Source organism: Dipodomys ordii, unplaced genomic scaffold, assembly GCF_000151885.1.
Source record: "Dipodomys ordii isolate 6190 unplaced genomic scaffold, Dord_2.0 Scaffold284, whole genome shotgun sequence".
NCBI classification, from domain to species: domain Eukaryota; kingdom Metazoa; phylum Chordata; class Mammalia; order Rodentia; family Heteromyidae; genus Dipodomys; species Dipodomys ordii.
Genome location: NW_012267500.1, coordinates 281,179 through 351,987, shown reverse-complemented (window position 1 = coordinate 351,987; position 70,809 = coordinate 281,179). Strand labels below are relative to the sequence as shown.

The 70,809-nt window shown below is 43.6% G+C and overlaps 3 protein-coding genes and 1 pseudogene across 3 annotated transcripts; 1 reads left to right on the top strand and 3 right to left on the bottom strand.

The window, feature by feature from the left end:
- Window positions 1–12,096: 12,096 nt before the first annotated feature.
- Window positions 12,097–12,800, bottom strand: LOC106001297 (annotated as a pseudogene).
- A 14,602-nt stretch (window positions 12,801–27,402) lies between these two features.
- Window positions 27,403–42,379, top strand: Ublcp1 (ubiquitin-like domain containing CTD phosphatase 1). Its single transcript, XM_013036409.1, has 11 exons — window positions 27,403–27,483; window positions 29,982–30,161; window positions 30,896–30,987; window positions 31,385–31,470; window positions 31,555–31,670; window positions 33,344–33,442; window positions 35,535–35,572; window positions 36,053–36,151; window positions 38,377–38,493; window positions 40,137–40,264; window positions 41,279–42,379. Exons 2-11 carry the CDS (start codon window positions 30,008–30,010, stop codon window positions 41,304–41,306), a joined length of 957 nt encoding a protein of 318 aa, XP_012891863.1. The 5' UTR covers window positions 27,403–27,483; window positions 29,982–30,007; the 3' UTR covers window positions 41,307–42,379.
- A 5,796-nt stretch (window positions 42,380–48,175) lies between these two features.
- LOC106001295 (golgin subfamily A member 2-like) lies at window positions 48,176–50,947 on the bottom strand. Its single transcript, XM_013036400.1, has 2 exons — window positions 49,298–50,947; window positions 48,176–49,252 (listed from the first exon to the last, which is right to left on the bottom strand). The coding sequence occupies exons 1-2, from the start codon at window positions 50,945–50,947 to the stop codon at window positions 48,176–48,178; spliced, it is 2,727 nt and encodes a 908-aa protein (XP_012891854.1).
- A 5,423-nt stretch (window positions 50,948–56,370) lies between these two features.
- Il12b (interleukin 12B) lies at window positions 56,371–62,901 on the bottom strand. Its single transcript, XM_013036401.1, has 6 exons — window positions 62,814–62,901; window positions 59,632–59,901; window positions 58,695–58,812; window positions 57,999–58,216; window positions 57,572–57,732; window positions 56,371–56,496 (listed from the first exon to the last, which is right to left on the bottom strand). Exons 1-6 carry the CDS (start codon window positions 62,899–62,901, stop codon window positions 56,371–56,373), a joined length of 981 nt encoding a protein of 326 aa, XP_012891855.1.
- Between the last annotated feature and the right edge of the window lie 7,908 nt (window positions 62,902–70,809).

The window sequence follows — 70,809 nt, the reverse complement described above, 5'->3', positions numbered from 1 at the left end:
AAAGACCATGAGACTCTTCTCTTATCTCCAATTAACCACCAGAAAACAAGAAGTGGCACGGTGGCGCAAAAGTGGTAGAGCACTATGAGCGAAAGAGCTCAGAGACAGTACCCAGGCCCAGAGTTCAAGCCCATGACTGACAGAAAAAATATAATGTGGTGGGGTGAAGGAAAAAAAATACATATCTCAGCTAAGTGAGTAATGAATAGACAAACATGGGGGGGGTGAGTACTAGTGAGACTGCGGGGACATTTGACAGTACAAAGGGAATGAAGGAATGAGGGTAAGTTAGTTGCAAGGCTCTTGGACCTTTTAACCAGATGGAATTCATCCAGCACTATGAAAGCAAGAAAGGGAGAGGACTTAGGAAGATGTTTCTTTAGATAGATAGAGCTGTTCTTGTCAACACTGCCAAAGAAAGAAAGAGTCCTGGTGGATGCACACTTATAATCCTTCTACTTGGGTGCAGGAGGGATTTTTGTGGGACCACTCACCAAGGCTGAAATGTGTTCCCCAAGAGAGGCTGGTGCTCCCTGCCCATCTGAGAAAGCCAAGCCAAAGCAATGGCTGCATAATAGAAGGGGCTGCTTTGGAATGGATAAACAGTGCCAGCATCCAGTAGAGCAAGAGCATGGGGGGAATTCCAGTGGAACAGCAGGAAGAGAACTGGTCCCAGTTTTGTCTGGGATCTTGACAATGGGACTAAATAGAAGGGCAGCTGAAACCAGTAGTAAGAAGCTACAAGAAAAGAAAAACTAAACTTGACTCCTAGGAACCTATGTGATCATGTAAGACAGAGATACATTCCCCTGGACCACAGACATTAAAATTAAGAAACACCAGACAACCCATAAAGGGTATCAGTTTCTTGACATATTTATCAGTTGTTTTTTTAAAACAGCAGGATGCTGATTGATCACATTTGTATAAAATGCCTACTACGCATTAGAAATTCTATAATGTAGAAGCCACCTGTGTAGTCTGCTGACAAGATCCCCTCTCAATCACTGTGTGGAGTGAATTGATATTGTAGGTGCTCTTTTACCAATTGTGTCAGTTGTTTTTCTGTATACTTATATTCTCCTCAATCAACTATTTAAAAAGAAAAGGGATGCAGGGTACTAATAGCTCACACCTATAATCCCTATTCAGGAGGCTGAAATCCAGAGGATGGAAGTCTGAAGCCATCCCAAGCAGACTCCAATCCCTGAGACTCCATTTCCAAAATAGCCAGCAAGCTGGGCACTTGTGGTACAGGCCTGTAATCCTGGCTACTCAGGAGGCTGAGATCTGAGGATTTCAGGCAGAAGAGTCCATGAGCATCTTATCTCAATTAACCACCAGAAAACCAGAAGTAGCACTGTGGCTAAAAGTGGTAGGATGCTAGCCTTGAGTGAAAAAGCTTAGAGACAGTGCCCAAGCCCCACAACAACTAACAAAAAAAAACAAAAACAAAATAACCAGCAAAGAGCTGGCTAGAGGTGTGGCTCAGGTGGTAGAATACCAGCCAAGCAAGCAAGCAAGCACAAGGAACTTGAGGCCCTGAGTTCAAACTCTGGTACTGTCAAAACAACAACAACAAAGTATATTAAGGAAGTCTAACTACCTGCTAGGTGCAGGGAACTTGAAGGCACATAACAACCATGCCTGGCTGTGGCTTTCCCTCTTGGGTCTGATACAGCCACTACTGATGAACAGGAAGATGTGGGCGGGGACAAAGGTCAGAGGCTAGCCACAGGTCTTCACAGAGGGAGGGGACAAAGACTGAAGTGTTTTATTGGTATCTATAGACTAGGCCACCTTCTAATCAGATCAAAGCTGTGATTTCTGCCTTATAGTGAGTAGGACTTCCTATTATTAATTAATTATTAATTAATTCTTAGCATCTGCCCCAAATTTCAAGCGGGGGGGGGGGAGCAAAAAATGTTAAAAGAATAGTGGATATTATATGATGCTCCTTGCTAGTAACCCCCAGGGGGAGGGGGGTCAAGTACTTGGAAGAAACTGAGCAATACAAACATGACTGGACCTCAGGCTGCAGGGGGCTGGGCTGAAAGATGAGTGTGCTGCGGCCAGGTAGGTGGCTCAAGAAAGCCTTTCCAAGTCATGCCACCAAGTTTGAATTTCAACAGGAAACAAAGAACCACTGAGGAATTTCCGCAGAAGCGTTTAACTGGTCATTTTCTATGTCCCAAGTCATGTATTAGGTGGTTCACATGAATAGATTAACTATAAGCATTGTAATGATAAGGGAACGGAGGGATAGAGAGGTCAAGTCACCTGCTCAGGGTCACACAGCTGGGAGGGGCAGAGAGGACACACTCAATGCATAAGTTACTCATCACACTGTGCCGTGCGTGCCTCTGGTCACACTGACCCACATCAGAGGAAATGAGGAGTTTGTGCAAAGAGCCACATCTCTGAGTCTGGAACTCAGATGCCATTGTCTCTCCTTGGTAATGACTAAAACGCTACGTTTACCTGAAATAGCTACTTAAGCCAAAAGGGCAGAACCACTTCTAGAAGCTTCTCTGTGAATGCTCTTTGATTGCCTCTGTAGAATTCCACAAAATGAAAAGGTTGTTTGGGGTTCTGTTGGTCAGTATTTATTTTTTTTAATTTTTTTGTGGCTGTGACAGAGGAAGACGTAGGTGGGGAAAGAGGGAAGAAACTAAGCTACGGGCCTTCAGAGAGGGAGAGAACAGCTTGCTTTCTGAACGGAAATTGAAGTGTTATGTGGATATCCTGACCAGACACATTCTAATCACCAAATAAAGGCAAGTGAGAAACAGCCTGGAGGAAGTTTATTTTGGCTTTGGTTTCAGCGATTTCAGTCCTGGGTCACTGGCTCCATTGCCTTTGGGCTGTGGAGAGGAGGAGCTTCGTGACAGAAAGCAATTTGGGGCGGAGGGGCTGCTCAGCTCATGGCAGCCAGGAAGCAGAGAGACAGAGGAGAGGTTTCTGGAAACAAGATACACCCTTCAAAGTTACATCCCAGTGATCTCACTGTGGCCAACTGCTTGCCACATCCTTGTTCCCAACCATCTATCAAGATATAAATCTGTCCATAGATTAGTCCACTCAGTAAATCAGAGCCCTCAGGAGCCAATCACTTACCGAAAGCACCAGGAAACCAAGCCTTAACTACATGAGCCCTTAGGGGACATTTCATATTTAAATTCCAACAGGTCTCAAAAGCTTCAGAGTACACTGCAGCAAAATGATTTCTTTTTTATTTTTTGACTTAAGTTGTATTTGGCTTTAAAATATTGATTCATAAGAAACATAAAAATTATACCTACTGGCCATATGTTGTAGCTCACTTTTCCAGCTATTCAGGAGAGAAAGGGAGAGGAAACATTTCCATCTGAAGTAGCCTGGGCAAAAGTTAGCAAGATCTCCATCTCTTGGCAAATAAACCTGGCATGCTTGCACATTTGTAATCCCAGCTTTGTAGGAGGTGTGGGCTGGATAATCGTGATCTGAAGCCAGCCCCAGGCAAAAGGTGTGAGAGGTGGTCTAAAAAACAAAAGCAAGGAAAAAGAAAAACTTATTTAAGAATGTCATGATTTTACCTACACTATCCAAAAATACTAAATGTTAGTCAGTCTTTATTAAGCACATAGTCATAGTATCTGTTGGGTGGTAGGTATAAATGAATTAGAATACACAATTCTTGCAATGCTAAGGGTGAGAGACATAAAACAAAATGTGATCTCTGCCTTCAAGGCTCTTGTAACTCTGTTGGATAGATGGGACCTGCTTCTACTGCCTTGTTTGAAGCTGCTTTGTGCTTTAAGGCATGGATGGTCTAAGCCAAAGCTCTTATTTCATTGTATCTCTTGCCCCCTCTCCCTCCATTTAAAAAGATTGTACATAGTAAATCCAGTCCTCTCTTCTTCTTTCCCCTTCTTTCAATGTGGTGACATTTATACAACAGGAAATTAACCACTGTAAGGTGAAAAAAAATCCAATGGCATTTAGTCCATTTACAGTGTTGTGCAGATACTACCTGTACCTAGTTCCGAAACCTTATCTCAGAAAACAAACCTTGTTCCTAGGAAGTGCCTGCTCCCCATTCCTGACTGCCTCACTGAAAGATTTCTTCTTCCAGCCTACCTATGTCCATAGCTAACTACCAAAACTGTCACCATCAGCCTCCAAAGGCCTCATTCACAAGCACCCATCCTTTTCTCTGATCACTTCTGCAATGAAAGCTTCTGATCTTCCCCCTCCATTTTTAGTGCCTATACTCATGTGTCCTTCTAAACATGAAGTTTCCAGTCTACCACAGCCACTGGTGTCTGTGCTTTAGATGGGCCACTCAAAAACATGTCTGTAACTTCCAGAGGTTTTCTTTTCTGCTGTAGATTTAAAGTTTTGGGTCTTGTGTTTCTTAATCCATTTGGGGTGTGTGTACACATGCACGCTGATGATGGAGCTTGAACTCAGGGTCTAGATGTCCCTCAACTTTTATGTTCAAGGCTAATGCTCTACTACTTGAGCTACAGCTCCACTTCCAACGTTTTGGTGGTTCATTAGAGATAAGATTCTCATGGACCTTTTCTGCCTGGGCTGGCTGCACCACAATCCTCAGATCTCAGCCTCCCAAGTAGCTAGGATTACAAGCATGGACCACAGACACCCAGCCTGCAGTTGTTTTTTTTTTATTTTTTATTTGTGAACATACTGTACAGAGGGGTTACAATTACATGGGCAGGATAATGCGTACATTTTGCAGTTGGTTTTTGTACAGGATGGGAAATGGGGATCTACTTTCAGTCTCCTGAATGTAAATTACCAGTATTGCCAGCAGCATTAGTTAAGGAGGCTGTTTTTCCCCCCCTCCGGAGTATCTTTTTGGGATCTTTTATCAAAAACAACCTTAAAGATTTTAAACAAAAGGCCAGGAGTGCTGAGCATAGTGTTTCAGAGTACTATGCAATTCCATGGGCACCACTGGTGGGTACAAGAGTATGTCCCTGTTGAGATTCAATTTAACAATCTGTCCTAATTTGACACTGTCAAACTAGGATTTAAAAAATCATTCAGGGCTGGCAGTGGTGCTGTCTGCTTGTAATCCCAGCTACTTAGGAGGATCACAATATCAAGCCTGAGTAGAAAGCATGAGACTCCACCTGAAAAGGAACTAAAACAAAAGAGGACTGGTAGAGCTCCTGCTTTGGAAGAGCAAGGCCTTGAGTTCAAACTCCCAATACTGCCAAACATAAAATAAAATAAATCATCCTGGGTGCAGTGTCTGACAAATTCCAGCAGCGGAAGAGTGGAAGCAAGGAGATCCTTTTAAATGTCTAATGCAATCTCTGATCGAGTGAACTAACAGTACACATAGTGACAGGGAAAAGCGGATAAAATGGTTTATTGTTTGTTTGTTTCCATGATTGGCAGTAGAAACTCAAATTTCTGAAACTGATGGTAACCTGATGTGGTCCTTTAGAAAAATTAATCATTCAGACCAATATGTGCTGGAGGTGACATGTAACAGCTTCTATCAGCTCAGGTTTGCCAGTGGTGTTCATGTTTCCCCAACTCTTCATTCAGTGACATCAAAGTGACAGCCTGAAGTCTGCCTTTGTGGCAGTATTTGCACTGTGGAAATTGGCAAGCGCTGCAAACAGAATTTTAAGAATACACTGCATAGACGGGGCTACAATATGGTGGAACATTCATAGGATTGTTATAATTAGCGTAAAAAGCAGGGTGGTTATGAGAGACACTGGAAACGGAGTATCTTTAAGACTTGATGGTATTTTACAAATAGTAGTGATAAGAAAAAAGGAGCAGATTGTATCCCTCCCCCTTCCCCCCCCCCGCCCTCGCAAAGCAATCATTTTGGGGCATGCTTCTTTGGTGGTTGCAGAGAGAACATTTTAATTTGCTCCCCTGACAAATGAGTTTTAAATGTCCCAGCTTCAGCTGTCAAGGATTTCCAAGTACCTTTTCAAAACTCCACATTAATGTAGCTCCAATTTCTGAATTCTGTCACTATTTACTGATGGAGTTAAATTGAAAGGAATAATTGGACCGTAGACTTTAAGTCACTATCTTGAGGGGACAAAAGGTCTGCAGAGATTTGTGGAAAGGGCATCCTTTTAAAAGTAAAAGAAAAAAATGTCTTCCATTCTGTGAATTTTGCAGAATCAAGTTGGAGAAAACCCAGCATTATAAGGTATGTGGAAATCCCATAGGATGGGGATGGGCACTGGTGGCTCAGGCCTGTAATCCTAATTACTGAGGAGAATGAGATCTGAGGATTGATGCTCAAAGCTAGCCCAGGCAAGAAAGTATGTGAGACTCTTATCTCCAATTAACCAGCAGAAAACCAGCAGTGGTACTGTGACTCAAAGTGTAGAGGGCTAGCCTTGAGCAAAAAAGCTCAGGGACAGTTTCCAGGCCCTGAGTTCAAGCCCCAGGACCAACAAAAACAAAAACTTCATAGGATGGATTCTGAAGGGCACCAGGAATGAAAAAGAGGACACTAGGAGCACACACATGTGGTATACATGGGCATTAAAAACCATCTTTTCCTGGTTTAATGATATGTGCTAAGATATTCTCTCCTGATGTTTGGCAAAAGAGAGCTATAGCACTGAGTCAGTCACGTGACCATACTGTAGAGTCTATCTCAAGTTCAAGTGCTTTGTGCTAAGTTAGGGTGTTCGGTAAAGGACGTGTTGCTAATGCACTTTTGGAGGCACTGGGATTTGAATTCAGGCCTTTGCGCTTGCTAGGGAAATGCTGTACCAGATTCACATCCCAGCCTTTAAATACAATTTTCAATTAGGACAGTCTCATGATTTTTCAGGATGGGTTTTTCAGGATGTAATTCAATCGCAAGTCAAGGAACATCTGTAATTCCCTAGATCCTGGAGATGAGAAAATGCTGCTTTACACACAGTACTTGGGAAATGAAGTTATGGAAAGATTAAAGTACAATGTGGCCAATGCAGGAGTTTAGTATTAGAAGATACTATGGAAACCAAAGGAAGGAAACTGGCACCTGGCCCCCTATGCCTTTATAAGATGCGTAAATACAAGCTGCAAAAAGTGCCAACCAGACGGGGCACAAGTAGCTCATGCCTGCAATTGTTGCTACTCAAGAGGCTAATTATCTGATCTGAGGATCATGATTCAAGGCCAGTCCAGGTAGGAAAGTCCATGAGACTCTTATCTCCCACAAATCTAAAAGTGAGCTGTGGCTCAAGTGGTAGAGCACTAGTCTTGAGAGGAAAAAAAAAGGTCAAAGACAGAGCCCAGGCACTGAGTTCAAGGCCCAGGCCCTGCCACCACCCTCCCTCAAAAAAAAGTGGTCTCCTAAATGTGTATGTGCTTTGTAATTCCGTTTAAGCAATTTAACCTATTGTGATTGCTTTCCTGTCTCAAGCTTTATGTCCAAATATATCCTCATTTTGATGACACATAGATATATACCATAATCAATGATCTTTATCTCCGACTATAAGATACTGGGGTGTTTTTTCCTGACACATAACTGTTGTAGTACCTTTGTATAGATTTCTTATTCATTGAATGATTGTTCTTATAGGAATTATAGCTAGTTATAAAAATTCTGACTCAAATATTTCATTTGTATTGTTTCCTAAGGTTGCTAGGATGCAGTCCCACTGAGTGTCTAAAAAAAAAACAAAACACAGAAACTTACTTTCTCATTTATATGCTCTAAGATGGAGCTCAAGTTGATGGTAAGATTGATCTTCCCGCGGTCTCTGAGGAAGGTTCTGTTCCTCCTTCTCTCCTAGATCCTGGCGATGCTGGCAACGCTGACATTCCTCAGTGTCTGTTGTACCACCCCAATGTCTACATTCACCTTCACATAACGTTCTCCTGTATGCATGCCTGATGTCCAAATTTCCCCTTCATAGGACACCAGTGATGGTGAACTAGGATCCCACCATATTCCAGTACTGCCTTCTCTTTACCTAGCTGCATTCACCTGTTTCCAGATGAGATCACATCCAGAGGTGTGCCTAATTCAACATGTGAATTGTGTAGCGATGCAGTTGAACTGATATACTTATCTTGAAACTTTAAAATACAATGTTGTCAAATGTTCAGAGTGTATCTTCAAGAGACAGAAGTGAAATAGCAGTGATAGGACTTGGTGCGACTGGTAAGAACTGGAAAGGGATCCACGGACCTTTTCTAAGTACTGGCCACAAGCAACAAACTAGAATCCAAAAGGTGATGCGAGAAGGAGTTCAGTACTTCATGGTTAAGCTTGAAATCTGCTGAGTCTGAAGCACTATGGAACAGTCAAGTGGAAATATCTGATCCATAGCTACATATGTGGGTCTGGAGTGTAGGAAAGATTCCAACTTGTGAGTCATTACCACTCATGTGAAAGTTGAAAATCATGGGGACGGATGAGATCACCCTCTAAGACCAATAATGTGTACAAAGAGTACCAAGGACAGAAACCTATGGACCCCAGTCCTTACAGAGTGGCTAGAGGGCCAGAAGCTCACAAACCTGAGGTTATTCGACTACAGGAGCACAACCCTGGGAGCGATATCATGAAGTCCCTGGGTTTGAAAAAAAGTGTCCTTTCTCCTCCCAGAGAGATAAATTACCAATAGCTGAAGTACCCTGTGTGTCCATTCCTGACCTCATACCCCTTCCGCCCTTTCTCCCTGTCCCTTCTTCCTTCCTTTCCTTTCCTTCCATCCTTCCTAAATTTCTTATTAACCACACTCTTGCTTTTCTTTTCTTTCTCTTTTTTTTCTTTTTCTTTTTTTTGTCAGTCATGAGGCTTGAACTCTGGGCTTGGGCGCTGTCCCTGCGTTCTAGGCAAGCGCTCTACCACTTGAGCCATGGCGCCACTTCCGGTTTTCTAGTGGTTTATTGGAGATAAGAGTCTCACGGACTTTCCTGCCCAGGCTGGCTTTGAACTGTGATCTTCAGATCTCGCCTCCTGAGTAGCTAGGATTACAGGTGTGAGCCACCGGTGCCCAGCTTACACTCTTGCTTTTCTTTGTAGTCTTACCACAGAAATAGTATCTTTAAGTAATAGATATTCAAGTTTGACTATTTTTGAATATTGTATAATTGGATTCATACTTTGTAAGTTCTTCTACAATCTGTTCAAAATAAGTTCTTAGGATTTATTCATCTTTATATTTGTGGTTATAGAGCTTTGATTTCTACTATTGTATGTATTTGATTGTCGACCCATATACCAATTTTTATTTATTTATCCATTTCACATATACATATGGGAGAGACTTCTAGTCATGTGCTCTTATGAATAATGTTCCTATGAATTTTCATGTCCAGGAGTGTCTTTCTAAAAGATATATCACAGAGAAGAATTTTTGGATAAGCCTTCAGGCTTGTTTTACAGAAGAAAACTCGTATGAAACTGATTCCTACCAAAATTCAATTTCATATGGGTCAAACACTTAAGTGTTAAAGGTAACATTTCTAATATCATAAGAAAGTCTAAGCCAGGTGCCAGTGGCTCATGCCTGTAATCCTAGCTACTCAGAAGGCTAAGATCTGAGGATTGTGGTTCAAAGCCAGCCCAGGCAGAAAAGGCCATGAAACTCTTATCTCCAATAAACCACCAGAAAACGGGAAGTGGCACTGTGGCTGAGTGGAAAAGCTCTAGCCTTGAGCTGAAGAGCTGAGAGACAGCACCCAGACCCAGAGTTCAAGCCCCATGACCATCTAAAGAGAAAATCTAGAACTGCTTTATGAAAATCTAGACTGTCTTTATGGCTTGAGAAAGATTTCTTTAATAAGACATGAAAAAAGCTGCCTCTAAAGAAAAAGTTAATACATTAAATACTATTAGAATTAAGATCTGATTTAAAGGCATAATAAAGAGGATGAAAAAGAAAGAAATGGGACCAGGTGCTGGTGGTTCATGCCTGTAATTATAGCTGCTCAGGAGTCTAAGATCTGAATACAGCAGTTCAAAGCCAGCCCAGTCAGAAAAATCTATGTGACTTTCATCTCGTATTAACCAGCAGAAAGCCAGAAGTGAAGGTTTTGCTCAAGCAAGAGAATATAAGTCCCTGAGTTCATGCCACAATACTGGCACCAAAAAAGGAAAAAGAGTAACTGGGAGAAAAATAGTCACAATATTTATAGTGAACAAAGATTAGTACTCTTAGCTTAACATGACCCTATCCACACCAACCTAAAAAAGATAAATACCTCAATAGGTAATAGTCAAAAGGCTACTTCTGGGAATGGAAATTCAAATACTAAGAAATAAAGAGGGGAAAAAAGATTCAATCTCATCAGCAAGCAGGTAGATACAAATTAGGACCGCAGTGATCAAAACCCACATTTCAACTCACCAGTCTGGCAGAAACAACACAACAGTTGTAACAAGATACAGGGAATGAAAACACATATTCCTAGTAGGGGTGCAGTTTGTCACAGTGATGGAATCATTTTGGCATCACTCAGAGCTATGGTCTGAATGTTCCCTAAACAACTCCTGTGGAAGTTTATTTGCTTTTGTAGAGGTATTAAGCTGTAAGACTTTTAAGAGGAAATTAAGTCCAAAGGACTATTTCCTCATATAAATTCAAGCTTTTATGTCGGAAGTGGATTCCTTATCTCAAGCACAGCCTCCAATAAAGATCATTGTAGACTTTATCCTCTCCCCTAAAGAGTGCTAGTCAGTCCTTCTCCAGGAATGATGCAGCTCTGAGGCCCTCACCTTGAACTTCCCAGCCTCCAGAACTGTGAGCCAAATAAACTTTTATAGTTCATAAAAGACCCAGCCTGTGCCACTCTGTCACAGTAGCAGGAAATGGACTATGATACTCAGTCAATAAGCATATTATCACACACTGAAACAATTTTATTCCTAAGGTTAAACTGAAAACAATTCCTTGCTAATGAGAAGCTTCAGATACCTAGAACAGACCCATTGAGCCATAGTCTTTAAAACTCATCATAAGAAAAAAAATTGAGAGAAATGAAATTCTTATTGGCATTCAGATAGATTCGAAAATCGTGATCTGTACCATGGAGTTTTACGCAGCAGTTAAAATGAATATATTATAACTACACAAATGAATAGATGAATCCCAAAATTAGAAAGTAGTCACAGAAAGTCACATGTGCTATGATTTAATTGATGTGATTTAAGATTCACATCAAAGTGAATGACATGTTGTTTAGAGGGACCTACTAGTATGGAGAGCTCCAAAGTAAACAGAGCAACCTTAACACCAAATTCAGGGTAATGGCTACCTCTGGGTGGAGATGAGGCATGTCATTACCAACTATGAAAGGAACAGGCTTTGAAGGAAAAGGTCAGGCTTGTTAGGAAGTCATACTTAATGACCCAACTTGGGATGTGGGGTCACAATCATCACTTTGTCTGATGTCTGAAGCATGAGAAAGAGTTCATTAGAGCCACACTTCCTGAAACTTAGAGCAGATCTCCTGGAATTGCTATGCTGCAATGATACTTTCAGTCACATTAAAGTGTTTGATTAGATGGATGCTGGTGGCTCACGCCTTTAATCCTAGCTACTCAGGAGGCTGAGATCTGAGGATCACAGTTCTGCCAACCTGGGCAGGAGTCTGTGAGACTCCTATCTCCAATAAACCACCAGAAAACCCGAAGTGGTGCTGTGGCTCAAGTGGTAAAGTGCTTGCCTTGAGCTGAAGAGCTCAGGGACAGTGCCCAGACCCAGAGTTCAAGCCCCATGACCAAAAAAAAGGTGTTTGATTACTAAAATCAAACTTTGTGCAAATGAATTTTTATGCAAATAAGCACTAAGGACTGACCCCTGAAGTTTCTGCCTTCTTAGAGAGAAGGGAGACTTTTTTAAAAAATAAGCTTGGCCTCATTCAAATAGAATTTGGAAGATTTTGGTCTTCCTTAATGTAAGCCAGACTTAGGAACAAATGATCATAAATATGAAAACTGCTGGCCATTTACAAAAATGGGATCTCTCTCATGTTTTACCTAGGAAGATTTTTTTTTTTTTATTCAAAGGTCAGAGCCAACTTTTGCTAGATACAACCTAGAAATGAAGGAACATTTTCCTTTCCAGATAGGTTAAAATACAAATAATTGTTTTAAAGTTATTCCACTAAACAGAGAATGTGAAAAGTTCTGGATATATAAAAACATTTTAGGGCTTGAAATTTGATAGTCATTTCATTCTGTGGTGGGACAGGGACTGCATTTGGTTTGCTTTCTGTAATTACTTCACAGTCTTCTTCCATTTCAAAATTAAGATTCACAAATGAACTAGATACCATTCTTTCTGGTTGATCGGTCTGAACAATGGGATCAGCCTGCTGCTTATTTTTTTGGTATTGTCTCTCTGCTTCTTCAGACATCCTATTTTCTTCTTTTTCCTCTTCTTCCTCCTTCTTCATCCGGTAATACTCATCAATGGCATATTGGTATTTTGGGGTACTGATCCCCAAAACAGATGCAATCTGTTGAGAGGGTTGACGTGGCAGCCCGAAGCATGTAAAACCATAAATAAGGGTCCCCGGTATAAGTTTTGTTGGATCTACAGTAGGCAAAACATCTTTCTTCTCTAGGGCATCCACTTCATCTTCATCTGTGTGGTATTCTTCCATTGTTTCACCACTGACAAAGTGGATGACCCGCCTTGGGACTTTCTTCTCTTTTCCTATGACTCCCAGTTCTACATTTTCAAAGCCTTTTCCATTACTCATCTGCCCCACCGAGTCTCCAAACGCTGCCCCGCCTTGGCTGCGGCTCCCGACGTGGTGACCACTTCTTCCACACAGCCCGCTGACTCCCGATCCATCGATCCACCGTTGTCGCTGCCACGGGGCAGCGCCCGCCGAGTCACAAGATTTTTTTTTTTTTTTAAGAGAAGGCATATGAAGGACTAGACATCTGTGACATTTGAAACAAGGTGAACTGATGACTGACAGAAGAGAGACTTGGTCTTTAGAAAAATGCATCAAAATCCCATTCTGAGTCCAGGGGCTGGCAGCTCACATCTGTAATCCTAGCAACTCAGGAGGCTGAGATCTAATGATTGCAGTTTGAAGCCAGACTGGCCAGGAAAGTCTTTGAGACTCTTATCTCCAAAAAACTATCAAAAAGCCAGAAGTATAGCTGTGGCTTAAGTGGTAGAGTGATAGCCTTGAACAAAGAAGCTCAGGGACAGGTCCTGAGCTCAAGTCCCAGGAGCGGAAAAAAACATATATTGAAGAACGAATCTCTGCAACTAGGACAGACTTGAAACTACTATGAGACCAGTGAGGAAAAACATAATACGGCAATAAAAGATGGTTTGAGAAAGCCTCTTTCATGAAAGCCCAAATCTGTTTTCAAAAGAAGATAAAAGATAAAAATAGTGAGTAAACCAAATAAGCAGAAAGAAAAACTTGCAGAAAATCAGAGGTTGAAGGTCTGGGCTAAGAGAATATGAATTATGATCTGAGAATGTAATATAATTAGCACAAGGCACATTATGTAGAAAATCAATAAAGTGGAATTTTTTTTTTTTTTTTGGTCAGTCGTGGGGCTTGAACTCTGGGCCTGGGCGCTGTCCCTCAGCTCTTCAGCTCAAGGCGAGCACTCTACCACTTGAGCCACAGCTCCACTTCCGGTTTTCTGGTGGTTTATTGGAGATAGGAGTCTCACGGTCTTTCCTGCCCGGGCTGGCTTTGAACCGCGATCCTCAGAACTCAGCCTCCTGAGTAGCTAGGATTACAGGCGTGAGCCACCAGCGCCCGGCTGGAATTTTTTTATTGAGGTAAAATTCACAAAACCCAAATGGCACCACTTAGCATTTTAAGTGTTAACTATTTAGCCATCTTAATGTGTTCAAAACAGTGGTCTTAGTACATTTACAATGTTGTACAACCACCACCACTATCTGATTTTGGAACATTCTTCCTACCCAAAAAGAAATTCCACACCCAATAAAGTTACTCCCTGTTCCTGCCTCAAAATTATTTTTGACTCTAAACATTTGTCTACCCTTAAACATTTCATAGAATCAATCAAGCATGACATGGTCTTTGAGTGGTCTCTGGCAGGACAGTGACCAACTAGTATAGAGAGCTCCAGAGTAAACAGGGTCACATTTTTCAGGGTCATCCAGGAGGTAGCAACCATCAGTATTTCCTGTTCACAGCTGAGTAATATTTCACTGGATGGACATGCCACATTTTGTTTCTCCCCATTCTTCTACATGGATATTTTATTTATTTCTACTTTTTGTCTATTGTAAATAATGTGGCTGTGAATATTTATGTATAATTTTTACTTGGATGTATGTTTTTAATCATCTTAGTAATATCCCTAAAAATGTAATTGCTGATTCATACAGTAACCGTTTTTAACCTTTTGAGGAAACTGGTTTCTAATGTGGCTACAGAATTTAATATTCCTACCACTAGGTCGTAAAAGCTCAGCTTTTCAACATCCCTGAAAATATTTGCTATTTTCCATCATTTGAAGCAATGGTTGTTATAGCTGTCAGAGTGGGTAAGAAGTGGTATCTTGTTGAATTTCCCTAATAATTTATGATGCTGACATCTTTTTATAAAAAAAAAAATTCTTTCCAGTCAAGGGGCTGAACTCAAAGCATGTGCACTGTCCCTGAGCTTTTCTGCTCAAGCTAGTACTCTACCACTTGGAGCCACAGCTCCATTTCTGGTCTTCTGGCGGTTATTGGAGATAAGAGTCTCATGGACTTTTCTGCCTGGGCTGACTTTGAACCTCCATCCTCAGATGTAACTAGGATTACAAGTATGAGCCACCACCTAAAGCTGGGCATCTTTTTATATGTTTACTGATCAGCCGTGTATCTCCTTTACTTATCTTTAATTAGGCTGTCTTTATGCTAGTTTTATACATTTATGTATGTAAATATACATGTAGTATATTATATACAATACTTGACTTTTATTAGATCTATGATTTTAACATATTTTCTCATATTGTGAGTGGTTGTGTGTCTTTTCACTTTATTGATGGCATTTCAGAACAAAGTTTGTGTTGACTGATTTTATTGGAGGTTTAAACTGAAGGCTTTGTGCTTGCAAGATAGGTGCTCTACCATTTGAGAAACCCCATTGCTTTTCCCCTTTCTTCTTTAAAAAAATATTTTAGGATAGAGTTTCACATTCTTGTCTGGGCCATCCTTCCATCTGTACTTCCTGCATATAGAGAGCCACGGGCATGAGTCACCATGCCCAACTTGTTTGAGATGGAGTAGGGGAGGTCTCATTAACATTTTGCTGAGACTGGCCTTGTGATCCTCCTGGTCTCTGCCACTTGAGCAGCTGCGATTGCAGAGTAAGAGCCACTGCACCTGGCCCCAGAGGTTATACTTGTGATGAAGACTAATTTATCATTTTTCCCCTTAGGTTGCACATGCCTCTGAATCATATTTTTTCAAGAACAACTGCCTAATTCAAGGCCCTAAAGAGTCACATCTATGCTATTAATGAATAGTAAATATGACTCAGGAAAACTTATCTCTAAAAACTATTAAAGAAAAAGGTAATCAGATTTGCACTAAATTTTCAAAGAACTCTAAATAACAGCTATGGATGATATTAAAGGTCTCAAAATATACAAACTTCATTAGTCAGAAAAAAAAACTAGTTTAAAAATGAGTTTCCAGAACTTCAGCAGATACTTAAAATTGTTACTAAGCTGCATCAATAAAATAAATGATCATGTACCACTTAATTTAAAAGGACTTACTATGTAAAGAGAAGACTATCTCCAAAGCATATGAAAAGATCATCCATGCACATGACAAGTTAGGCATCTTTAGAAGACAAGCCAAAATCATTCTAGGAAAAAAAATCAGAAGCAACCATTAAGTCTTATTCACTTTCAAGAGAAAAAAAAAATCTCACAGTATCTGGTTAAGAGCTTCAATGGCTGAGGAAAACTTCAATACTTTAAGAAGTAAAAACCACACTTTCGAGAATTGACTTCAGAACTTAAACCCCAACTCTGAAAGTAGCTTTATGCCCCTGGTATTCTAAAAGAGCAAGTATCAAATCCTGTGGCACCAAAGAGGAAGAACATGAGGTTGGGACGGCTCAGGGATACAGAATTCCACCCTGGGGTAAACCAAATTCCTCTACCAGACCCGCTCTACTCTGACATAACAGATGTCAGCTCCTCCTGGGACTCCCTGAGCTAACAGACCCTCAGGACCTTCTTTTGATAACATCAAAAGACAAACATCCTCAGAAATGGAGACAAACAGAAATCATATCACAGGGGCATGTGGTCATTGAATTATGATGGAGTTAATCTTCTCACCTGGACAGCAAGCAGTGAGCAAGTTTCATTCTCCTGTTAAGAGGTCAGACAGATGCCACAGATGTGTCTCAGGTAAGTGTTCCTGAGGCTACCTTCTGCCATGTTCTGTTCTCTAAAAAGCCAGGATAGGATGGTCCTCCCCAAGAATCCTTCCAAAAGAGATGTACCAAGGCCCAGTACACCTCGGCACAAGTGCTGGATCTTGTCTTTTGTTTATACACAGTGAAAAACAGAAATCTTGCACCTTCAGAGTGGACCCAGGTTTGCAAGGACCTATTTTCAAAGATCAGAATCATTAGAAAAATGCATTTTTGTTTTCTTCTAAAGTAATTCTGACATTTTCTCTTGGTTTACATTAAGTGGTTATTCCATGTCTCAAATGAAAGAGAGAAATAAAATGTTGAAGATACTGTTTCATAACTGCAGATCACTTAAATGTGATTTTTTAATAAAAAGTCAATTGTTTCCATTTCATTGTTTCTAGGTATGCTAAATGCAGTACTTTTATTGTTGTTGAAAGCAACAAAACATATTGACAAAGTCACTAAGATAATCCAGAAACACAAGAATTCTGTCCTCTAAAATAATTTTAGCTTTATTGCTACTACTTTAGTGATTATGTAAGTGCTGAAATGGAAACATGGTAGAACTGTAATTATAAATCTCAGAATCCTACCACATAAATGGGAGTTTTGTTAGAAAATTGACTCCATTTTGTCCAATCTCCATATAAAGTATATTATTTTTGATGCTATTTAACAAGCCTCTTCTATTGATCCAGAAAAATAACAATTTTGTCTTCTAAAGTGATTTTCAAATTCTTATCTTTAGTTTTCCTGTGGTTCTTATTTGAATACACAATTGCTCAAATGGAAGCTCAAGAGAACTACAACTTTTAAAAGAGTGTTTATAAATTTATCTGAAAGTGAATTTCATTTTCTTTGATCTCTAGATAACAGGAAGATAAGATTTCAATTGTCAGTATTTAACAAGTTCCCAGACACACAAATTACAATTGAAGTACAAGTTTTACAGGAAAGTTATGTGACAAATATGAAGCTTAAAGTCCATTTCTTCTTCTTCCCTTCTCTTCTGTGTATGTGATATATGTATATATGTGTGTTTGTGTGTATGTATGTATGTTCCAGTATTGGGGCTTGAACTCTGGGTCTGAGCACTGTCCCTTAGCACTTTCACTCAAGGCTGAAGCTCTACCACGTCCACATGCCTTTTTTGGTGGTTAATTGGAGATAAGTGTCGTAGATTTTTCTGCCAGGGCTGGCTTGAATATCATGATCCTGAGTAGCTATGATCAGAGATGTGAGCCACCAGTGCCCAACCTGATGGCCATTTTTGCATACAAGGACTGAAATTAGTTGAATAAAGCTTACTATATTGTCTTAAAATCATTTTCTCTTCTGCATGATTTAAAAGAGGCAATCTAGGAAAAAGCCATAATCTTCATTTTCTTCTGTTGAACATGCTGTGGATTCTTAGGGGCATGGGTTTTCTTTTATATGTCATAATCTTGTACCTATTAAAAGCAAAATATACCTTTAAAATAAGGAGAAAGTGGCCTATAATCACCTTAAGTCTTCTGTGAGGCAGGAGTGCACACTGGCAGGTTAAGATTGTGGGTTCACCATAGAAGTCACCTGGTAGAAGCAGGTGACACATTTACATGGATGTCCCATCTCTCACATATGCAGATGGTGCTTGGCTTACCAAGGGCTTACATATCATGAAGACCACTGTAAGTGAAAAATGCCCTTCTTACACAATGGAATCAGGACTTAGCAGCTATGACAGTGTACACTATCTCTGTTTCCCTCTTGATGGAGTGGCAAACTGGGTGCCAGAGGTCACTGCTACTGTGCACTATAATGAGTGTTTACTGCAGACTGCTAGCCTGGGAGAAAGATTAGAATTCAAGTTTGTAGTATGGTTTCTGTTGAAAGCATATTAATTTTGCATTGCCATAAAGTGGAAAAAAATGTCAGTCAAACCATCATTGAGCTGGGCGCTGTAATCTGTCCTTCAGCAAAGGACTTATTTCTGGCAACCTGTGGTGTTTATGCCATTGAGAGACCAATTAATGTTAAATGTATGGAAGTATCAGTTTGAACCCAGAGATAGTAGGTAGATATACTTGTTTTAAAAACTAATACTAATAACTACGTATGTTCCTCCACAAATGAAGTGTAAATCCAACAGTAGTTTTCTGAAAAATTTGTAGCCGTTTAAAATCTCAGTGGCTTGCTTTTTTAAATTTCCTGAGGCCCTGTTATAAATTATTTCAGTTCTAAAATGAAATGAAATAAAACAACTTAAAAACTCATCATGAATAGCAAACATAGAAGACAAACAAGGGAAGAAAGAAGCATACGAAGGGCAGACTCCAGAGCTTTGCCATCTAGTTTGGTAGTCACCAGCCACTTGTGGCCACTGAGCATTCAAAATGTTGCCATTATGAATTAAGCGTAATGAGCACAATGGATTTAGTATGACCCAGTATGAAAACATCATTTGAAATTTCTCTCTTCCCATCAGAACTCTCCTCCACTTTTGCATTCCCAAAGGCAAGAAGTGCCTCATACTTTGCACAATGACACATGAAGAGCAGGCACAAAGGAAAGTACTCAATACAAACACTGCAGTGGAGGATATTAAGCAAGACCTGAGAATCAACAAGAATATTAACCTTTTCTTTTCCAGGAGGAGTAGGAAGGGACTGGGGCACAAGGTTGAAGTATGTTCAGTGAGTCCAGGTCAGTTTTCCTGGATCAATACAATCTGTCATATGATTGCTGAAAATCATCCCCTTTTCTTTGAAGGAATTTCTCAAACATTGCATTTGTTTATATTTGAGCCACCTTAATTCTCATGCCAGGCATTTGTTTCTCAAAAAAATAGTAACCTGGGGCTGGGAAGGTGGCTCAGTGGTAGAGTGCTTGCCTTGCATGCATGAGGTCCTGAGTTCAATTCCTCAGCACCACATAAGCAGAAAAAGCCAGAAGTGGCACTGTGGCTCAAGTGGTAGAGCGCTAGCCTTGAGCTGAAGAGCTGAGGGACAGAGCTCAGGCCCCATGACTGGCAAAATAAATAAATAAATAAAATAAAAATATAGTAACCTATATAGTATTTTATTTAATCAGCAGTTGGCCCACAATGATGCTTTATAAACCACTAATATAAAATGGTGACTTCTTTTGTGTGCTGGTCATGGGGCTTGAACTCAGGGCCTAAGCATGGTTCTTGAACTTTTGTGTTCAAGTGTTCTACCACTTTGAGTCACAGCTCATTTCCAGCGTTTTGGTGATTTATGAGAGATGTGAGTCTACTGGACTTTCCTGCCTAGGCTGGCTTCAAACCACGATTCTCAGATCTTAGCTTCTGAGGCTAGTAGGATTATAGGCATGAGCCACTGGTACCCAGCTAAACTGGAGGCTTTTAAAAGACAGTCTTTAGGGCTGGGATGTAGTTCAGTGGCAAAGCATTTGTCTAGCAAGTGTGACATCCTGGGTTTGATTCCTAGTACCAAAAAAGAAAAGACAAAATACAAAAAAAAAGAAAAAAGAAAAAAAAAGACAGCATTTCTTGAGCACTTACCATATGCCAGGTGATGATCCTGGGAGATTATATAATTTATCTAAAGGAAAATTACTCATGAAGAGAACAATGACTCATATCAATGAATAATTCTTAATTGCTTTTTCATTCTTCAATCTCCGAATGATAATTTCAAATAGATGACATATACCTTTATTTTATTACAGGATGGATGGGCTCATATGTATCATTATTACAAGCCACTTTCCAACCCCAACCCAACCCAATTACTAAAAGGCAGATTTAAAGTTTGAGTTGCTGATACCTGAAAAAGACTGTGGTGATAGAAGCAGTCACAGAAAATTCAGATGGGTATAAAATCTTCTATTAACTGTGGTATGGCCTTAAGCACTAAACGTCATTCTAGTTCAGTTTCCTTATTTGCACAATAGTTGTAATGATAACATGCAATCTGAATGAAAAGCATCTTAGACATACTGATCTTAGCATGCGTCAAACATGACGCATAACCAGTGGAATGATCACAGATTGAGCCCACTCAAAGAGGAGAGAGAACTGGAAGTGGGGTATAACTGAAAAATAGGTCACTGCAGTTTATTAACACAAACATGCACAACGAAAGTCAGGTAAGTGGCTAGTTAACTTTCTCTCTCTCATGGTCCTGACTGTATCATGTCTATGTTAAAAAGGAAACCTTAAGGTACTGAATAATTCCAGCTATCAGACTACTAACTGGAAATGAAAATCAATATAATCTGTTATGACTTACACTTGGTTTGTGCCGTGTGTTATGAGACTTGGTCCTCCCTGCAGTAGTGATGAGGTGGTGCGTCTCAAAGACTGGAGTCTGACAAGAGAATACCTGAGACTAGAATAAACCACCAAAAACTCGGAAGTGGAGCTGGGGTTCAAGTGTAGAACACTTGTATTGAGCAAAAATGCTCAGGGACAACCACTCTGCACATCACCTTTACAATAAAAATTGATCAATCAATCAATAAAATGCTCAAGGACAGTGCTTAGGCCCTGAGTTCAAGCCCCAGGACCAGCATAAATAACAATGAAAAGTTCAGTACATTTAAACCATTCCATGAAATGGAGATTCCTGACACACAGAGAAACAAAGGATAGGAACTGTGTTTGGATGTAATGCAAACTTCTACCTACAGATATTTTGATTAAAATGTTCTGTAAAGGGGCTGGGAAGTTGGTTCAGTGGTAGAGCGCTTGCCTTGCATGCCAGAGGCCCTGGGTTCGATTCCTCAGCACCACATAAGCAAAAAGAAAAAAGCCAGAAGTGGCGCTGTGGCTCAAGTGGTAGAGCACTAGCCTTGAGCTGAAGAGCTGAGGGACAGCGCCCAGGCCCAGCGTTCAGGCCCCACGACCGGACCCCCCCAAAAAAATAAAAAAAATGTTCTGTAAAGTAGCAGAGAGAAGTGTGCATTTTATGAAGTATGAGTATTAAAAATCAAGACAGGGGCTGGGAATGTGGCTTAGTGGTAGAGTGCTTGCCTAGCATTCATGAAGCCCTGGGTTTGGTTCCTCAGTACCACATAAACAGAAAAAGCCAGAAGTGGCACTGTGACTCAAGTGGTAGAGCACTTGTCTTGAGCACAGAAAGGCTCAAGGATAGCTCAGGCTCTGATTTCAAGCCCCAGGACCAGCAGGGGGAAAAAAAATCAAGACCAGTTGCACAGCAAAGCATGCTGGGAAGTTGTTCTACAGACTATGATGGTTGGTGTGTAACCATAATTGACCGTAGGCTTGGTACTGACTTGGTACTAAATGTGTGGGGAAATATTTAGCATTGTGGTATCACATAACTGTAACTTAAAAACTTCCTCACTGCTCTCCCCTCTCAGTATCCATTAGTGATGGTTTCCTTTCACATGTGCACATCTGCTCCACTCCTTATTAGTACTATGGTCCATTCCACTGTATGGATGAACCATCATTTCTAGTCCTTTCCCTTCCACTGGGAATTCATTGTTTCTACTATTTTTCTTTGTTCTTTTTTTTTTTTGATACTGGTGGGGTTTGAACTTGTGATTTCTTGCTGACACAGCCTGATTGCTCAGCTAGTATTACTGAACTGTGCCTCCAGCCCAGCATTATAAGCAATGCCACAGTGAAATTCCTATACGTATGGGCAAAGCTCTGGGGGCACTCAGTAGAAAATTTCCTAGAGCCAATGTTTCAAAGTCTTCCCATTCTCTTCCCTGCCCAGCACCAGAGCAGCCCACTGAGGGGCTGAGCTGGAGGACATAACCACCGTGCTTGTTTGGAAGGTAGGACAGGGTGAGAACTGCATATGAGCTGTCCCTTGCCCTGTCTCCCATGCAGGCTCACCATATTCACTTTCCAGGTGAGACCTAAAGATGAGGTCCCCCCCCTTATACCATGGGGACTTGTCCCATTTCCCTGAGATCCCAAAGCTGCTTCTTCTTTGCATTCCCTGGGGGTCTGACTCCAAGAAGGGAAAGACTAGGCCTGCAGCCCCTGGCTTGGCCATGAAGAGCCGCACAGGTAACTGAGCAAAGCAAGGACCAAAGGCAAAATTGGGGCCATCCACTTGGCTGGCCCTTGTGGCTAGCGCATAGACATACTTCATCCAGTTCATACTCTATCCTTATGGGTATCAAAACGCTTTGTCCCAAAATGGAAAACAAGCAGCAAACTGTATTCTTTATGTTTTCTTATTGTTTACCAAGACATAATCTCTGAATATCAGAATTTGCAGATTGGCTCTTTGCTGCTGATGTTGCTTTCTGTTTGTACTTTCTCAACAAGACTGAAATCCTAAGTGTTCAAGTAGCAGCCATACAGAAATCACTGTCCTTGCTATTATTTGAGAAGTACCAAATTAAATCACATTGGCTGGAAAGTATAGACTTTATTTTTAATCTTTGTTACTCAGTAAGTTCATTTTCACAAACAGGAATTGAGGTCAGAGGAAATTGATTTTTTTCAAGGTCAGGAGAATAATTTTAAGCAAGATTACTTCCATAAACATGTTTTGTGCTCTTTGAAATAAATGCATTGCTAAAGAAATGTCCCCTGAAGATTGGGTATATAATAAATAAAACAATGAGAGCTGGGGCTGGGAAGGTGGCTCAGTGGTAGAGCACTTGCCTTGCATACCTGAGGCCCTGGGTTCGATTCCTCAGCACCACATAAGCAAAAAATTAAAAAGCCGGAAGTGGCGCTGTGACTCAAGTGGTAGAGCGCTAGCCTTGAGCTAAAGAGCTGAGGGACAGCGCCCAGGCCCAGAGTTCAGGCCCCACGACCGGATCCAAAAAAAAAAAAAAAAAAGAAATGAGAGCTTACTGGTTGTCAAATTTGCTGTCATGTTGTAAACATTTAGGCTGTGACTGTCTAGACATTTCATTATTACTTCTTGAAGCATGAGGGACATTAATTTATCCACTTATGAGTCACTGTGGATATAAAAATAAATGAAATTGTTCTCATAACGTGAAATACTGTGTAACATAAAAACAATTTGATGTTCTTATTTAAGATTCCAAATTGGATGTTGATTAGGCAATAATATATTATGCTAAAATATGCTTTCATTAGTCAGGAAAGTGTGGGTAGGGGCATTTGCAATTTTTATGATTAAGAAGACAAAATTGCCAAGGCACGTGATCTTGGATATAAACAGAAAGCACAGTTACAATGTTCTTAGGGGAAACTGTGCCTGGGAAACTGCTACCAGATCATCAGTTGAAGAGGATCATTCTGCCTTTAAGCTTGAACAATAAAATTACTACTCTTCCTGAAGTTTCCCCTACAAAATAACAGTGAACTAGGTGAATATATCCTGCCACCCTGCTATCGTTAACTTTGAAAGCTTCATTCCACTTACCAAACAAAGAAAATTAACATGATTAACTTGTGTCGAAGAAAAGTAGGGTATATTTTTCTTTTTTGTCATGCTGGAGATTAAACTCAGGGCCTTGTACATGCTAAGCAAGTGCTCTACACCAATGACTTACCTTTCTACCCACAGAAACATTTTTATAATGAGAAAATACTATTTTTGTAATTAAGGAATAAATATTATTTTTCGGGGCTGGGAAAGTGGCTCAGTGGTAGAGTGCTTGCCTTGCATGCATGAGGCCCTGGATTCGATTCCTTAGCACCACATAAACAGAAAAGGCCTGAAGTGGCACTGTGGCTCAAGTGGTAGAGCTCTAGCCTTGAGCAAAAAGAAGCTCAGGGACAGTGCACAGGCCCTGAGTTCAAGCCCCCGGACCAGCAAAAAATAAAAATAAAAATAGTATTTTTCTCTCTTGAAAATTTTGGACTATATATTTATACAAACACGTGTTTGCAGACATTCTATACATATATTTTGGGTTAAAAGCAGAAATAAAGACTACTTTTTCCCCCTATTTATAAACATGAAAGCAATACTTTGAGATGTAACTAGAAGAATATTTCTAAGCACAGCTAAAAAGCCCAGACAATAAATACAAAACAATAAGAGACTCTGGAAGGCAGAGATAAGGCAGACAGGCTAGTTATCTTTAAAGAGCTGTCAGTGAGTTTCCAGGCTTTGGTTTTGTTCAATAATGTCTGGGTGCTGGAAACGCAGGCATACTGGCTATGCCCATGAACTCAGAAAAAAAAAAAAAGCCTTCCCACCTGAATCACGCTTTCTAGGAGGAGGAGCAGGACAAGGACAGTCCAGCAAACGAGAAAACTTTTAGCTAATAACTGCCTTTGCAAAAAAGTTAACAAAGGAGAGCCAAACTTGTTCTTACAAAGTGCTGCTTAAGCCTGGCTCCAGTGGCTCACATCTGTAATCCTAGCTACTTGGAGGTTGAGATCTGAGGATTATGGTTCAAAGCCAGCCTGGGCAAGAAAGTCATGAGACTCTTTATCTCCAATTAACCACCAAAAAGCTGAAAGCAGAGCTGTGGCTCAAGTAGTAGACTGCTAGCCTTGAGCATAAAAGCTCAGGGGCAGTGTCTAGGCTATTAGTTCAAGCCCCATGACCAGCTTCAAAAAATAAAAAAAAAAAAAGAAAGTGCAGCTTGCAAGGTTAGTCTTTGCCTGGCATCTGGAAACCACCTAAAGTTCCTACAAGAATATGAAACTTCTAAAAAAAATAATAATAAAGAAAGAAAAGAAAAAAAAAGAATATGAAACTTCTAAATAGTAAGAGTGACTCATTGTGCCTAGACTGTTCCTAAGCAATGTGACTTACACCACATACCTTGTGTTCCTTCTGGGAGATTGGAATTTCAATAGTTAGGTGGTAGTAACTTAATGACCAACCCCTCTTGGGCACTAAACTTCCTTGGTAGGTACCAAGTACCTCTTGTCACCATTCATTATTAGAGAAATTAAGAGCACCCAGTGTGATTCTACTGGGAGAGAATCTTCAGAACCTTTGAAAGTCATTGAAAATGAAATCGACTTTGATATGTGGAATCTATGTTAAAAAGACATCAGAGGAGGGGTTGGGGCATGACTCAGTTGGTAGAACACTAGTCAATGAGTGAAAGCCTCGGGTACTAAGTTCAAGTCCGAGTTCCAGAACAACAAAAAAGATATGAAAGTTAACATATATGTTAACATGTAGTTAATGTATAGAAAAAGGGACCAGTGTAAGGAGGAAGGGAGACAAAGGAGGATAATATGATATGGAGGAAATATGATATGAGGAGGGAAATAAGATACATGTACATTTTAAGTGCATGCCTATACATCATGCACATAAGTACATCGCAAACATGTATGAAAATTCCACAACAAAACCCACTACTTTGTATATTTCACATAGCTAATAAAATGCTACCTTTGTATATATACTATACTACACACACACACACACACACACACACACACACACACACACACACACACAGAGGATAAGGGACTTAAAAGTTTCCCAAAAGGAAGGATCCAAAACACAAGAATCAACATTTGCCACTTGCTTCAGACAGAAGGGAACTGCCTAAATTGCAAAAGAAGGAAAAGAATAGAGGATGAATACAGATAATGCTTATAGATGTAGAAAGGTTTCATGGCCAAAACAAAGCATAATGTCATCTTCCTAGAGTAAGCAAGTAAATTGGAAAGTCAGAAATCTGAAAGGAATGAATGTTTTAGTTCTTTGGGGGAAAGCAAATTAAATAGAGGACAGTAACTTGTCAGGAGCCTGAAGAAATCTGTCCTGTAAGGCAGATTCTAACCATCTGTAGCTCTTAAAATTGCCGACAAGAAAATGGGCAAGACGAATGGGTATTAAAAGAGAGAAAGTGGTACAAGTTAAATAAATAAAAAGATTGTCTTCCATGCGGGAGGACAAAGAAGGCTTTATGAGGGAAACATGTGAGCTGGACAAGTGAAGGCAGTCACCTTCTTAAAACCAAAGTTTTATACATCATGCGTACCATAGCATGTTATGACTTTTTAAAAATTTTTAGTGTGTGTGTGTTCTTAATACCAAGTGATGCTGGGTGTTTCCAGCTCTGGATTTCCTATTAGAGTTTGACATTCAGTTTTTCAGGGGTCAAATGGACTTGTCCTTGAATTTCAGAAAGAAGATGTATTGAAGTGGGATAAGACTCCATGCGACGTGGTTATCCTGACCGCAGGCCTTGCCCCTTCACTTCCCCAAAGCTCCCTCATTGGTTTCCCTCAGGCCTGGGTAAAATTCTATTCCCCATACCTTTTAGTGTGGCCCCAATAGAAAGGTCTAGTTGCTATAGAAAGGCCTAGAGGCTAGGGGAAGGATGAGAGGTTATGAGAAGGACTACAGGCTATTATTACATTCGGAAAAGCCTACTGGTTGTGAGGCCTGGAGGCTCTGGGAAGGCCTCAAAAGAAAGCTGCGCGCTGGTGGCTCACGCCTGTCATCCTAGCTACCCGGGATGCTAAGATCTGAGGATCAACGTTCAAAGCCAGCCCGGGTAGGAAAGTCGGTGAGACTCTTCTCTCCAATGAACCACCAGAAAACCCGCAGTGGCGCTGTGGCTCAAGTGGGAGGGCACTAGCCTTGAGCAAAAAGAGCTCAGGGACAGCGCCCAGGGCCCGAGTTCGAGGCCCGTGACCGGCACACACACACACACACACACACCCCACAAAAGGGCCTCAAGTCATTAGGTCTGAACGGTCACCTTCCCAGCCTCCTACACCATGCGACACCGCCGCCTCCAGGCCCGCGAAGCCCGCGGCCCACCCCACTCCCCAGCCCCGGCCCCCCATTCCCATTCCAACGACGTCACATTTCCCGCGCGCCCACCCCACGGGCGGACGCATGCGCACACCTATCCACAACCTGCGCGCCTTCTCCCCCGCCCCCACCTCAGGCATCTCGGGCCTCGGCACGGCGGACGGAACCTCGATAAAGTTTGGCTTCTACGTCGCCGGGAGGCGATTCCCAAGCCTCGGCTTTCTAGAATTAGCTTCCTACGGGGAGCGACGACAAAACAGCCGCCGCAGCCTCAGCGCATTTCCGGTTCCCACCACCCACGTCCGGTTCATCAGCCGGTTCCGGTCCCGGTCCCGCCCCCTACTTCCGGTCGCCTTCGGTTCCGCTGCGGCGGGTTTCTGCGTTCGCTGCTGCAGCCGCCGCCGCCGCTGGTTCCGCCGCGCTCCAGGTGAGGCGACGCGAGCTGCTGTGATGCGCCGCCCGCGGGGGCGACGTGGGGCTCGGGGGTCGTGACTTCGTTGCCCGCGTCGCGTGGACCTCGACGGGCTGGGGGACGTGATTGTCCTGGGCCCGACGCCCAGGCCCCTGGCCCCGGCCCGCGGGGCGGCGATGGTGGCCGCGGCCTTCTCGCCTCTTTGCAGCGCTGCCCGCGCGTTAACGTTGTTTTGGATTTCCAGACCTCGTTCCTCCCGCCGGCTGCCCCCTGCCCTCCTTAGAGCGGAACCCCGCATCCCGCCCGCTTTGCCTCCCGTGCGTGTCGGTGCCCGTCCGTCAGTCCACCCAGCTCTCTACCCCACACCAACCACCTGACGGCCGACGACTGACCGGGCAGACGCTTGATGGCTCCTTTTGCTAGTGTTGTTTTAAAAGTCGTCCGCAGCCTCGTCAAGTAAACGGATCCCTTTGCTTCCACTCGTCGTCTTTGCCACTTTTGGGGGGGGGGCGGGGGCTGTGTGTCAGGACTGGGGTTTGAACTTAGCTGTACCTTAGCCTTTTTCGCGCAAGGCTGGCCCTCTTACAGTTTTACTTGGGGCTTTTTAGTGAAGAATGTCACAGACTTTCCTGCCCGGGCTGGCTTTGATCTTCATATCTCAACCTCCTTATTAAGAGGATGAGCCACCGGGGCCCAATCTTTTTCTTCTTTTTAGTAGTGCGGTCTTGCGCATATTATTGTAACTTTTCTAGGTTTCCGGGTGTCTGCTGAGGACAGTAGTTGTTAGTCCAGGATTGTGAAGATTAAATGAGATGATTTCATTAAATTGCTTAGAATGCCGTGGTCTACAAGTACTTCATAAGGTTTGTTCATCAGCACGTGGAACTTGTATGCCTGGCACATGCTTGTTTTTAAGACAACACATTGAAGGACCCAGAGCAGTGGCCTTCATATTTTAGCATGGATCAAAGATAGTGGGGTGAAGCTAGGTCAAACACAAATTGCTAGGTCCCTCTGTCCATCTCTAAGACATTATCTAAGACATTATCAGATTAGGTCAAGACTTTGGTTGGTTCAGAAACCACATTGAGATCCACTAGTCTGGAAATGAAATGATTTATGAAAGGTCATCCTGGAACTCTGGTGATCTCATTTCAAGTTGGTCTCTGTCCATAACAACATATATTAGTGCTCAGTGCCTTCCTTGCTCTTGAAATTGTTTTTGTTTCCATCTCCTATAGTAAAAACTGTATTTCACTTTGGCTCAAAGACCATTTATTAGAGCAAGTTCTGTCTAAAATGACATATATTGCCTAAATGGAACACACTTGCTTAAAAAAATACCAGTAGATCATATACACATGAGTTAACATAAATATGAATACAAATGTGAAACATTTTTATATATGTAAATGTGGTGATCTGTACTACTGAACATGTTAATGATAAATACTTTGTTTTCTAATGGGTTTTCATATTGAGATTTAATGTTTGAAGGAAGCAACCAACATTGAGGTGTTAATGAGACTAATAGCTACTATGTAAAATGTGTCTGCTTGGTATGGAATCTGTGTAATTTGTATTTAGTCAACTTTGATGCCATAACCCTGTAGCTCAAACTTGAGAGAGAATTGTGGTGTAAAGAGATAGGGTATTCAAGGCTTAGTCAAAATTCCTGTTCTGCCATGGGCTAAGTGCCCATGATTACATTACATAGCTTCTCCAAACTCCTGTTTTCTTAATTATAAAAGAGAAAACATTCTCATCAACAACCTTGTTAAATAAAATTATCTGTTTAAACTGGCCAATTCATAAAGTAGTTTGTTTTGCACAGTGCCTGTGCAAGAACAGGAACTTAATAAGATTGAAGTTTACAATTTATTTAATCAGTACTTGTTATATAGTGCCTACTGTGCATCCAGCATTATGTAACTACAAATACTAATTTAATTCTGGTGAGAATCCTAAGAATAAGGGATATCCTTGTTTTCCAAATGAGGAAACACAGGCAATGAGAGTCAACCAGCTACTAAGTGGAAAAGCTAGAGTTGGAACCCAGGGAGCCTGACATTAGTCTAAACTAGAGTCTGCCCCTAATCACTGCCTCTCAAATGTTAAATAAACATGGATGGTCAATCAGGGAGGAACTTGCCTGTAGCACAAATTCCACCAAGTAGAAGAGGTATAGGCAATTCACTGTTGTACTTTTCTAATTGAACATCAAGGAGAATCTGATAAAATATTAAGAAAAAAGTAACTTTAAGCCCCAAACTGGGAGTGGAGTAACTTAAATTTTGGAGTCCTGGTAACTTTTAGTATTCTGGAAGCACTTCCGTATGGAGAAACATCTGTTTCTCTACAACTAAATTGTCCACTATAACACATACTCCACATGTTTGTAAAACTCAGAAGTTTTTCTCTGATGTGTCAGTTTCACTTGTTCATTTCTTTATGCTTTCTTTCCGTGTGTGTGTGTGTGTGTGTGTATGTGTATGTGTGTATGTTCTGAACAGAGGCTGCCTTCTCCTATGCTTGAAGAATGGCTCTCCCGATCATCGTAAAATGGGGTGGACAGGAGTATGTGGTGACCACCCTTTCAGAAGATGATACTGTGCTAGACCTCAAACAGTTCCTCAAGACCCTCACTGGAGTGCTGCCAGAACGCCAAAAGTTACTTGGACTCAAGGTTAAAGGTACCGTTCTGCTCTCCTTACATTGGATTTTTTTGCATTGATGCTTATGAATTTTTGTATTTGCTGTTTTCTCTAGTTTTCTTTAGTAATTCTCTTTCAAATTTTAGATAGGGATAGCCCTGAAGTGGTTTGAATGGTTAAACGTAAGACTATGAAAGATTACCTGAAAACACCCACCACTGTTAAGATTACTTTTGCTTCCTCTGACAGTTGGTGCTCCGGTATTAAAACATTGACAGAGAAGTCCCAGGTGAAATGATCGTTTATTTTCTGATGTCAATATTTTAACAATGTTTTCACCACAGCAAGGGCCTCCTCCCCCGCCCAAATTATCTCTTCTGTTTCAGAAGTAAAGATGACACGTAAAATATATTGGCAGGGTTCGTATTTAACATACAAGGGGCTTTTATGGTTTCCATCTGTCAATATAATTGTAAATCTGTCATTGTGTTTTAGGCATTCACTTTTCTGGGAAGCCTCTGGAAGAAAAAAATATGGTCTTGTTGAATTTAATTTGTCTAGTTAGTTGAATAAAAGCATTCTAAGTTAGAAAGGGGGAGAACAGCCTTTATATTAGTTGTGCATTTTTATTATCCCTGATGATTGATTCGACAGTAACAATTTAATGTAAGCCTATCTGTACTGAATCTCTTAATGCTAGGGGTTTATATAATGGAATAGTGAAATTAGCTCCTGGACTTTAGTGAGAAAACAGTCATTTGCTTGTATTGTAGGCAAGCCTGCAGAAAATGATGTTAAGCTTGGAGCTCTCAAACTGAAACCAAATACTAAAATCATGATGATGGGAACTCGTGAGGAGAGCTTGGTAAATGTTTAATTTTTGTTACCATTTGTGCCTATGAAAATACAATTTATGCTACCCTGTTTTATCATAGCTTTTAATTGTGGTAAAAATTGTCAGCCTGGTAGTCAATTAGAAATGAGAACTTTACTGTGGACATGTTTTCACCAGAAGAAAGTATTGGGGAACTTTGGAGTATGTAGTTAGCTGTAAGTATAGCAGAAGACCAAGTGGTCAAAGTTGACATGGCAGATCTACCAGGGAACATATAGATAGAGTTATTAACAATGGAAATCCCCCCAGGGTATGTGTTAGAAAGACTCCTGAACTCCAGTTGCACCTCATTTGTTATTAATGCTGTGCATGTGTTTGCTATGTGAAAGGTTGTGTGGTAAAACAAAACCTCTTTGCATCTCATCAGGAAGATGTTTTAGGTCCACCCCCTGACAATGATGATGTTGTCAATGACTTTGATATCGAAGACGAAGTAGTTGAAGTAGAAAACAGGTAAGTGTCTTGCACTTGAGAAGAAATTTTCATGTGAGGCAAAATGGATGTTTCTTCTGAATTTTTGTTTATTTGTTTTTTTAGGGAAGAAAACCTACTGAAAATTTCTCGCAGAGTAAAAGAGTACAAAGTGGAAATATTGAATCCTCCCAGAGAAGGAAAGAAGCTTTTAGTACTTGATGTTGATTATACATTATTTGGTAAGTCAGTCGTGTTTTTCATCTTCTGTCACCTACAGCAAATGGTTTTGTTTTCCTTTTTTCCCCCCACTAATTGACAGGAAACATTTGAAAGCTTCTTTTATTATTGCAAAGTAAATCATTTAATGTAGGAAATACACATAAGCAAAAGAAATCATTTGTTATTTTAAGAACCCAGAGATGAGCACTCTTAATATTTTATTTTATTTTTATTTATTTTTGTTGGTCATGGGGCTTGAACTCTGGGCCTGAGCACTGTCCCTGAGCTCTTCAGCTCAAGCTAGCACCCTACCACTTGAGCCACTCACAGCTTTTCCTGCCTAGGCTGGCTTTGAACCTTGATACTCAGATCTCAGCCTCCTGAGTAGCTAGGATTACAGGTGTGAGCCACCGGCTCCCAGCTCACTCTTAATATTTTAGTATGAGTTTATATCTCCTTTTTTCTTTGACTTAATGATAGATTAAACCTCATCTCAGACATTAAATATTATTTGGATATATTCCTCTGTGTGTGTGTCCACCTACACACACACACACACACACACACACACACACACATTTTGGCTTGTTCTGCTTTGTGGATACATCATAATTTAATGATACTAATCCTGATTGTCATTGTTGCTGTTCCAGTCCTGTGGCTGACCTCGATACTGTCCCTGAGCTTTTTTGCTCCGCTTGAGCCACAGCCCCCACTTGTGGCTTTCTGGTGGTTAATTAGAGATAAGAGTCTCACAGACTTTCCTTCCCAGGCTGGCTCAAACTGTGATCCTCATGTCTCAGCCTCTTGAGAGAGTAGTTAGGAATACAAGCATGAGCCATCAGCACTTGGTTTAATTCTGATTTTTTTTAAAGCACTAAAAAATGCCTACCTTTTTATGAGGAATATTTTAAAATAATATTGTGATATTTTTATCCCTTTTTCCTATTTATTTAGGTTGGTTGAAGTCTCAAATGTAATATTAAGGAAGCTGCTCATTTCAACCTTCAGTATTGATATTAGAATTTATTTCTAATCCTAGACTTTTCATGCATGTCATAATTTAATGTATACTTACTTTAAGGTTTAATGAGTTATTAGCTAGTCATTTGGGTACAATGTAATTATATCTAACTAAATATGTGTTTGGGGTCCAGTTTGTTTTTCATTTCATAAAATATAAATATCTAAAACGAGAGGAAAAAACCTTTAGCATTTTCTCCCCCCCCCCCTCTGTTGTGATGCTTGAACTCAGAGCTTGGCACTGTCCATGAGCTCTTTTGCTCAAAGCTAGTACTCTACCACTTTGAGCCACAGCTCCACTTCCAGTTTTTGAGTGCTTAATTGGAGGTAAAAGTCTCACAGAGACTCTTCTGCCTGGGCTGGCTTCGAACCTCAGTCCTTAGATCTTGGCCTCCCGAGTAGCCAGGATTACAGGTGTGAGCCACCAGTGTCCAGGAGTATTTTCTGTGTAAGCCTGGATTCTCACTTATGTGCTTTGCCCCCTGATCAAAATTCATTGATTAAAATTAGACTTCAAGGATATTGTATTTTGTGAAACATTTCTTTGTTGGCCTATGTAATTCAGTTTGGAGGAGTTTGCAAGTGAGTATTAATGTTACACTTCATAATAATTTTATTGCTGTATTATCCATGATAAACTCATAATCATTTGTGTTCAATTTTCTTTTAGATCATAGGTCTTGTGCAGAGACTGGGGTAGAATTAATGAGGCCTTATCTTCATGAATTTCTAACATCTGCATATGAAGATTATGACATTGTTATTTGGTGTAAGCTTTTTTCTTTATGTTAGATTTCATGGGAATAAGACTGTTTCTTGTATTCTTATACATGACTTTAAAAAAACCTGTGTTTAAATTTGAAATTTTTTTTTTTTTGGTCCGATCGTGGGGCCTCAACTCTGGGCCTGGGCACTGTCCCTCAGCTCTTCAGCTCAAGGCTAGCACTCTACCACTTGAGCCACAGCGCCACTTCCGGCTTTTTTCTTTTTGCTTATGTGGTGCTGAGGAATCGAACCCAGGGCCTCATGCATGCAAGGCAAGCACTCTACCACTGAGCCACCTTCCCAGCCCAAAATTTTTCATTTTTTTTAACAAATTTTCTAATGGGACAAGTCTAATTTCTTTATATCACACGTAATCTTATATATAGGTTTGCCAAATAACTCTGTGATGGTTAAATATAGGAGAAGAATAGATAATGAAACCTGAATAAAAATGGCTTTCTTTTCTTAACTTCCCTACTTTGACTACTGTGGAATCTTTGATGCCTGGGGTGTTACTGCATCAGTAGAGCAGTCTTTAGTTCAGTGACATTATTTTTCCACAACTTGATTAGAAAATGAAGTGGTACATTGATCTAAATCCCACCCCCCCACCCCCACCCCCCCGCAAACACTTAAGAGTTACTTTTGGGCAATGTCATAAGGAGAGTTACTTCTTGGCAATGTCATAAGGAGAGTTACTTCTTGGCAATGTCATAAGGAAACAGAAGATTTATCATCATTGTGGATTAAGTAAAATACCATCAGTCAAAGGTATTGCTTTTCATTGTAATAGGACTTAGATGAGAAGCCAGTTGGTTGCAATCTGTAAGTCTCCTTTGTACTTTTCTTTATAATTTACATTGTTCAGTAACTGAGTTCATAACTTTTAAGATTAAAAGCATGATTAAAATGCGAGAATTTCCTAGTTTAGTAATAGGGTAAACAGTGCGTCCTGTTCAGCAAATTTTTTTTCAGCCTCAGTTCTGATATAACATATGAGAAGAAAGTTAATGTCTGAGTCTGTGGTGATAACTAGACATATTAAAGGAAACATTGGTGTAGCAATGAGCACCATGTCAAACATAATAGTTACTTAATGACCAAGTCCATCAGCTCTAGTCTGTTTCTCATCTGGGAATTAGTCATAAAACAGGTAATAAATTTTAAACCAATTTCCTTTTCAGATTGTTACTTATTATAGATACAACAATCTAAAATTTAGTTCACTGTAATCTGATTCTTTTGCTCTACTTATTATAGATATAATAGTCTAAAATTTAGTTCAGTATAAGATGATGCTTTTGTTCTTTGAGGGTTTGTTTTTTTTTGAGAACTTACCTATTTCCCCTTAAATACACACATTGGTGAGTGCATATTTGTGCACATGCGCACACAGTCTTTTTCCTTTTTAAAAAATGGTATTTTTGTTGTGCTGAGGGTCAGACACGGCGCCTTGTGCATAGTCACAAATACTACAGAGCTACGTCTCCAGACTGTTTAAATTTAGTCCAATAATCTGGAACCAAGAAAATAAAATGTGGGTTGAATTTTAATGTCAGCAGTCCCAAAAGTGGTTAATGTCTGACAGTGAACAAAGGTATACCACGGGTATACTTTATGAATTTGTTTCTTTGTTACAAGTTGCTAGACTTCATGAGATGGAGTTTGCTGAGGCTGACAGAGTAGAGCTTCAGTAGGAACTGCTGACCCATAACATACTATGCTTATATACACCTGTGCACAGCCTGCATTTAGGAATGCAGGAGAAACTGTGATCCAGGCAACCCAGACGTTCAAGTTTGGAATTTATAGAGATCAGTGGCTGGGCTGGCTTTAAAAGGGTGTTTGTATCTTGATATATAAATTTCCTAATATCTAGTTCTTTTGAACATTGGTTATCTGTGTCTTAGAGATAAACATTATTTCTTTTCAGAAGACAACACTAAAGTAAGATTTTAAACGAGTATTTGAAAGGAAATTGCATAAATTTAGTAGGGTTCTATTTGTGATTCATTGAAACTTTTAGTCTTGTTGGGAAGCTTACTCAAAAGGAATTTACACTTTTCATATGTATTGTATTATTCCTCATGTTTTAGCTGCAACAAATATGAAGTGGATTGAAGCTAAAATGAAAGTAAGTGTTAGAAACAAGCTGTTTAAAATGTTTTGAAACTGCATTTGTCATGTTAAAATTCTGAATTAATATTATGCTTCCTGGAGGACATTGAGTAGATAAATAAATGCCAGTATTGGGAGTAGACGTACGTAAAGTACATGAAGTTAAAGGTGGGTTTACTGAGCGTCTCAGCCATTTCCATGGGGAAGTCAGCTCTTCCTACTTCTTCCCACTGTTGCACAATACTTTCCCAGTGGTGTGCCGTCCTCAAGAGGGGATGCTTTTCTAGGATGGGCAGTTGGGAAGTAACTTACTTCTCTTCTTCACACAGATTTAGCTGAGAGAAACTAAAATCCTGGCTGGTTGTTTAGAAACAGTGGAGGCCACCAGTATAGAAAGTTAACGTCTTGGGGAACCTGGTACTGGAATACCCGGAAAGCCTGGAATATCCCACCTCACATTATTCTAGTTTAACACCATGAACATTTGTGTTTATAGGAGCTGGGAGTGAGTACAAACGCAAATTACAAGATTACCTTCATGTTGGACAGTGCGGCCATGATAACAGTGCACACTCCGAGGAGAGGCCTGATAGATGTAAGAACTCCTGCTTTTAAGGATGGGTTTATTTGCAAGTGTACTGTCCAAAGTTATGCTGAGAGAGAAAGCTACAGAAAGTTTACAAACTCATCGGAGTGGATAGTAAAGTGGCGGCTGAACTCTGACACACAAAATATGTATTTTAGGTTGAAGACTTGAACTTTAATGATAATAATTAAGCACTTCACAGCAGGAAGTTGTGGCCTTGGGTAATTGTCCTATGATGATGGCAGGCAGGAAAGCGGAGTCAGACAAGTAGATGAGAAAAAAGCTGAATGTTGAGGAAGACACCGTCCCCTAGATGAAACTGGTACTGAAAATGCGTATGTCACTGTAATGAATGTATATCGCTAATAGAGTGATGTCTGTATAACACACATACCAATAAGAGCCACTAGAGAAAAGCACTGAACTAAAAAATTAAAAGTTTGTTTTGTTTTCAGTACTGGGGATCAAATCTAGGTCCTCATGCATGGTAGGCAAGCTCTACCACTTGAACCATGCTCCGAGTCCTTCCTTTGTATTTTGTTTCTGAAATGCAGTCTTGTTAACTTTACCCAGTCTGGCCTCAAATTCACTCCTGCCTCTACTGCTTAAGTAAGTAGGATGGAGGGCCTGAAGTACCATGCCTAGCAAGGGCTTTTCACTCATCAAAGAACTCTCTAATATGTCAAGCACCAGCTATCTACAAGGCCCTGGATGGACTGTTGGTAATTTGAGATGAGTGAAGAAGAGACCATATGTTCAGAAAGTACTCAGGCTAAAAGAATTGGGAAGAATATAGGATAGAAGAACAGCTTAAGCCGGGCGCTGGTGGCTCACGCCTGTAATCCTAGCTACTCAGGAGGCTGAGATCTGAGGATCGCCGTTCAAAGCCAGCCCGGGCAGGAGAGACTGTGAGACTCCTATCTCCAATAAACCACCAGAAAACCAGAAGTGGAGCTGTAGCTCAAGTGGTAGAGCGCTCGCCTTGAGCTGAAGAGCTGAGGGACAGCGCCCAGGCCCAGAGTTCAAGCCCCACGACCAACAAAAAAAAAAGAACAGCTTAGGTGGGGCTGGGAAGGTGGCTCAGTGGTAGAGCGCTTGCCTTGCATGCCTGAGGCCCTGGGTTTGATTCCTCAGCACCACATAAGCAAAAAGAAAAAAGCCGGAAGTGGCGCTGTGGCTCAAGGGGTAGAGCGCTAGCCTTGAGCTGAAGAGCTGAGGGACAGCGCCCAGGCCCAGAGTTCAGGCCCCATGACCGGACCCAAAAAAAAAAAAAGAACAGCTTAGGTGAGACAGTACTAAAATCACATTCATCAGTAAAATGACTTAAGTGACTGGCACTCATCCAGTAAAAGAAATACTGCATACATCAGGAGGAAAATATAATGTATTACTTACTAAACTTTAATCGTACATGGCCTGAATCTTAACATTATAAAGGATCTTAGTTTCTAAGCCAGGCACTGGTAGCTTGTGCCTGTAATCCTAGCTACTCAGGAGGCCAAGATCTGAAATTTGATGTTTTTTGAAGCCAGCCTGAGCACAAAAGCTTGTGAGACTCAACTCCAATTAAGAAGCCAAAGTAGAGTTGTGGCTCAAGTGGTAGAGCACCAGCCTTGAGTACAAAAGCTCAGGGGGATAGTGCCCAGGCCCTGAGTTTATAAGCCCCAGGACCAGGACAGTGCCCAGGCCCTGAGTTTATAAGCGCCAGGACCAGCACACATACAAAAAAAGAATCTGGCTTATTGTGTCTGACATTCCTTAGTAGTATTAGGACACTAGAAAGGAAAAAGCTATTTTCTTATTATGAAATATTGACAGCCTTTGTCAATATTTATTACCATTTAATCTCATGTAGTTTCTTGTTGCCGTATGGGTGCTACTAGCTCATGCCTTTAATCTTTATTCAGGAGGCTAAGCTGTGAGGATTGTGATTTGAAGTCAGTCCCAGCAGGAAAGCCTATGAGACTCTTACCTCCAGTTAACCATGAAAAACCTAGAGCTGTTCCTCAAGTGGTAGAGTGCTAGCTTTGAGCAAAAAATCTGAGGGACAACACCCAGGCCCTGAGTTCAAGCTGCAGGACTGGCACCAAAATAGAAAGAGAAATTTTAGGCGGCCATGGCCGTGTCACAGGAGGAAGGAGCTGCGTTGTCTTCACAACATTGTACAGCGCTCTTTGGTTAAGGAAGGGTAACTACTGATGAAATCTGAACTCAGTCTAAACTTTTATTCCAAGGTAAAGCCTCTCGGAGTTATATGGGGAAAGTTTTCTGAGTATTACAGCAAAAAAAACACCATTATGTTTGATGACATAGGAAGAAATTTTCTAATGAATCCCCAGAATGGACTAAAGGTAAGACATACATGCTATATGCTTATATAACCAGAACTTCAGTAGAATTTTTTTTTTTTTTTTTGCCAGTCCTGGAGCTTGAACTCAGGGCCTGGGCACTGTCCCTGAGCTTCTGTTGCTCAAGGCTAGCACTCTATCACTTGAGCCACAGCATCATTTCCATCTTTTTCTGTTGATATGGTACTGAGGAATCGAACTCAGGGCTTCATGCATGCTAAGCAAGCATTCTTCCACTAAGTCACATTCCCAGTCCAGAATGTTTAAGTTTTGAAGTTCAGTCACCACCACCTAATGTGGTTTTAGTTAGTGATGGAGCATGTGTATGAGGGTCATCTCAGACAATAACAGAGCTGAACCATTCCCAGTGCCTAGCACTTGCATTGTTTACAAGAGTTTCAGTATACAAATACTATGTGTTACCACTGCCCTCAGTACCCAGGCCCATAATATGATGAGGCTGTCGTTATCCACTGACTACATCTCCATTCCAGCGTGTAATAAAACAGTAGTGTCGTCTCCTGTGGGTAGGCTTCAGAATGTCTCCCTGTTGTCAAGTGACACCTGATTGCACTGTGTTTTTATGGTCATAGGCAAGACAACCTAAGAATTTAGAAAAGTTCACATGAAAGCGAACATTTAGTATTTTGCATGGATTTCTCCTCGGTAACCTGACTCATGCCTGAGTTTTACTCTAGGTTAGCTCTCTTCCTTGTCTTATAGCACCAAGTTCCACTCACTTTAGTACATAATACAGAGACATCTATTCCATGCTGGAAATCCCAGCACTAAGTTTTATCTAGTCCTGAACTTGGTGCTATAAGACAAGGAAGAGAGTCTTGCGGAAAGAACACTTCTGAAGGCTTCCTTGCGGGACTCCTACTTGGGTCTTCAATGAGAATAGCGTAAGGGACATGATGCTGACCTACATCCTGAAGTGCCACAAATACAAGAGCTGTAGCCTTGGGGGAGAAATGGATCCATTACCCTAAGAAAATGATTTTTGTTTTGCACCCACAAACATAATGAAGGGATTTTCAGTAGTTGTGCAAACCTCATTTTTATTATCTACGTAAGAAAAGAATGATACAAGAAAATTTAGCTGATGGAGATAGTTAAATTCCTAAAAACGGTTTCAGGTTGACTTTATTTTGAATGAAATGGTATGAGACTCAGCAGTACGAAGCAAGAGTAAGCACTATTCCACACCCTCTTATGCACCAGTGTCAGCTTCAGACTGTAGGAGGTCAAGAGTTTTTGATTGGGCTAGGTATATGGCTCAGTGGTAGAGTGCTTGCCTTGCATGCATGAAGCCCTGGGTTCGATTCCTCAGCACCACATAAGCAGAAAAAGCCGGAACTGGTGCTGTGGCTCAAGTGGTAGAGTGCTCGCCTTGAGCTAAAGAGCTGAGGGACAGTGCCCAGGCCCAGAGTTCAGGCCCCAGGACCCCCCCCGCCCTAAAAAAAAAAGAGCTATTGGTCATCCATATTCTCTGTGACTGCTTCTTGAACTCGACTGCTTTCACAATTATTTTTATCATTGATGCCCTCAGTGATATTGTAGTCTCAGTAACTCCAATCAACAGGACAGTATAACTTTTAGTAGCTCTCCTTACCACAATATAAAACTTGTTTTCTTCCTAATAGATAAGACCTTTTATGAAAGCACACCTAAACCGTGATAAGGACAAAGAACTTTTAAAATTAACTCAGTACCTCAAAGAAATAGCAAAATTAGATGACTTTTTGGAGCTAAATCACAAATACTGGGAAAGGTAAGTGCCAATTGCTTATTCTTAAAGTGGTTACACCCATGAATACAAAAAACTTGCAACTCCAGTATACACATAAATCCTTAGTATTTATTTTAAATGAATGAATTCTAAAATATTTTCTAGTGACATTTCCCAAGCTTTTCCCCCTTCCCATTTCTTGGTCGTATTGGGATCAGACTCAAAGCTTCTGTTGCCAGGAAAGCATTCTACCATTGGAGCCACACCTCCAGCTTTTTTTGCTTTAGTTACTTTCAGGTAGGATCTTGTCTATTTGCTTGGGGCCACCGATCGAGATCCTCCTACTTCTCCTGAATAGCTGGGAGTACAGTTGTCACGCACTGTGCTGATGACACATAGCTTTTTATTAGTTTTTTAACCTTATTAAAACAAAGCAGGCATTTCTATTCCAGTGTTCACATTACAGACGATTGACAGTTTGGATTCAGCACACTACCATAGAGCCTCAGTCTAACCTCAGCTGTGTTTCCTGAATCTTGAGAACTCCGCTGCTCCCACTCACACTGCTAATTGGAGTTCACCACTGAGACACGGGGAGGTGGTATACACCATGAGGAAGAAGCTGGTTTTTTATTAACATAACTGCATCTTTCCTTCTGCTGTCAGAGTCTCTCAGCATCTATTCAGCCATTAGGTTTATGCAAGGAAAACAGAATCTTTAATGGGGTGTGAGTTCCTAACAAGTTACCAGTGTACAATAACTGCACATTGAGAAGAAGACAGAATGGCCTTGTAGTTAAGAATGCATTTCTGGAGCTTCTAGCGAATCTGCCACTTGCTGACAGTGTGAACTTGGACACACTGCTTCACTCTGGCCTGTGATGGGTCAGTTCTGGCAGGAGCTCCGCCCAGAGCCATCATGAGGGCACAGAGGCAGTCAGCAATCCGCGACTAATTTCTGCTTCTCTGTCGTAGAGATAGCCTTTAAGAGCAGACTGAGATTTTCCGTGTCTTCAGCATGATAGAGCTTTGATGTGTGTGTTTGATTTCTTACAGGTATCTGTCAAAGAAGCAAGGACAGTAGTTAACAAGTTTTCCGGGCAGTTAGTGAAGATACTTGAGATCCATGAACTTTTGCTTTTCTGCTAGAAATTATTATGATAGTGCTGGACACTGAAGCAATGCCAGACTGCTTATCTTCGGTCTTCCAGTTTTTTGTAAATTTAATTTTATATTTTTTGAAGATCATAGCAATATGCTAGGAAATTCTTTTTCCCCTTATATGACTATACTGTTACTCTTGAAAAATGGTATTTTCTCCAGCATTTGTTGAGGTGTTTTTCCACCCAGCCCCTCATCTCCCTCCCTTCTTCCCCCCTCCCAAAAAAAAAGGAAAGAAAAGAGTTGAAAAAGAAAATGGGAGAGAATTGAGTGCTCAACAGCATCATTCTGTAACTTTGGAAACAAGTCATGTCTTGTGTTTTTTGTCTCACTGTTATCAGCTGCTGAGATCTAACAGAACCTATCTGGGAACTAGTGCTTTCCCCCTAAGAACCAGAAGGAAAAAAAAAAGTTAAATAACTAGTTTGTTAACCTTTAAAGTACCAGAATTTTGTATTCCTTTGTTATAGGCAGCACCTCTGTTCTGGAGTCTGTTAGTTCACCTCTGAATTCTGAGCTGTCTCAGTCTGGTCTTTATTCTTGTCAGTGTTCTTGAAGTAGAACTGGAGAGAATCAGTCATGATACAACTCTGTGGTAGAGGAATAGAAAATGAGGCTGAAGAACACAGTGAAGGCACAAGCGTGCATTTCTCTTTGGTGGCTAAGTAGAAGCACTCTGCTTGAGACCATTGTGATAATGGAGGTGGTACGTATCACCAATTGAGTTCTAACAAGCATGAACACACAGTTTTGTCCTATTCCTGCTCTATCTTGTATAAGTGCTAACACTTTCAGTGAACCTATCTAGCCACAAGATTAAATATATGTTATTTGCAATGCTTAAGCCTGCAGATATATAATGTGACCACTGTTTTGTGTTGACAGTATTGCTTTCTACAGTTTCCGTATTTGAAAGGAATTGATCCTTTTAAATAAATATGGTGTATATTGTTCTTATGGGACTATTTCAGTGGTGTAAATAATAAATATCTTTTCATAAAACATTGGTTTTATGTCCTCTATTACCTTGAGTATATGTGTACCTCTTTGTTGTCACACAACAAACATGAGGTTCACTCTTGGACCTTTTAAAAAATGAATTGTGAAGCCAGGCACCAGTGGTTCCCACCTGTAAATCCTAGCTAGTCAGAAGATGGTCAGGAGGATCTCAGTTCAAGGTCAGCTTGGACAAGTTTTCAAGACTCCCATCTCAGCCAACAGCTGAGCACCATGGTTCACATCTGTCATCCTAGCCATGGAAGAAAGCAAAAATAGGCTTGCAGTCCAGGCAGGCTCAGGCAAAAAAACAAACCCTGTCAAAAAAATAACGAGCAAACTGGCTGGGGCATGGCTCAAGTGGTAGAGCATTTACTTGCCTAGCAAATATGAGGCCCTGAGTTCAAACCACAGTATCAGCCCTAACCACCTGAAAAGATACATGTGAGTAGGTGCTACACCTTTAATCCCAGCATCTGGGAGGCAGAGGCAGGGGGATCAGGAGTTGGAAGGCAGCCTGGACTACATAGTGAGACTCAAAAACAAAAAATGTGTGTGTGTGTAGAGCATATCACTGTACATTCAAAATGAGGTTTCACGGGATGCCAGTGGTTCATACCTGTAATCCAAACTACTTAGGAGGCTAAGATCTGAGGATCACAGTTCAAAGCCAGCCTGGGCAGGAAAGCCCATGAGACTCTTACCTCCAATTAACCATCAGAAAGCTGGAAGTGACGCTGTGGCTAAAGTGGTAGAGCACTAACCTTGAACTGAAGAGCTTGAGGGACAGCGCCCAGGCCCAGAGTTCAAGCCCCATAACTGACAAAAAAAATCAGGTTTCATGGCCAATTAGATAGGTTAAATGACTTAAGCACCTCTTTTCAGAAATAGATACTAATTCATGGGCAACAGGTTATAAAGGTAGATGAGCATTGTGTAGAAAAAGAGACTTATGTAATTAAAATAGTTGAATTAAGATGTGTTTCTTAATCATGAGGCTATATTTAAATAGGCAAAAATAGAATATTAATTTCATTGGTACATTTTCCCAGTTAATGTCCCAACATAAAAAAAGATAACTTTGTAGCTGCACACTGGTGGCTCATGCCTGTAATCCTACCTACACAGGAAACTGAAATCTAAAATCACCATTTGAAGCCAGACAGATCAGGAAAGTAAGTGAGACTCACCTCCAATTAACCACCAGAAAACTGGAAGTGGCACTGTACAGCATAAGTGGTAGAGTGCTAGCCTTGAGCAAAAAGCACAGGGATAGTGCCCAGGTCCTGACCCAATAAATAAGAAGATACCTTGTTCCAGAGTAAGTGCAGAAGGAGTGTAACCTCTTACAGCATAAACTAAAACACTGAAAAAAATAAACTCATAGATCAAGCAAGCAGATGTTTTCTAATCAGTATAAGCTAAAATACAAAGTTCAGCCAAACCCCTGGGAAGCAAAGGAAGTTCCAACAATCATTTCCAACCACTAGATGGAGCTGAAACCGAAGTTGAGTGGCCAATGTGCTGGATGTAGCTGCTCTGGGAGAGCATTCCAATCAGTGTCTGCTTACTGGCAACACTGGACAGGTGTGATTCATGCTACCCCGAGGTCTGGGAGTTTTAGTGTGTCTTCTGCAGGTTAATCTACCAAAGGTAGGATATCAGTTGATAAATGGACGGGATGGTCCATGGCATGGCCAACGGAACCTGGCAATAGCCCATTAATTGGGATGGATACTCTGTGGAAGCCTGCTGTTACCCTGAACCTGAACACAATTAGCATCGAATTGAAGACCGCAGCTCATCATTGCCTCTGATTCAGAGGTGGTTCTGAGATCTGGTAGCCCTGCGTACTTGTGTTAACATTCATGGGTTAGCAGACTTCTAGCAGTTGTTCAGTGGAATAGGGAGAGAATAAACATGATAGTAATTACTCCTCATTCGGGGAAAGAGAGATGGTTGACTAAAGGGAGGGGACTGCAGCTTTGGCAGGGATAAAGAGGATTCACACAAACTTAGGCCCTGGCTTGCATTTCAAATGACAAGTGCTGGTTAAGCATTGTGATACAATACTGGTCACGGGCCCACAAGTGTCCCCAAAGCATCTGTGTTGAAGGCTTGGTTCTGGAGGCCTAGAGGGATCAGGAGGGAGCTTTGGGGAGGGCTCTGATCTTCATTCATTTATGGCTTTCTGCATAGCTTTATGGGCTCGAGGACAGAGGCCTTTGTTATACAATTGAGGTCTCTCTGCTCCCTGGCTGCCATAATGTAACAGCTTTTCTCTGCTGTGTGCCATCCTCCCCACCTCCCCCAAGAATGATGGCCTCCCCTCCCCTGACCCCCTTTCACGATGTCCTGTCTTGCCACAGACCTCAGAGCGAGGGATCTAGGCGATCCTCCACACTGCAGCCACTGAAAGTACAAGCCAAAAAATAAACAAATAAACCTTCCTTTCTCATAAGTTGTTTATCCCAGGCCTTTTTCTCCCAGTAATAGGAAGCTGAAGAAGCCAAACCTGCAAGGCACAAATTGTTATGAATTTCCACTGACGTATTTATACACCAAAAACCTCATTCATCTCAGCTGCGATCGCAGCTCAAGAGATGTCTATATAGATGTAACGTTGAGCTATTTATGGAAGGATCTAAGTTTTAGAATTGCTGTGGGATCACTGGGGGGCGGGGGGGGGGTCTCCCTGGGAGTGCTATGTAGTTAGAACATAAAGAGAACTTGGCATTCACAGATTGATCAAAGACTCTGACAAATTAGTATATTAGTACATCTTTGGGCTAAGAAAGTGTCAACTATCTTAACAATGTCTGAGCTTTATGTAGAAGTAAATCTGATAACCCCTCCACACTGTGGGGTTTTTTGTTATGTCAACTCTTCAGAGATGGCAGACACATTCAATACTCAGTGTAAAGGTATTTTCTGATAAAAACTGGACTGGAGATGTGGCTCAAGTAGTAAGGTGCCAGCTGTGAGCAAGAACCTCTGAGCAAGCTGGACACTGGTGGTTCATGCCTGTAAGTTCAAAGCCAAGCCAGGCAAGAGAAGCTGTGGAATTCTTTGTTGTTGTTATTGCTGGTTGTGGGACTGTCCCTCACCTTTTTCGCTCAAGGTTAGCACTCTACCACTTGAGCCACAGGCCACTTCCTCATGGGACTCTTATCTCCAATTAACTAGTACACCAGTAACAGTGGAGCGGTGGCTCAAGTGGTAGAGCACTAACCAAAAAAAAAAAAAAAAAGCTAAGGAACAGTATGTAGGCCCTGGGTTCAACCCCAGTATCAGCGCGGGGAGAGGGAGAGAGAGAGAGAGAGAGAGAGAGGCCCTGAGTTCACACACAAAACTGTACTAATTGCCTTTAGGGGGAAAAAAAAAACCCAGCTGTCATCAAGTAGCCCTGACTAACTTGGAACTCGCAATCATCTGGCCTTGGCTTCTGAGTGCTGGGGTCACAGGCATGTGGTCTGTCACAGGCTTGCGTCTGTGGGTTTTTGTTTTTGTTTTTCGTTTTTTGTTGGTTATGGGTCTTGAACTCTGGGCCTGGGCTCTGTCCCTGCCCTCTTCAGCTCAAGGTGAGCACTCTACCACTTGAGCCACAGTGCCACTTCTGGTTTTCAGGTGGTTCATTGGAGATGAGTCTCATGGACTTTCCTGCCCAGGCTGGCTTTGAACCGAGATTTCAGCCTCCTGAGTAGCTAGGATTACAGGTATGAGCCACCAGAGCCTGGCTGGGTTTTTTTGTTGTTCTGTCTTTTGTTTCATCAGTCCTGGGGCTTTAACCGAGGGCCTGGGAACTATCCCTGAGTTTCTGTTCTCAAAGCAGTGCTCTACCACTTGGACCACAGCTCCATTTCCAGTGTCTTGAATGTTTAATTGGAGATAAGAGTCTCAAAGGGACTTTTCTGCCTGAGCTGGCTTCAAATCACGATCCTCAGATCGCAGCCTCCTGCGTAGCTAGGATTACAAGTGTGAGCCACAGGCTCCTGACTTGTGGGTTTTTAGAAATTGCTTACAGACATCAGAAACACAAATGTTTAGGCATGCTAAAGATCAAACAAACGTAACTTGTCGGGAATAGTTAGATTATTAAAGCCAGGTAAATAATTTCTCATTGAATCCAAGCCTCCTGTACTTCTGTTTTCTGCATGTTTAATTGCTAGGACTTCTACAATCTGTGAGGAGAACTGCTATGCTTTCCCAAATAATGCTCTGAGTGCTCCAGAGGCCTCATCAAAGACACTTAGCTACAGTACCTCTTTCTGGTGGTAGGTCCTTACCCACAAGTGGCTTCAACTTTAAGCCTCCAACTTCCTCCTCCTTAAAAGAGTACTGAAAAGCAAACCACCACCACCAAAAACCTCCTTCTGCCCTTCCCATAAGCTGTTGCGAAGGTCACACGAGGCATAGGCTTATGTGAATATCAGGTGCTAATTATATTTTCAAGCGGAGTGGGCCTTGAACTCAGAGCATCTTGCTAGTTCTCCAGGACTTGAACCTCAGCCCCATTCAATGTCAGATGTTATTAGAGATTATTTCAGAGTGTGTAGCTCTAATTGATCCCTATCACACTTTTAATTTGCTAGTGTCAGGGATCCAACTCTGGGACTCATGGCTCTTGGGTAAATGCTCTACCACAGGCTTATCTCCCCACAGAAGCTCTATCTTTGTGTGTGTGTGTGTGTGTGTCTGTCTGTGTGTTTGTGTGTGTGTGTGTGTACTAGGGCTCAAACTCAGGGCTTGAACACTGTCCCTTAGTTTCTTCCTTCAAGGCGGGTACTCTATCACAAGCCACAGCTCCACTGCCAGCTTTCTGCTGGTGAATTCGAGATCAGAGGATCACAGCTTTTCTTACCCAGGCTGGCTTCAAATCGCAGCCTCCTGAGTAGCTAGGATTAAGAGGCATATGCCTCTGTTGCCCAGCTATACTTGCCATTAAAGTTCTTTTTAATATTTTATGGCATTCAATGAACAGTACGGCACATTGTCACTTGAAAAACCTGGAAGTAAAAAACCGAACTGCTTGAGGCTCTCACTATTGGTGCCCCCGGATTGTGTGTTATTCAGCATTCCATTTCTGCACTTCTTTGCTGACTGTTTTTCCCCCACAGGACACCTCTGTTTCTCTATTAATACTATTGCTCCTTTTTTCTCCAAACTGTCAGGTTTAACCACCTTTGCTTCTTTGTCACAGTGTGTGCTGTCTTTTTGCCTCCTAATAAACTACCATCATAGTTTATTAAAACACAAACAAGAAAATCCAGTGTTGCTGGTACTGAGTATGATCATTTTTTTAAAAATGCACAAAAAAACCCTAAAAATAAATAAAAATGCACGAATATACCAACTTATGTTAAAGAATGAAATAACTCCTTTGAGGAAATATAAAATTTTCCTAAAAACAAAAAAACATACAGTCTAAAGGATCGTGAAAACGCTCCATAAATCAGCATAAAAATATATCAGAAAAATGAGTATGCTACTATAGAGGCCATTAATAACACCACTAACACAATATGCTAATAGAAAACGACGCGATCACTCATCATCTTCCTTTGAAAAGGATTTATTGTTTACAATAACCACGCCATGCACCCCTTCCCTGGAAACCGATAAATCATGAGCTGTGCCTAGAGTATGGCAGCTCCCTGTAGCCTCTGCTCTGTCTGGCCTCTAGTTAGCCTTCCCACCCCTCATTAGGGGATGCCCCCAGCTGCTATGTCCCCAAGTACACGTCCGAATGCAGGAGCCCGCTTCTCTAGGCGTCGCCACCAGGTCTTTTGATGGCAACTATGTCAAACTCATCATTTGCATCAGTCTATAGAAGATAGGGAGGGGGTGCTCATTGCCCGGGTCTGCAGGCTCTCGGGGCTGCTGGATGTCGGGTGACGGTGGCTCCCTCTGCTCTAGGGTGGGGTTGTCCACCACAGAGGGGCCAGACACCCCCGCTTCTCCTTGCTCAGGCTCCAAGTTGTCTTCAGGTTGCTCCTCCTCAAAACCTTGCTGCTCCTTCACAACCGTCTCCTCAGGGCCCGGCAGGTCTGCGGGCGTCTCTGCAGCAGGGGTGAGGGCGGTGGCCGGCCTCGTGTCCCCGGCCTCTGTGCCCTGCCCTGCCAGGCGCAGCAGCAGCCCCTGCAGCTCCTCCTTCTTCTCCGTCTTCTCCTGCAACAGCCGGCGGACGCGCTCATCCTTCTCGCGCTGCAGCTCACCCAGGACGGCCATCTGCTCTTCACAGGATGCCATCTCCTCCTCCAGGGCGCTGATGTGTTCTGACAGCAGGCTGCAGCGACGGGGGAGGTCGTCCACTTGACTCTGGTTGTCCACCTGTCCAGGCATGTCATAGGTGAAGCAGATCTTCAGCCACTTCTTGGGCTCCTGGGTATCCTGCTCTCTCTCCCCAGACACGCCATGGTTCCAGATCTTGGGATAGAGGGCCTGGTGCTCCAGCTTTCTCTGGCACTGGGCTGCCAGGTGGGCCAGGCCCTCGCAGTGGGCCTGCTGCTCCTGCAGCTCACAGCTGAGCTGCACCTTCTTAGATTCAGCAACGGATAGTGCTGCACAGTAAAAATCCCACATGGTATGTGGGTTGTCCACGTCCTCAGGGACGGTCACAGCAGGGGGAGCCGCCTCTTCCCCCTTGTCTTCCCCTCTGCTCACTCCACCTTCTCTAGAGAGAGCCAGGAGGCTCAGCTGGGCCCGCAGCTGCGCATTCTCCTGTCTCGTGGCTTCCAGGCACGTCAGTGCCTCCTGGAACTTTGGAGGCACCGTCCGGTCCTCCTGGAACTCTGGAGGCACCGTCCGGTCCTCCTGGAACTCTGGAGGCACCGTCCGGTCCTCCAATGTGCTCTGCACCTGCTTCTGCTGCAGCTGCTCCAGCAGCTGGGTCTGCCTCCCCAGGTGCTGCTGCAGGGCCTCCTTCTCCACGCTCAGCTGCTGATAGGCGGCCAGGTGCTGCTCACAGGTGGCTCTGAGCTGCTGCAGCTGGGCCAGGGACCGACCCTGCAGCTCCTCGGCCTCTTGGCGCTTGAACTCAGCCATCTCCTTCCATTCTTTGAACGTCTCCTCCCGCTGCTCCAGCTTCTCCTGCAGATGTTTCTTCTCCTGCTGCTCAGTGTGCAGGAGTCCGGCGAGCGACTCCTTCTCAGCGCTCAGCCTCTGCCAGGCATCCTGCAGCTGGGCCAGCTGCTCGTTCAGCTCGCGGTTACGCACCAGCGTGCGTCTCTTGGTCTCCTGCTCCTTCTCCATGGTCTCCAGGATCTTGCGCCGGTCCTCGGCATGTTGATCCCATTCCTCCGCTTTCTTCTCCAGTAGCCATAGCCGCTGCTGCTGCTCCAGGCTCTGGACGCGGAGGCTCTGGTTCTCCTCCACCTGGAGGAGAAGTTGCTCCTCCAGGGTCTTGAGCTCCTTCTGCAACTGCAGAGCCTGAGCCTGCAGCTGCTGCTCAGCCTGAGATGGCCCCGCAGGGCGCTGTAGCTCTGCCAACTGCTCTCTCATCTCCCCCAGCTCGCCCTCCAGCGCCAACACCTGCCTGGCCCCTTGCTCTTTCTCCTCTCTCAGCCTGCCCACCTCCTCTAAGAGCTGCTGGGCCTTCTCCTTCCCCATAGAGCTTTCCACCCTCAGGTCTTTCTCCAGAGAGTCTCTCTCCAGCTTGAAGGTGGTGGCCAGCTCTCTCATGCTCTTGAGTTGTCTTTCCAACTCTGCGCGCTCCACCAGCGCCCGCTGGCACTTGTTGATTTGGATCTTCATGTTGGCCTTCTGCGTCAGGAGCGCGTCCAGCCTGTCCCGCAGCTCGGTGTTCTCATCCTCCAGGTCTTCACAGTTTCTGCTCTTCTGCTGGAGCTGCAGCGTCACACGGTTCAGCGCTTTCGTGAGCTCGAGGTTGTTGAGCTCCGTCTCACTCTGCGTGGTGGAAACCGCAGACAGCTTCGTCTCCAGCTCTTCCACGCGCTGCTGCGCGGCCTGCAGGCTGCTGGTGAGCCCCTCCTGCTCCAGGGCCGCTTCTTCGGCCCCCTGCTGCAGGTGGGCCAGGGCGGCCTGCAGATCTAACTTCTCCTCCACCCACCTCTGTGCCGACAGCTGGTGCTGCTGCAGCTCTGCTCGCAGGGCCTCGTGGGCACAGGCCAGCGTCTCCAGCTCCTTCTCCTGCCGATCCTGGAGGGCTTCCTTCTCCTGCTTTAGTTGTTGGATCTCACTGCAGAGCCGCAGGAATTTGGCGGAGTCCAGGGCCAGCTCCGGGTGTTGGTCGTGTCCATCCATGGCCTTGGTGTGACTGGGACCGGTGACACTCTTGCCCAGGGCCGCTCCGCCCGTGCCCAAAGGCCAGGGAGGCCGGGGGTCAGCGTGGTCTCTGGTCGCACCCTCGGTTGGATGACCGTCCCCAGTGGTGTTCGTCTTGGGGTTCCCTCCCTTTTTGGTCTTCTTCCTTTTCTTGGATTCTCCAGGTCCGTCCGGACCCTTCCTCTGCTGATATTTCTGCAGTAGTTTCTTTCCTGCTGCTACCTTTTCTCGTCTGGTTTGTTCGGACATGCCAGCGCTGGGACGGGGAAGATGTGGGGGCCACATTCCCAGGCTGTCTGCAATCCCCTCTACTCTCCGATCACCTCCTCTCCTCTCCGATCACCTCCTCTCCTCTCCGATCACCTCCTCTCCTCTCCGATCACCTCCTCTCCTCTCCGATCACCTCCTCTACTCTCCGATCACCTCCTCTACTCTCCAATCAATCACCTCCAACTCCGTCTCCTTCCTATGTATCGCCAAAACTACCTCGATTCGCTGAAGCACCGCTAGCACCTCCACCTCCCTCGACTGCTCCTAGCGGTGTGAGCCGAGAGAGGAGAACGCCAGGGCTTCTAGGCTGCATGGGATGTGGGTGTGGCCTCCATTCTGATCTCCCATTGGTCAGAGAGAAACACGAAAGCTAGGGGGCGTGGCCAGGTGATTGTGATCCAGGCAGGATGGGTGGAGTCACATTGAGAGGGGCTCCTGTAGCCCCTCCCCCGTGCCCCCCTGACCAGTTTGGTTGGGGGGAGGGTGGGACCTGCTTTAGCTGGATAGGTGTATAACTTTCCAAGTCACCTTTCCTGGCTTCCATCACACAACTATGGTCACCAGAGTTTCCACCAGATTTCCAGCTGCCCTTCAGGAAGTGGTACCAAGAAACACAGCTATCTGCCCACATCCAATGTCCTCCAGTCTTCATGCAGAGTTAGTCCTATTGTTCTGATCATATTGGCTGATCAGGGAGGTTCATCATGTCTGAGAAAGGGTGTACCTGCCTGTGTGCATTGTGTGTATGTAATAGGTACGTAAGTGTGTGCACAGGTGAGTCCTTGCATGACACCTGCGTAGTGTGGGTGCTGTGAATAAAACAGGCCATGTGTGGGAGTCAAGATGGTGTAGGGTGTGAATCTACCCGGCAAATCCCTGGGCCTTGCTAACACATCCCCAGTCTGAGTTCGCTTCTCCTATACTTCTCCCCTGTGCTGTGCATTCTGGGAATCCTATACTTGGTCTTTTTGAAGGCAATTCCCAAACACAGAAATGTATCACACAGACTTAAAATTTTAAACATTATTTGTATAAAGGAACAAATTTGTAAAAATCATTTGAACACAGTAAACATTTATGAAAAGTGAGACCTTTGTGGTTTTTATACAATGATCCTATTAAATCACTTCAGGACCCCTCTCCCTTCCCTTATTTTATATTCTTCTTTTGGTAAAGAGACAAGGTTGTTTTCTGCTCATCAGTCAGCAGTAATAAAACACAGTTGCTGAGTTGGCTAAGGACATTCTGAATTCTGACCTCTTCAATACAATAACGTTTTTGCATGACTAAGTCTGTACAATTTGTTCCAAAACATTACCCTGATCCATACCTGGCTTGTCATCTTAAGCCTTGTCTTCTTGGTTTGTGGACAGGATCTTGTACAATGTTATCATTGCAGGTTGGATAAAAATACAAATGACCACTGCAGAGATGTAGTCTGAAAAATGACAGCTGGCCAGATCTTGGGTTCCTGTGACAGTTGTACATCAGATCTGTGGAGACAAGGAACATCAATACATCTGCAAACTTTACAGCTAAGATCAGAACCGTTTCCTCCAAAGTTTATCAAGGTTGCTTGTCCTTTACTGTGTACTTGTGGTATTAAAACTTTGAGACAAATTAAATTTGGCAAAGGTTAATTGACCCTAAAGAGCAATTAGCCAATGAAGCAGCCCTCAGAACCAGCAGAATTTCAAAGTCTATTCTACTACTGGGGCAGGAAACTTTTAAACACAGAAAATGGTGGTGAGGCACAAAAAAAAAAAAAAAACAGCAGCTGATTGTTTCCAAATGATGTTTGCCTTAAATGGGCATGGTCTATTGGGTTGGTAGTTTGTGATTGGCTGGAGCTAATTGGTACTGCTATTGGCTGAGATACACTTCTTTGGTTATTGCTATTGGCTGAGACTCAGTTCTTCCACTATTGCTATTGGCTGAGACTCAGCACTTAGAGTGCTGCTATTGGCTACGATTCAGCCTTTTGCTAGAGGAGAATGCTGCATGTTGTAGTTCCTTCTGTAGGGATTCAAAGTACAGAGGTGGCATCCAGTTAAACTTAGTTTAATTAAACAGCTGGTGGATATCAGCTTTAGAACCACAGTGGACCAGAAATTTTTGTCACTTGTTGGACTTTGTGAGCTCTTCTACACTCCAAGTACCTCCCCTCTTTACTACATCTCCCAAGACCTGTCTTCATGTTTTTAAACACATGGCTAAAGATGACAGAAAAGCCAGAAGAAGGAATTTAAATAATATATGACACAAACATTTTTCAATACTTTGGGACCTATTAGCACTACCAGAAGTCGAAGGTGTGTGACAAAGAGGCATTTTCCTTTTTTTCTGATACCCCTATTTTAAATGTTCAAAAAATCAAGTGAAATAGAATGTTACATGTACAATACCAGATACAATTCAGATGTGCAACCAACTCCAAAATTACTTAAATGAATACATATTTTAAATTTATTACTACTACTATTATTGCTGTTGTTGTTGTTGTTTTACTGATTCTGGGGCTTGAGCTCAGGGCCTGAACACTACCCCTGAACTTTGTGCTCAAGGCTGGTGCTCTACCATTTGAGCCAGGATTTGTCATTTTGTTTGTATTCCAGCATTCAGAGAAGAGTGTAACAGTAGGTTTTCAGTAAATGGCTGTTGAATGGATGCCTGATTAGTTAGGAGAAATAGATAAGGGGTGGGGGCAGTTGGACAAGAGAAGCTCATTAGTACAAATGTGTGTTTTTATTCAACACGACTCATGTTTTTCCTCTTTTGAGAAGAGCAGTTTTGTTTTCAAGAACTCACATAGAATAACATTAGGCTAAGGATTTCTGGACTGCCTTGGGATTTGTTTTAATGAATAGATGGAAATTGTATCTAATTAGCATTATTTTTTAATGTGCACATGGGCACATCTAAATTGTATAAAAGCAGTTCTCTTGAATAATTTAAACAACTCTTTCTCCTGCAAGACAATTGGCACACTGGTCCCTCAGAGATTTCTGTTAGTGGGAGCTGGAATCATGGGATTTAAAGGCAAAAATGAATGAGGTTTCCCTGCTCAGAAACAAGCTGGCTTAAGAATCCCTGGGGCTAGCCCCAGGGCTAGCTGGAGGCTCTCACCTGTCATCCTAGCTACTCAGGAGGCTGAGATCTGAGGATCGAGGTTCAAAGCCAGCCTGAGCAGGAAAGTCCGTGAGACTCTTATCTCCAATAAACCACCAGAAAACTGGAAGTGGCGCTGTAGCTCAAGTGGTAGAGCGCTCGCCTTGAGCTGAAGAGCTGAGGGACAAGCGCCCAGGCCCAGAGTTCAAGCCCCACGACCGACCAAAAAAAAAAAAAAAGAATCTCACAGATTTTTTTCCTGCTTGGGCTGGCTTTGTACCACCACCCTCAGATCTCAGCTTGCTGAGCAATAGGATTACAGGGGTGAGCCACCAGCACCCGGATTTGCCTGCCCATCCCTTAAACTGAAATTGCCATCTCCTCTTTTCTATTGAGTCTTTCCAAAGGACTCCAGGTCTCATGGAAGCCCGTCATTCATTCTCACCTAGAGCTGTCGAACATTGGGAGCATGGCAGCATTTGAAAGCATTGAAGCTAACTCTTTAGCCATCTTTTACAAATAGCACTAAGAATCAGTGCCACGTGGGGGAGGGAACACCAGGAATTGACTGAATTCCCCAAGGACCAAGGATCAAGACATGTCCAGACACACAACAAACCCTCAGGAAATACTGGAGCCATGGGTGAGGAGCTGCAGTGTCTATGCTTCTGGCAGGTTAGAATTGTATTTCATGAGGTTGGGGGAGCCACAGAGTCCCTCCCAGGGTAGAAGCTGAAAGTAGTAAGGGTCCCGGACCCCTAAAGAGGACACAATGCCATCTGCTGACTTTATGGAATCCCTGCTAGCCGTCACGCTGCAGGGGACATGTCTCTGAGCTCAGCAAGACACGTGGAGGTAGAAATACTAGCAAGAGCAACACACACAAAACGGTTCTGCAACATTGGAAATGAAATTGCTTCAAGGAGGGGCAGTTCTTGAATTCTAGGTGGGGGGAAACATTGTACCCTTGTAGAGTAGACTTGGAAACAGAACCCTGAAGTCAGTTGAGAAAGCCCACAACACGATTGCAAAAGAAGAGTCTTTATTAGTTTGATTCTTGGCATGCAAAAATAAATAAGCAAATAAATAAATAAACAATCCCAAAGCAAATGCAGTCACTTTGTGGAAAACACATTCATTCCTCAGACGTCTAAGTTGCGTCTGCAGAGAGTGATGATGGATCTTCTCTGGTTACGCCTGCACGTGGGGTTCATGCACACTGACGTACGAACGCTTCCAGATCATTTTACCCGCATCTGCACACATTTATGTGTGGCTGTTAAGAAGACACCTGCAGTTCTGACAGTTGTATGTGCTCAGCCATAACTACTCCATGCTTTCCTCTTGAATTCTAAGAGCTTTTAAAATCTTAATTTAATTTAAAAAAATCTTCTAGTCATCTATGATCTCTCTGCTCTCTTTTCTTGCCTTACAAAGAGGTGGGGGTAGGGAAAGCAAAGAGGCTGAGGTCCAAATTCAGGGTCAACTATTTCTTTTCTTTCCTTTTTTTTAAGGGTCTGTTTTATTTGTTTGTTTTGAGGGTAATTCAGGGCTTTGAGTTCAGCTGGCTTCTTATAAAACTGGTGCTCTACCACTTGAACCATGCCTTCTACCCCCTTTCTTAGGTCTTTTAAAATTCAGGATTCAGCCATCACAAATATATGGCAGTTCTGTCATCAAAGTATCCAGTGTGCACTCAGCCTTGTGGGTAAAACCAACAATGCCAGTAACACTTAAGTTCACATTTTTGTGTAAGGCCACCCCATCCCTAAGGATATCAGGCCATAAAAACAACTACATCATAAAATGTTAAATAAGGAATAAATTAATAAATACATAAATTACTTAAATATTTAAATAACATAAGATCAGTGGCCACAACAGCTCTGAAAAAAAAAATAAAACCTCTCCATTTAAAAAAAGAAATCAGTTCCTGGGTCAGTGGGTGTTACAGTACCTACAGATGAAAAATTATATTAATGATAGCATTATGGTCCTAAAACTGGTCTTGAAAAAGGAAACCAGATAGAAAATTGCTTTTTTTTTTGCATCTCTTCAGTCGTGTGTGTGTGTGTGTGTGTGTGTGTGTGTGTGCAATATCTTCCATTTTTTTCCCTCTGAAGATGCAGCCTGGGGATTAGAATTGGAACCTGAAAAGAATATTAAAAGTCCATGTGTTGTTAGGCATCAAAGCAGTATCTGTTCACAAATGCATGCAAGTTCCTTCACGCGCACACACACACCCTTTCCCACTCCGCCTCCATTCTTAGCCCTCCACCTTGGACTACGGGATGTGCAGATCTGGGCTGAGCTTCTCAGGAGCTGCTTACCTAAGCGCAAGATACAGAGGCCCACTCGCTCCAAGATGAGCTGTAGTAGCGGTCCTGGGCTTGCACCTGGACCTGGGCATCCTTGGAGCAGGAGACTCTAGCTGAGGTTTTGTCAGTGGAGATTGTCTGCAAATGAGAAGGGACTCTGTGACAGGAGCACACTGGTGCCACCTCCTGGCAGAAGCTCTAAACACAGCAGTGTCGGACCTACCACAGCTACCTGGCTTCAGTCCCTCCAGGACCTGTTCCCCTAGATATCCAGCAATCAATCCCAGGCCTTGATCCTGTCAGTGCACAGACTTCCCTCCAAATCCTGGCTCTGCTCACTTACTGGCTGTGAGACTTCAGGTTCTCTGTGTCCTTTCTCATATATCAGTAGGTGTACCAACCACACCTGCCTCCCGGCATTGCAAATGTTCACGGTAATCGTTACATAGAAGCACTCTTAGCAAATGTTAGTGCAGAAAAAGCACTCCGTATTTTTACCTGTTTTTGTGTGTGTGTGTGTGTGTGTGTATGTGTTGGCCCCAGGAGCCTGACTCATGCTCATAAAATTTAGTGCAAAGACTTCTGGTCCACCCTACTAGAGCCAGAGGTGTGGTTAGGTGGAAGGGCTTGTGTTTGTAGGCTTGAGTCTGTGCCCTGGTCCTGTCACTACCTAGCTGGGTGAGCATGGGCAGGATATCAACCTCTGTGAACTTTTGACTGTCTTCATTTATGAAAAGGTGATCACAATGCTGGCTGTCTTCAGAGGGTTCCTTCTGTAGCTTCAGTGAGTGACACGTGGAAAGCCTTACACAGATCCAGGCACATGGAAGTTATTATCATCCTCTCTCTGTCTCTGTCTCTGTCTCAGTCTCAGTCTCTGTCTCTCTCTCTCTCGTGCATACGCACATGCGTGTGCTGTGTCAGTCCTGGGTCTTGAACTAAAGGCGTAGGCATTGCCCATGAGGTTCTTTTATTAATTTGCTCAAGGCTAGCACTCTACCACTTGAGCCACAGATCCACTTCCAGCTTTTCAATGGTTCATTGGAGATAAGACTCTCATGGACTTTTCTGGGCTGGCTTTGAGCCACGATCCTCAGGTCTCAGCCTCCTACCTCATAGCTAGGAGCTACCAGCGCCCGCCGGTCTGTCTTCTCTTTACTGGGGCCTGCATCACCCTCAGCACAGAACACACCGCACCTGCATCCCAGCTTACCTTCTCTTTTCCGTTCTTCGTGTCCTGGACCCGAACTAAGAATTTCAGGGAGAAGTAGGAGTGGGGGGTGCTCCAGGAATCGGGGTACTCCCAGCTGACCTCCACCTGCTGAGAGCCCTTCAGTGGCTTCAGCTGCAGGTTCTTGGGTGGATCAGGTTTAACTGCGGGAAGGAACCAACACATCGTTGACCTGGGTAGTAGGAAGGGAAAAGCGTAGCAAAGCACCTGCGTTCAGGGTAGGTGGGAACAGAGCTGAGATCTGGGGGACACGAAGATGACAGTATGGATGTCATCATCTAGGGGGTGCAGAATAAACAAATGCATGTTAACCCTTGACCCCGGAGCCCTGGGGCTTTGGGGAGATGGGACCCATGGAGTCTTTCCTTAGGAAGCACCTCCATCCTCCACCCACCCATCCCAAACTCACTGATGTCTCTGATGAAGAAGCTGGCGGTGTAGTTCTCGTACTTGAATCTGTGCACCACCTCCAGCACCAGCTCCACAGGCAGCCTCTCCTCGGCGGTGGGGCAGGCACTGTCCTCCTGGCAGTCCACCCAGTACTTGGGGAACTCTCTATTCTTCACTTTGCCCTTCTCTGCAGAGAGGGTCGCCACCCCACACGTCACTTGGCGAGGGTCGGAGGGGCTGAAGTCAAACACACGCAGGACCGCTCACAAGGGAGTTTACACAGGTGACCAGATCTTTGCCGTGCTACATTCTTTCTCTCGTGAGCATTTTTATCTTCCAGTTGGAAAAATACCAGCAGGGGTGGCTCACGCCTGTCATCCTAGCTACTCAGGAGGCTGAGATCTGAGGATTGTGGTTCAAAGCCACCCCGGGCAGGAAAATCCATGAGACTCTCACCTCCAAGGAACCACCAGAAAACCAGAAGTGGTGCTGTGGTTCAAGTGGGAGAGCACCCACCTTGAGCTGAAGAGCTGAGGGACGGCACCCAGGCTCAGAGGTCAAGCTCCACAATCGACAAAAATAAATTAAAAAGAAAGAAAGGAGATTGTTTCCCCCTTCTCGTGAATTTTTATAAGGCCATTGCTGGTTTGCCCTGCTTCTCCTCCACAGGATACAAGTTACATGGAATGCTGGGAAACCAGCAAAACTGACTCACCCTCTGCTGCTCTTGAGGGTGAACTTCAGGCTGGTGGTGACGTCTGTCAGCCACCAGCAAGTGAAACGTCCGGAATAATTCCTCGCCTCGCATTTTAGAAAAGTCTTGTTCTTGGGTTCTGGATTTGGAAAGAAGAAAGCAAAAATCCACATCCACCCATGAAGTAGCACACAGATGCCTTGCTTCCACTGGGAGTGTCCAAACAGATAGTTGCTTTTGTTCAGAGGGTGCCACTGGACACCCCCATGCTCAGGGAGAAGTATGGCTTTCCGAAACCATCGCCCAGTACTCGGAGACCCTCTATCCACATTGGTTAAAGTGTTAAAACCAACGTTATTGGAAGTCTAACCGCCAGTGGTATCTCTGTTGCTTAAAGACAACTTTGGGACAAACATTCAGGCCAACTCTCACCAGGAGAGAGTTGGCTGATACCTCAAGGGTTTCAGGAAAGCAAAAAATAATTTAAAAGGGAGGTCCTGGATAATTTCAGACAGGGATTGGCGGTTCATGCAGTAACTACTCTAACCATGTCTTGCATTTTCCCTTTCCTTCCTTCCTTCCTTCCTTCCTTCCTTCCTTCCTTCCTTCCTTCCTTCCTTCCTTCCTTCCTTCCTTCCTTTCTTTCTTCCTCTTTCTTCCTTTCTCTCTCTCTTTCATTCCAGTCCTGGGACTTGAACTCACAGCCTGGACACTATCCCTGGGCGTTTTTTTTTTTCTTTTCTCCAGACTAGCACCCTGCCCTTTAGCTACAGCTCCACTTCTGGCTTTTTTTTTTTTTTTGCTGGTTTATTAGAGGTAAGAGTCTCACTGACTTTCCTGCCAGGGCTGGCTTTGAACCACATGTGGACCATGCGTGTACCATGTGTGTACCCTAGGTGAATCATCCGTGTGTATCTTCGATGATGGGAAAGCTATGACCCCAAGGGAGTGGAATTACCTTTCTGGTCCTTTAAAATATCAGTGGACCAGATTCCATTCTCCTTTTTGTGAAGCAGCAGCGTGGAGTGGCCCAAAACCTCACTTCCTTTGTGGCAGGTGTAGTGTCCAGTGCTTCGAAACTCTTTGACTTGGACGGTGAGGCTCTTGCCCGTGCCCACGACCTCATCTGACCTCTTCCAGATGATGCCATCTTCTTCCTCCGTGTCACAAGTGAGGACCACCGTCTCTCCAGGGACATCCAGGTACCAGTCCGACTCTACAACGTAGACTGGGGAGCACAGGGTTGGAGGACAGAATGGTGAGCGCCAGGAACCTTATTGACTGCGTGTGAATCTCACCCGGGGCTCCTCCCTGGCTCAAGGTCTTAGACCAGAGAAGCCTCCAGTTTTACAACTATCACTGAGTCATTTGCCCACGGGGCTGCCTTCAATAATTAACCTTTAGGAAAGGCACAGGGAGAAGACCTAAATGCATAGCCATAAGTCAGTAAATAAATAAATAAAATGACAAGATTGTAAGATTCCCTGGGCAAGGTCTGGGAGACAGAACTTTCCAGCACAGTTTTCAGATTTGTAGGGATAAGGCAGGCTATCTTATTTAGCAGTATTTAGATCAATGCCAATGTTTAGTGGTTCAGCAAGCGGTAAGGTGTGGGGAAGGATGTCTAGGACTGAGATCCTGCTTCCTCTGGGGGACTAGGGGACTTAGAGCGAGGTTTAGGAAGCCTAAGTCTGCGCAGGTGCAGTTACAGCAGCAGGATCTAGGCTGTAGGTCTGTCTGTGAGGAATGAGCGGTGAAGGATGTTTGTTATTACTGTGATTCATAGACCAGAGCCAACCAACTGAATCAAAACACTCTTAAATTTTTTTTTCTCTCCATGGGGGCTGGGAAGGTGGCTGAGTGGTAAAGTGCTTGCCTAGCATGCATGAAGCCTGGGTTTGATTCCTCAGTACCACATATACAGAAAAAGCCAGAAGTGGTGCTGTGGCACAAGTGGTAGCACGCTAGCCTTGAGCAAAAGAAGCTCAGGGACAGTCAAGCTTTCCTCCATGGGCCAGGCATTGTGACTCACACCTAGAATCCTAGCTACTCAAGGGGACTGAGATCTGAAGATGGTGGTTCAAAGCCATCCCAGACAGGAAAGTCTGTGAGAACTCTCTGTCCAATAAACCAGCAAAAGGCAAAAAGTACAGGCATGGCTTAAGTAGTAGTGCACCAGCCTTGAATGAAAAAGCCAAGTAAGAACATGGAGCTCTGGGTTCAATCCCAGGACAAAAAAAAAAAAATCCCAATGGGGATTTAAGGAACTAGCTCCTTCTGCATGAAACAAACCAATGGAGATTAGTTTTTAAAGTTATCTTGCCCAAAACCACCATAATCATCGTCACTCGCTGGAATTTCTATGGTTTAGCAAGAAGTAACAAAGGGGTTAAACATGCAGGGCCTGAGGTTCCGGAGCACACTAAGAAATAAACCACTAAATTAAAAAGGAAAGAATTCCAAGGTTGAGAACATCTGCATAGTCACCTGTCCTATATGCAAGGGAGCATCTAAAAAGTCTCAGATGTTTGCAGGGTTAGGGAGGGGGATGGCTGGGCTGTTGAATTTCTGAAGGTCTGAGGAGGGAAAGAACAATCACAGCTGTCTTTCACTCAACTATTTCAGTATTGTTTTCTCCTGACCATTTAAAAAGGTCATTTTTGAGCCACGTGTTGGTGGCTCACACCTGTAATCCTAGGGAGCTGAGATTTGAGAATTGTGCCTCAAAGCCAAGGAGGAAAGTCTGTGATACCCTTATCTCCAATTAACCAGCAGAAAACCGGAAGTGGCGCTGTGGCGCAAAGTGGTCTAGCGCTAGCCTTGAACAAAAAGCAAGCTCAGGGACAGTGGCCAGGCCCCTGCATTCAAGCTCTTTGACTGACAAAAGAAAACAAAAAGATTATTTCTGATTATTAGCTGAAATCATTTCATCTTTAAATTTGTGCCTCTTTTTTTCCTCTTGCTTAGCTCCCTAAAATACAGGAAACATCTGTCTCACATCCTTGTAATATCTTAGAACACTTAAGCCTCTAGATTAAATCCCTGTTCCACCCTTCCCGGGTATGTAACACTTGGGCAAGTTACCTAATCTCCTGAGTCTTGACTTTCCATATTTCAGGTACAACTGACACTCAAGTCATTCCGTATTTATTTAAGTCTGAAATTAGAAGGATAGAGACCCCATGTTCTACTAATATCTGTTCTGTCAGTCTACTAATAATTGTCATTATTCACTGGGAAAATAAATAGCCCAGAAACATTAAACAACCTAAATACTAGTACTAGCTAACATTTACTTTTGCTTTACTGTGATTTGAGTATTCTTATTCTTATTCTTTTTTGTATGTGCCAGTCCTGGGGCTTGAACTTAGGGCCTGAATGCTGCTCCTGAGCTTTTGTGCTCAAGGCTAGCTAGCATTCTCCCTTGAGTGACACCTCCACTTCCAGCTTATTTTAATTTATTATCATTATCATTATTATTAGTTTGGTGTTTAATTGGAGGTAAGAGTCTCACAGGCTTTCCTGCCTGGGCTGGCTTTGAACCATGATCTTCAGATCTTAGCTTCCTAAGTAGTTAGGATTACAGGTGTGAGCCAGGGGCACCTGGCTTGTTCTGAGTATTCTAATGCATTCTTCTGTATTCATTAACACATTTAATAACCCACTTTTGAAGTTCTAGTTTCAGTAGAGGAAACCGAGGCTCAGAAGTGACCCAGCTCAAGGTTATAGAACTGGTAACTAGCAGAAGCAGGACTTGAACCCAAGTCAGCAGAATCTCAATCCAGTGCTTTCTTCTAGCTGCTCGTCACCATCCCGGGGTGTGGCGGAGGGGAAGAGGCCCTGCTCAATTCCTACGCTTCACAACATGAATTCCATGAAGGACTGGTTTTTGGCATTACTGGCAAAGACTCTTCTCCCAACACCATGCACAAATGGCACCTTTTCTAGCATCCAATGGGAAAAGTAACCAATGGAGCTGCCCTGGGAGAAGGAGATGCCATCCGCATCTTCCCAGAGCGATGGCTCTCACGAGGAGACCCCCAGGCAGCCTCCCCCACTCAGCCAGCTTCCCAAACATGGGCACTGGGTGCCCTGCCTTCACCCCTGGACCTCCCCAGAGGAGACGACGAGACCAATTACCATCTTTCTCCAGTTCCCATAGGGCCAGGAGAGGAGATGCCAGCAAAACCAGGGAAAACCAGGAGAAGGCCAGCTGCTGGTGACACATCTGTAATGAGGGGAGAAATGGGGGCAGGGGTGAGGGGGAAGCAAAGGAAAAGGAGAGAGAAAAAGGATAAAGAAGAAAAAAGAGGAGGGGAGGAGGGAAGGAAGGAAGGACGAAGGAAGGAAGGAAGGAGAAAAAGGAGGAGGGAAGAGAAGAAAAGGAGGAGAGAGGAGAAGAAAAAGAGAAGAAAAAGGAAGAAAGGAAGGAAGGATTCAAAAGAGGAGAAGGAGGAGAGGAAGAGGAGGTAAAAGAAAAGAGAAAATGTTATAATCATTCAGTTAGTGTTACCCACATTCTATCCACATTTTTGTCTTGCCTTCCTCCTGTCCTCTCTGTCAGGCAAGCATGAAATGCTTCTATTTTATTTTAATTAATTAATTAATTGGTTATTCGTAGGGATTGAACTCTGGGCCTGGCCTGTCCCTCAGCTCTTCAGCTCAGGCAAGTGCTCTACCACTTGAGCCACAGTGCCACCTCTGATGGTTTATTGGAGATAAAAGTCTCACGGTCTCTCCCACCCAGGCTGGCTTTGAACCCTGATCCTCAGATCTCAGCCTGGTGAGTAGCTAAGATTACAGGCCTGAGCTACTGGTGCCTGGCTATTTTGTTTTCTTTTCGAGATAAGAAACATAAAACTTGGACTGGGAAGGTGGCTCAGTGGTAGAGTGCTTGCCTAGCACGCATGAAGCCCTGGGTTTTATTCTTCAGTACCACAGAAATAGAAAAAGCCAGAAGTGTTACGGTGGCAAGTGGTAGAGTGCTAGCCTTGAGTTAAAGAAGCTCAGGGACAGTGCCCAGGCCCTGAGTTCAAGCCCCAGGGCTGGCACAAAAAAAAAAAAAGGAGAAAGGAACATAAACTTTGATCTCCACTAAGCAACCACTTATTTGGTGCTTGCTATATAGGATACAAATACTTAAAGAGCACTGAGCTCAGACAGATCCAAGTGAAATCAAGGTCTCCCATTCTGCTTTCTAGGAAATGAGTTCACTCAACAACTATTTACTAAGTTGGTGGTGTGGCAAATGCTTCTTCTCTAGCTTTGGAGATAAGCCATACACCAGACGCTGTGCATGGTGCTAGATAAGCTACCATAGGGTGCTGGGCGTGTCCTGGGGATGGGGGCGGGGCGGGGTGGGGGGTGGGGGACTTGGGCTAGGCATGTAAAGGTAACACTGAGGTAAACGTTCGTGCTCTGCTCACAACCTAGAGAGTCTTAGTGTTGCTTAGATTCCTCTTGTATAACAGTAGCCCAGTCGTTTTCAAAGTTGAGCGGACAGCTCAAGAACAATCTAGAAGCCATGCTAAAAAACAACAGCAACAACAACAAGCTGCTGAATCTTACCCTCAGCATGTCTGATTCAATACTTGTCAATGTAAGGCTGAGACTCTCTGGAGCTTATGGAACCTTCTGTCTATATAAGAAAAAAAAAATCTCCCTTGGCTCCTAAATGCAGTTGAGATGATTATTGTCTAATATCCTAAAATTCCTGTTCCATCTTAGACATCAGCATTAGCTACCAATCAGGATTCCTGCTACCAAAATCTAAGCCTTGGGGAGACAAAGACTTAAATACCTCTGGGGATGCCTGGGGGGGGGGAGGAGATAGGATCCCATAGTTGGGAACGTTGGATTTGTCAGAGCAGTTGTGAAGGCTTGCTGTGTGCTGTTGCCTGACAGCATCAGTCTATGGGTGGCAGAGACAGGACGGTAAGTCAGGGCTGTCTGCACACAGCTCTGTGTATTTTTGTCACTGCAGAATGGAGTCTTAGGGACATGGCTAGCCACTTAATGCAAGGCGTGATGGTAGTTCAGTACTTGTTGGCACAGGCCACTGAATGGTATATTTATAGACCAAGGAGATATAGTCTTGAATTCTGGACACCCCTCGTTTTCTGTGTGGCATGGACATCATAGAAGGGAGGTGCAAATGGAATTCTAGGCTTCCATCAGAAAGAATGACACTGCCCCGTTCATAAGGAAATGGAAAGACTTGGAAAAAATTATACTAAGCGAAGTAAGCCAGACCCAAAGAAACATAGAATGTGCCTATAAATCTACAAGGAAAGCCAATGGGTAGTAAAAAAAAAAAAATACACATTTCACACCTGTAATCCTAGCTACTCAGGAGGCTGAGATCTGAGGATCACGGTTCAAAGCCAGCCCTGGCAGAAAAGGCCATGAGACTCATCTCCAATAAACTACTCAGAAAACCAGAAGTGGTGCTGTGGCTCAAGCAGTAGAGTGCTCACCTTGAGCTGAAGAGCTCAGGGACAACGCCCAGGCCCAGAGTTCAAGCCCCAATACCGGAAAAAAAGGGATATATATATATATATATATATATATATATATATGGGCATTATAAATTAAACAAGACTCTAAACATTCACACAGTGAGACCAACAGAGGATATTCTTAGGAGAGGATCACAAGGGGTCAATAGCTATGTGCATAAGACCATAAAAAATAACACTTATCAAAATGAACTCCAAGAAATGGAAACAATAGGTTTTTTTTTTTTACTTCTCATGATTTTTTTTTGTTTTCCTCCTTTTTTTGTTTTATTTCTGTACCTTTTGTCTTATATGTTTATCTGATTTGGGGAGGGGAAGGGGAAGCACAGAAATGGTTGGAACAAAGAGTGAACAAATTCAGCAGTGATACTCACTAGACACCATGTTGGAAATGAACTATACAACTTGAGGGGGAGAGGGATTGGAAGGGAAAAAAACTGGGATAAAATGAGGGAAGAGGTGACACTGATCAAAAAGAAATGTACTCATTACCTGACTTATGTAACTGTAACCCCTCTGTATATCACCTTTGGAATAAAAATTTTTAAAAAGGTACTAAAAGGATGAGGATATTTTATTGAGTAGTTGGAGGATGGCTGATCAGCCAGGCAACTGATAACATATTAATTAACTTGTAGTAGCAGAAGAGATAAATGAAAATCTCAATGTCTTTCTGTCTCTGTCTCTCTCTGTGTGTGTCTCTTGCGCTCTCTCTCTCTCTCTCTCTCTCTCTCTCTCTCTCTCTGATTTGTTTTCCAGTCCTAGGACTTGCACTCAGGGCTTGGACATTATCTCTGAAGTTTTATGCTACTTGAGCCACGGTTCCATTTCAGGGTTTTTGGTGGTTAATTGGATATGAGTCTCACGGACATTCCTGCCCGGGCTGGCTTTGAACCGTGATCCTCAGATCTCAGCCTCTCGAGTAGTTAGGATGACAGGTGTGAGCCGCTGGCCCCTTGCTTCTCTCTGTGCTTTTCTACCCTGGGTAGCTGAGAAAGTGATGGCAGGCCACGGGGAAACGCCCACAGAGGCAGCTCAGCGACACGGATCTGTAAAAGCCAGATGTCAGCACCCTGGAGCGGAAACCGAGGAGCTTCCTGGCACCTCCTGGCAGCTCCTTCATGCCACCTCGGTACCGGGCTTTCCCCTTTGGCCGTGTGCCAGGCACCTCCTCTACCCATCCTCAGAGGAGATGCAGCGCAGCAGGTGCACTGCGCCTCTCTGGTGATCTACCAAGAAACTGCTCTTGTTTGAGTGCCAGCTCCATTTTAAACCACAGAACACTGGCCAGGGGTAGATGTGGTGCTGCTGGTGGGGGGTGAGCCTCTTAATCATGCCCCCCCAAAAAAGTATGGAAGGTTTGTCTGTGACCCTTTGGCTGTCTGTTTGGTTAGTTGATGCTGGGGGTGGGGGAGCAGAATTTCTGCAGACTTCTAGAACTGGAAATCCAGCAGCATCACTTGTGTGACCCTGAACAAGTCAGTCACCTGACCTCTTTGAGTCTCACTTTTTTGCTGCTGTTGTTGTTGTCAGTTACAAGGCTTGAACACAGGGCCTGGGCGCTGTCCCTGAGCTCTTTTGCTCAAAGCTAGTGCTCAACCACTTTGAGCTGTCGTTAATTGGCGTGGTTAATTGGAGAGTCTGATGAGGACTTTTCTGCCCAGGCTGGCTTTGAACTGTGATCCTCAGATCTCAGCCTCCTGAATAGCGAGGATTACAGGGGAGAGCCACTCGTGCCTGGCTTGGCCTCAGTCTTTTCATCTGTAAAGCGGGCACTGTGTTGGGGTGAGGGGTCCTGCATCGTGCTGGAGCGCCAAGCTCTCCTCTTTCCATAGGACTTAATACAACAGCAACTTCTATATTGCTTCTTCAATGGATGCCCCATTACCCTCAAGTCTGATGGCAGAGGTCAAAGCTGCCGTGTTTTACATAGATACCAAGAGACAGTCGCATGGATCAGCTGCACAACAAATGACGATGTAGCAATCGTACAATTTCCGAGCCCAATAAAACGGTCTCTAGGAGGTGACCTCAAAACTGGAGCCATCTGCTGGTTCAGGGACCCCTATGCCAAAAGGAGACTTTAACCCAATGAGGGGTTATATAGTCTCACTTGGTTTAGTCAGACCCCAGGACAACAGTGCTAATCTTTCCCTTGAGAAACCTTCAGTAGAGTCGTTGCCAATATGGCTTTTTAAATTTTTAGCTAGTTCCTTCAACTCAGAAAGTACCCATGCGCCCAGCTGCCCAGTGTCGTGATCACAAACTGACCCCAAAGCTGACCACACACAGGAGACAGAGTGCAAAACCTAGCACCCAGCCATGAGAGCTAACCATGAACTCAGTAACTTCAGGGAATGCACGAAAGCCTCTAAAAAAGTTTCTAATAGCAAGTCAGGCACTGACTTTAACTATACACAGCTCTTTAACACATGGGCATTCATGTTTAGAAGCACACACATACACACACTCAAACACACACACACACAAAGCACTTTCCCACCAAATACAGGCCTCATTACAGCAATCGCTACCTGACTTTTAACATCAACAGCTTTACACATGAGTCCTCAGAGGTGCCTTATTTTCCCCCATGTCCCCGCAGAGACGAATCACACCCCTCCCCTGGGTGACTCGAGGTGGGTCCCCCTTTCCTTCTGCCAGGTTCTGTCCAGAGATGGCCCACCATCACTGGACAGCCCGCTGGCCCAGGGAAAGGCTGGCAGGAGACAGACTTGCTTACCTTGTTCTGCCTCTGTTCTCTCTGGGTGTGATTCTCCCAGAGCTTTGTTTCTTCTGTGCCCTTACAGCTACTGCTGGAGCTTATATATACCCTACTCCTATGAGCTCTCTGATGGAAACTCAAACTAGAAACCGACTTGTTCCAAGTTGCAACATTAGAAAACTACTCTCAGAACCTTCTGGGGGAATTTCAAGAAGTTCCTTTTTCTCTCCTCTGTCTCTCTCTGTGTGTGTGTCTGCCTCTCTCTCTCTCTCTCTCTCTCTCCCTCCCTCTCTCTCTCTCTCTCTCTCCCTCCCTCTCTGGCTCTCTGTGTATCAACAACACCAAAGGGAAGGCAGGCATGACTTTGGGGTGGAGATGCTAATTTTGAGTTTACATCATGGCCAAAGCTCTTCGAGGTGGTGCTAGGCAGCCTCCCTGGGTTCCACAGATAAAAGAAAAAAAGGAAGACCAAGGGAAGGTCAGGGTGGAAGCTGGGGACCCCAGAGGAAAAGCCATGGGTCTCCTGGTGTGGGAAGAGAGGACCCCCAGAAGACACAGTGCACCTGAGCCCCCCCCCAACACGCTTCCACTGAAGTCTGGATTTCAGAAACAACTAGCACTTATTTGGATCCAAGCATGCACACACACACACACACACACACACACACACACACACACACACACACAGAGAACAGACATGGCCTTGGGAAGATGACACAAATGCAGGTCAGCACCAATAGATTCTGTGTGTATGCCTGCAGAGAGTGTGACAAGCATGCATGCAACCTATGTCACACTCAAGACGCACCCTGCTGGGACCCCAGACTAGACCCTTGCGTTTGCACGCCTTAGGCAGCAGAATTTAAAGTTGCCACGATGCATGCACAGGTGGGCAGGATTGGAGCTCGCCCACCTCCTATCTGCACAGGGGCAGAAACATTACTTTGCACACACCCCAAGCCGTGCAGTGGCCAGCAGGGGGGGCGGGGGAGGGAAGGGGAGGGAAAGCCTCTACAGGGCAGGAAGGGAAGTTCCTAGGGTTTCGGGGGCTAGGTGCTGATTTCCTAGCTAACTACTTTTCTTTCCATGTCAGCAGCGGGGCAGGGGACGGGAAAGTCAGGCCAGAGCTTGGAGCTCCCCAGATGCACACACTTCCTCCCTTCTTCCCGCCTGTGGTCCAGGCCTTGGAGGGCTGGGTGGCCCAGGGATGGTGTGTGTGTGTGTGTGTGTGTGTGTGTGTGTGTGTGTGTGTGCACCGTGGTCTGGGACATGGCCTCCCACCCCTCCATCCCCCACCTCCCATCCCCATCCCCAAACAGACCACCCCTGACCCCTTTCACCCCCTCCACTTCCCATCACTGACCCCCCCATCCTTCCAACCCTCAGCCCTCATATCCCATACCCCAACCCGTCTGCCTCTTCCCCATACCCCACCCCTCCTGTGTAGCTAGGATCCTAGGCCCCCAGCTTTCTGCGCCTGCTTTGATCTGGTTCCTTTTACCCACGGAGGAGGTCATTCTCAAACTTGACCTGCACAGAGACTGTGACAAGAGTGAACTTGGATCAGCCTGTCAGCTTGTCCCACGCCATCGCCTTGAGGACCTTTCCAAACATTTTAATGTTTTTAAAAGTACGCGTGTCTTCTCCTTTATATATAATGTGCACTAGCAGCCCCCAAACAATCTTCAAGAGGACAAAAAGAATGGCTTTGTGGTTAAAAAATTACTTCTTCCAGTTATTTTCAGTTACAGGGGGTGGAGGGTCTCTCTTCCTCAGCTTAACCATCCTATTAACCTGACAGCTCAGCACCCCGGCTGTTTGGCATTAGCCCTTCCTCCCTCATAGAGAGAGCACAGAGAGGTTGGGACTGTGGCTCAGTTTCTCTGAGTCTGGATCAAGAAGCTCACACTTGTGGACTAGCCTAGGTAAAATGTTCTCGAGATTCCATCTCCACAGAAGAGGTTAGGTGTGATGGCAACATCCATCATGCCAGCGAAGCTGAGAATCATAAAATAGGGGGATCATGGTCTAGGTACAGCCCTAGGGCAAAAAGCAAGACTCTAATCAAGTGGGGGAAAGGGGGCTGGAAATGCAGCTCTATGGTAGTGCTTGAGGCCCAGTACTCAAAAAGGAAAAAAAAATGACTTAGGTAGTTATGAGATGACATTCTAGAACCAGACAGAGATGGGTTCGGTGTTCTTTACTTATTTACAATATAATGGCACGCGTTCATGAGTGGACCATTTCCTTGGGTACAGGTCACCAAGTCACTGCTGAAATGCTGTACTTTCATGGCGGCAATGGGAAAAATAGTTTGTCCTCTCTGGAAGTAGAAGGCTGCTGGCATGAGCTCATCCATCTCTCCACATGTTCTTGTCTCCACACTTCATGTAAGATTCCTCGAGTCAGCTTTGTTCTTCAAGGGACCAAGATGTATTCACCCCCCTCCTCCTCCTCCTCTTCTTCTTCCTCCTCCTCCTTCTCTATGGTGACTCAGATCTCAGTCCTGCCAAGTCATCCTTCCTTTCTTGGTCCATGGCAGAAGGAGGCAAGAGGGTGTTGGCCTGAGTTCTTGCCAGGTTTCATCATTCAAGCGGGCATCTTGGGCCTGCTGGACTGGACCAACTAAGGAGAGGCTCATCTTGCCTGTAAGGGAGAACTGGTCTACCTCCTGTATGAATTTCAGTGGAAGACCGGAAGGGAGTGGGTGTTCCTTAGGCCGTGGGATTGCTGAGCTATCAAAGTGCTCATTGGAAGAAGGAGGGGCGATGGCTGGTGTGCTCTCTCTGAGGGCCAGGCCGCGTGGGGCACCCTGGGGAGAGGCAGCAGCCTGTCAGGGTTCTCTGATGCTCCACCCAACAGACAAGTGACTGTCTACGAGCTTCCCTTGTTA

Coding starts and splice junctions, on each gene's coding strand:
- Ublcp1 (XM_013036409.1), top strand. CDS start 30,008: ATGGCTCTCCCGATCATCGTAAAATGGGGTGGACAGGAGTATGTGGTG. Junction 35,573..36,052: donor GGATTGAAGCTAAAATGAAA/GTAAGTGTTAGA, acceptor TTGTGTTTATAG/GAGCTGGGAGTGAGTACAAA. Junction 36,152..38,376: donor CGAGGAGAGGCCTGATAGAT/GTAAGAACTCCT, acceptor TTTTATTCCAAG/GTAAAGCCTCTCGGAGTTAT.
- LOC106001295 (XM_013036400.1), bottom strand. CDS start 50,947: ATGTGGCCCCCACATCTTCCCCGTCCCAGCGCTGGCATGTCCGAACAA. Junction 49,253..49,297: donor AGCTGAGCGTGGAGAAGGAG/GCCCTGCAGCAG, acceptor CTGCTGGAGCAG/CTGCAGCAGAAGCAGGTGCA.
- Il12b (XM_013036401.1), bottom strand. CDS start 62,901: ATGTGTCACCAGCAGCTGGCCTTCTCCTGGTTTTCCCTGGTTTTGCTG. Junction 59,902..62,813: donor ATGGGAACTGGAGAAAGATG/GTAATTGGTCTC, acceptor TGTGCTCCCCAG/TCTACGTTGTAGAGTCGGAC. Junction 58,217..58,694: donor ACCCTCAAGAGCAGCAGAGG/GTGAGTCAGTTT, acceptor GTTTGACTTCAG/CCCCTCCGACCCTCGCCAAG.